The sequence below is a fragment of the Arachis hypogaea genome, chromosome 19 (assembly GCF_003086295.3).
Source record: "Arachis hypogaea cultivar Tifrunner chromosome 19, arahy.Tifrunner.gnm2.J5K5, whole genome shotgun sequence".
Classification (NCBI taxonomy): Eukaryota; Viridiplantae; Streptophyta; class Magnoliopsida; order Fabales; family Fabaceae; genus Arachis; species Arachis hypogaea.
This window is the reverse complement of record NC_092054.1, coordinates 7,579,822-7,651,910: the sequence shown is the minus strand read 5'-3', so window position 1 is coordinate 7,651,910 and position 72,089 is coordinate 7,579,822. Positions and strand designations below refer to the sequence as shown.

The following is a 72,089-nucleotide window of genomic DNA, read 5'->3' as shown; positions in this document are numbered from 1 at the left end:
AAATTACTAAAACTACTTAATAACTATTTTAGAATTAATACATTTAATACTAAATTAAAAAAAATAAACAATATATAATATGTTATATTTTTATTAATCAAATTATTATAATTCAAATTAATCTTAACAAAAAAATTTAAAATTATAATTTCAATCTTATTACGTGTGCATGACAAAGGCTATTACACTTGTTGATAACAATATTACGGTTAGCAATTTAATTATTCCACCCACCACTCATCTATCATTATGTATCATGTTTGTTTTATATTTGTAAGATTTTATAAAATAAATTTAGTTTTGATAAACTGTTAATACAAAGTAATTTTATACATATATTTAATTATATATTAATATATCATAAATAATTATTTTTTATTAATCACATAAATAATTATTTAAAAAAATATAATTGAATAATTTTATAAAATATTTTACACTATAATATATTAAAATTAACTCTCATAAAATATTGACTAATTTTAGGTCATAGAAAGACCATAATAAACAAGAGAGGCCAATAAAAAAAGAGTAAGGTGTTCGAATAGAAGACTATCAAGAGGGTTTGATTATATTATTGAATATTCACTACTAAATACTAATAGATAGTCACATGTAAAAAAGCAATAATAGAGAAAGAGAGTACAAGTTTGAAGTTTTAGATCATAAAAAAGAAATAACAAAAAGAGAATTTTGATTCTATTATTAACTTGTACAACTATTATTAATAAGTACTAAAACTTTCTCAATATCCACATTTACTAATGTGTCTATTGTTTGGCTCTATTATTAATAAGTATTAAAAGTATGACCTAATAAATAAATATAAAAATAATTACAATTTAATAGTAAAAGTTTGTATAATTAAAATTTATAACTTAATAATAACAAATTTGATTTTCGCTTCACACCAAAATTATTTACACTATGTTTGGTTTGATAGAAAATGAGTGAAAAATAAATAAATAGAAAGAAAATTGATGGAAAATGATATTTTTTTGTTTAGTTAGGAAAAAAAATAGAAAAAAAAATGTTTGTGTGGGTCTCACTAAAAAAAATTTCTTTCCATCACAAGTAAGAAAACAAGAAGAAAAATGCTATATTTTTGTATTTTCAATACTATCTTTAATTATATTATTATTAACAAATATTAATATAAACTTATGTTTTAATATATTATTATAATAAAAATTTATATTTAAATATTATATGTATTAAATAAATAATTTAAATTAAATATTTAAAATTATAATATTTTATAATATTTATAAATATAATAAATATAAATAAATAAAAATATTTATACTTTATTTTATAATAAGGATATTAATATAATTTTATACTATTATAATTTTTTTCTTCTCATTTTTCTTTCTATTTAAACAAAAAAAAAATTATTTATTTATTTATTTTTTTGTCTATTTTCTATTCATCCAAATAATACACAAATAACTCAACTTTTTTTTTTCTTATTTTCTTTTTTTCCATTTTCTTTTCAACATCTAAACAAACCCTTAAACACCGAAATAGATCAGATATTGGCACCAAATAAAATAACCTGAGAACGAAACACACGGATCTAAGTATGCATGTTTGCATTATTTCTTTTTTAAATTAGAATAGAAAATTATATGGTACAGATCTAAATCTGTACAGATTTAAAGATATGATTACGTGGCAAAATCTAAACCACACATTCTAAAGCTACATTTTTCACTTAAAACCGTAACTCTTCATAAAGAAAAGCGTCACCTAATGGAAAAAAGTAAATTAGAAGATTTAAGAGAAGAAATAATTAAGTTATCAAAATTAATAGATCAAAAATTAATGATTTTAACTAATGTTAACTGTAACGATACCGAATTCTTAAAATCAATACAAAAAGACTTTTCTCAAAATCTTTATTTTACTATAAGTTTTATTGAAGGACTTCAAAAACCTGAAAAAACTTATTTTTCACACGGAATTTCTAAAAAATGTTACCATAGAAATGATTCCCCACATCTATATCATACTTTTAACCCACAATTAAATTCTATAGTAGATATGCTTGAAGAAATATTAACATCCATAAAATTTCAAAGAAATAAGGAAAAAGAGAATCCCAAAGAAGAGAAATTTCAAAATATAATCAACATAACAGATTTAAAAGTAAAACCACCACTAAAATTATGAATATTGAAGAAAAATTAGAAGAAGTTACAATGCTTTTTAAACAATTAAAAATGGCTCAAGAAAATAATATCATGGAACAGGAATTTCAAATAGAAGAAGAATTAGTAAATTCTGAAAATATAGAAAATGAAGAACATATCTTAGATTATTCAAGTGACGAAAAACCAGCAATTCCAATACAAGTTAAAAATGAAGCTGGAACATCTAAGGATAATCAATCTCAATTTAAATGGGAAACAGGTTTTGATAATTATGCTTTTAAAAAAGGGTTTATAAATAAAGATTCAAAATATACAAAAATACCATCAAAATACATTCCTAAAATCCAGGAAATGGAAGGAGAAAGAATGCTTGACTTAGACTGTAAAAAGAATGAAAAGGAAATTTTCGAAAATTGGTTGAATTCCTTTTTATTAGAAGCTTTTACTAATCCAAAGCTTAGTGAATTGTCTGGAAGAGATATTTGGAATTACATAGGGTTTCATACTAAAGGAACTATAAGAGATTATATGACATCAATAGAAAACCAAATAATAGAAGATTTAGCAACAAAAACAATAGCTTATGATAAGATATTATATATAATGATGATTCTATATAAAGAATTTTTTGGAAAAAATATTATAGATCATAGACAAGAAGTCTATAATAAAGAATATCAAGAAGCAAAAAACTATTTAGCTAATATTCAGATATATGATCTATGTAATGTGGAATCTTATATATGTGAATATAGAATACATTATTACAAATTAAAAGAAGAAGATAAAAATCATTATCTTAGTATGTATATAACAAAACTTCCATATCCTGCTAATGAATTTATAATGGGAAGATTTATAAGAGAAATAAATAGAGGGACAATTGAAAATAATTTTGGTGGAACAACCTCTGCAATAAGAGAGGAAATAAAAGACCGTTGTATGCAAGAAACAACTCAAAAAAGATTTGCGAATATAATTAGAATTTGCTGTCAAGATAATGAAGAGATACCCCAAAAATATGGTCTTAATAATTTTCAAAGAAAAAGAAAATACCAATTTAAAAAAAGAAAATACTATCCAAACTGGAGAAAAAATAGGTATTTTAGAAAAAGAAATAACAGTAAAAACAAAAGACAAAAAAGTGACTATTGCCCGAATAAAAAAGAAAATTGTAAGTGTTGGTATTGCCAAGAAGAAGGTCACTATGCAAATGAATGTCCGAAAAAGAAGGATAAAAAGGATCTTACTAAACAAATAGAAATTGCTAAGTCTTGTTTCATGGAACCCTTAGAGGAATCTGATGATAACTTAGACTATATTTTTGAATATGTCTCGGAAACAGACTCAGAGATTGAGTAATAATACCACATTTATTACTATAAAAATAACAGAAAAATTTATAAATGCTTTCATAGATACTGGAGTAACACAGTGCTTTGCTAGTTCAAATATAAAGCTTGATTGGAAAAAATTAAAGAAACCATTAAGGGTTAGAATAGCTGACAAATCAATACATAAAATTGACCAAAAAGCAGAGATGGCTGAAATTTTTATTCAAAATTATAGGTTCATTGTTCCATCTATATATATGTTAGATTCTGGAATGGATTTTATCATAGAAAATAACATTTTAAAGCTATATCATCCATTCATTCAAGAATTAACATATATAGTTTTAAAAGCTCCACACGATTCTTCAATAAATCAAAAATCAAAACGTATAAAAATACCAACTACTACTATAGATAAGATCTTAAAATTTAAAATATTTTCTATATTAGAGACATGTTATTTAAATTTATACTTTCAGATAAATATTCCAAAAAATAATCTTGAAATAAAGATAGAAGAACTTTTGGATGAAATTTGTGCTGAAAATCCTTTAGATATTAAAAATACAAATAACGAATTAGTAAGCATTAAATTAAAAGATCCTACAAAAGAGATAAATGTTCCAAATAAAATTCCTTATTCCGCAAGAGATAGAGAAGAGTTCTCATTAGAATGTAGAGATCTTTTGGAAAAAGGAATTATAAGATTAAGTAAAAGTCCTCATGCGGCTCCAGCCTTTTACGTCGAAAACAATAATGAAATTAAAAGGGAAAAACGAAGAATGGTTATTAATTATAAGAAGATGAATGAAGCAACTGTTGGTGATGCTCATAAACTTCCAAGAAAAGATTCTATTTTAGAAAAAATCAAAGGAGCAACGTGGTTTTCATCTCTTGATGCAAAATCAGGATATTGGCAACTTCGTTTAGACAAAGAAACAAAGAAATTAACTGCTTTTACTTGCCCAACAAAAGAATCAACAAGTGTGTTGCTCTATGAATGGAATGTATTACTATTCGGATTAAAACAAGCCCCAGGTATTTATCAAAGATTTATGGAAGAAAATCTAAAAGAGTTAAATGAATTTGTTTTAGTGTACATTGATGATATACTAATTTTTACAAAACAGGATAAAAAAGATCATCTTCAGAAATTATTAATAGTTTTAGAAAGATGTAAAGAAAAAGGATTAGTTCTTAGCAAAAAGAAAGCAAGAATAGCAAAACAAGAAATAGAGTTTCTTGGATTAATTTTATCCACTCAAGGAAAGCTAAAACTTCAACCAAATGTTTTAGAAAAGGTAAGTCTATTTCCTAATAAAATAGAAGATAGAAAACAATTACAAAGATTTTTAGGGTGTATAAATTATATTTCTGATCAAGGATTTTTAAAGAATATAACAGAATACACTAAAAGCTTATTTCCAAAAATAAGTACTAAAAAAGAATGGAAATGGGATGAAAAGGATAGTATGCAAATTCAAAGAATTAAAGAATTATGTGAAAAACTTCCAGAACTTTATATTCCAGAAGAAAATGATTACTTAATAGTAGAAACATATGCTTCAGACATAACCTGGTCAGGATGTCTAAAAGCTAAGAAAGCTATAAAAAGTTTGGAACAAGAAAAAGAATCACTAGATTCTAAATATTCCCCAAAGGAATTACTTTGCAGGTATATTTCAGGGACTTTTACTCCAACAGAACAGAGATATACTACTCATGAAAAGGAAACTCTAGCAGCGATTAAATCTCTTAAGAAATGGAAAATTGATTTACTACCCAGAGAATTTACATTAAGGACAGATTCAAGTTACCTAACAGGTTTCATACGATATAATTTAAAAGTTGATTATAATCATGGACGATTGGTAAGATGGCAATTATTCTTGTTACAATATCCAATAAAAATTGAATATATTAAGGGTGACAAAAATGTTATTGCAGATACATTAACAAGAGAATGGAGTTCGTCTACAACGCATTAGATCAAGAAATTCAAAAATATGAGCAAGAACTCAAAAAATGCAAGCATTGTCAGCAAATAAGGACACAGATCCAATCCCTCAAGAAGGTCATTGAAGCAATGAAATCAACACAACAAGCAAAACCATCAGAGTTTAGCCAGCTAAGCATGGTGGACAAATCAGGTGAAGAAAAAGAAAAAATTTCAGAAAATAAAACAATTGCTGAAATCATTAAAAAATCTACCCAAGATAAAAAATATTATGTAATTTATAATGGCCCCATGAAAGGAGTATATGATGCCTGGGAAAAAGTAGCACCATTCACACATCAATCAAGGATAATTCATAAAGGAGGGTTTCTAACATTGGAAGAGGCAAAGGAATCTTTCAGGGAATATGAAGCTCTCCATCCAGAGCAAACCCTAAAAAGAGCAGATAAAGCTCCAATTCAAACCCAGAGAACAGGGATAATAAGAAACATTCCTACAAGGGCTGAAATCAAGGAAAAGAAAAGGGTCTGTATATCAAATCTCAGAGAAACCCTTAACATAGTCCTGAATTGGACTGAAAAAAAAAAGAGCAATTTTGGGATATTATCCTATTGCCAAAGAACAGCTAACAAAGCTGGTTATATTTCCAGATGCTTCCCCATCGGACACCTATCAGTTTTTCCAGTATGGATTAATTGATACAATTTTAATTTTTAATGATCTAAAAATTATTAGTGAGTTTCCTGCAAGATTTGTTGATGCAGTAAAGAGATTTAAAAATATGATTGACAATGTAAATCTAAGGGATATATCCCTAAAATTTACAAACAGTCAACCTATTTTTAATGAAGAAGAAGAATGCTTGGTTCCAGCACACCAAGTAATATTCATGTCCGTCTTTCCAGGAAATTTTCAACCAATTGATCAGATTCAAGATTTAACAATTTATAGTCATGAAGGAAGGCTAGCCAGCACACTAGCAAGGGTCTTTGAAAGAACTCAAAAAATAACGAAGGAATCTCACACAAGGATTAATTATAAAAGTAGAAATACTCTGCTTGTGTCCAGTAAAAGAAATGAAATTGAAGAAAGAGAGATGAGACTCCTGGTGGAATTTGAATCAGCATTCTACAATTTATCTGGACTTTTAGAAAAGCTCCCTGAAGGGATAAAAAGGAATCTCTGCTATTTGATAAAAGACAGAGAAGACCACAAGTGCCAGCTATGTGCCTCAGAGATATCTGAAGAAAGCAATAATGAAACGGAATCAACTCACATGATGAAGGAAGAAGACAATGCATCTGAGGGTCACATGATAAAAGAGGAGGACAGTGCATCTGAAGCATCTCTCAACATTATTGCATAGTGACGTAAGCACTTAGGTCATAGAGCACCAACAATGTAGCTGGTGCAAGAGAACAAACAATGACGTAAGCAATGACGTCATAAGAAGGGTAAGGATGGGAATTGTCCATCAAACCCAACTATTATAAATAGGTTGCTTAGGCAATTGTAGAATCATCAGAATATAGAAAGCAGGAGGCTAAGAGTACTCATATGCTAGGAGAGCAAGGAGGAAGCTGCCGAGGCGATTCTATAGTCTGAGGAAGAATTCCCTTAGGGAAAAATAATTCTAAACTCCCCTCTGGAGTTAGTATCTACAATCTCCCCTCTGGAGATAAAAACACCTTATGTAAATATATACTAAATAAAGGAAGTTTTTCTCCAGAAAGGTACATTTTCATCCTAGTCTTTCAATTATGAATTATTTAGAAAGTTTAGAATTAACAGAAGAATCTGATTATTATAGATTAACTGCTTTATTAGATAATGAAAAACAGGCTGTTCTAAAAATAGAATTGAATCTCAAATCAAATGAAAATTTTAATAAACAAAATCTTTTAAAAGAAGTTTTTAATAGAAAAAATATAATATACTATAGAAAAATTCAACTTGAAGCCCCTATAAAGATAAAATCCGCCAATGGAGAACTTGAAATAGCTTTGATAAATGATGAAGAATTGAGTAAACAGATTGAGAAAATTAAGGACCAACAAAAAAGATCTAAAATTGGATGGATTCATATTAGTACTATACAAGTCTTAATCAAATCTACATATATGAAAGGAATTAATTCACCAATAAGCTTAGCAATCTGTGACAAAAGAATTACTGATGACCCAATAGATCAAATAATTAGAATTGTTCATGGAAACTTGGCAAACGTAAATGTTAAATTCAATGCCCATCTTGGATATGCTATACCTTTATCAACTGAAAATCTTGGAAGATCTATAAGTTTGGCTTATAAATTTCACAGAAAGAATTTAATGGAACAAGACGATGAGCCATTTTCAATTACATATGCAATAAATTATGCTTTAACAAATAACCATCATAGTATAATATTTAAAAATAGAGAAAGAATTTATGTCGATGAATTATTTCAGAAAATTGTAAAAACAGAAATACCAAAATATAAAGCTATTGAAAACCCAGTTCTATTACTAAAAGAACCATCAGGAAAATTAGTTTCATCGAATTTTCAAATAAGAGAATCTAAAATTAATAGCCCTTTAAGTTTATCTAAGTTAAAGATTAAAGAAGAAAATTCTGAAATAAATGAATTAACAAAAAAGGTCGAAAAATTAAATGAAACCCTAAACACTAAATTATGACAATAAATAAAGAAAAAATATATGTAACTTATCAAGACAAGAAACAAGAGCTCTTTGAAAGAGAAAATCGGTTGAATTATTTACAGTTTTCTGAAATAAATCAAAGAGCATTTGAAGCTCTAAAAATAATTTATGACAAGTTGAAAAGAGAAGTTGAAGAGCTAAAAAAAATAATAGAATCTCTAAAAAACAGTGATGAATCGATGATAGAATTTGCAGAAATTCTAAGATAAATAATGAAGCATACAAAGATTGAAAGACCAGAAAATAAAATAAAAAGAAAAAGGGCAAAAAATTAAAAAGTAAAATAAAGGAGTATAAAAGGGAATTAAATAATCTTCAGATCGAAATTAATGACCTTATAATACAAAAGATAGAAATAAGAATAAATATAAATAAGTTGGAGCTTAAAAAATTTATAAATGCCTGAAAAACCATATTATGACTTAAAAGAATTAAAGCTGTTGAAAGAAAAAATGGAAAATGAAGTTGAAAAAATTAAAAAGATATTTAGAAACAACAGAAAGTGTAGAAATAAAAGAAGTTTTTGAGGATTTGAGAAATTATATTAAAGAAAAAGACAAACAGATAAAAGATTTTATATACAATAATCCATACAAAAAAGAATATTATAAACTAAAACAAGATTGAAAAAAACTATAAAAATAAAATCAGAATTATAAATACTAGTAATAGTAGAAATGATCAATACTTTTGATTATGAATTTACAAATTATAAAGCACCACCAATCGAATCTATACAAATTATAAACTTAAAATATGAAGAGTTAATAAAAATTTCGAAAAAGAAATTAAAAGAAAAATCGACTTTTAAAAATTGGTATCAGAGCCAAGTTAACGATTAAGGATAACACTTTCTCTTTAAGCAACACTTTTAGTGACACGCTTTTTAAATCTGTAAATCTATACGAAGATGCATCTGTACAGTAGATAGACCCTATATATATATATATATATATATATATATATATATATATATATATATATATATATATATATATATATATATATATATATATCCACACGAATTAGATCTAAGAGCCTCACATATATAAATTGCATCAAATATTCAAACGTATGTACGGATTCTCTATCTCTCTTTTTATTTCCCATTTCTCCACCGCATAAAGGGAGGTACCTGGTACCCAATTATAAGATCTATGGATAAGATTAGAATAATACAAAATCAAAGTCATGGCTAGTATGAGTAACAAAAATATTAGGTATAAAAAAATTTAACTATTAAATTAAAATATAAATATATACAAATTATTTAAATTATTATATTTATCATATATAAATGACTGATTTAATGATTATATTTGATATGTACCATGGCAAAAACATCTCTAGAAATATCGCTAGAATTTTTTGTCATTATCAGAGTTTTTTTTCGACGATCACATTAACATTTTTAAATTTTAAAATTTTTTAGAGACTATTTTATTATTAACAAAAGTCAAAAATTATTTTGTTAGGACCAAATCTCTCGTGTATGAATTTGGTATTTTTCTCTTATAGATAATATAGAAGTACTACACATATACAAGTCATTTTAGTTTACAAGTCATACAAGTTGGGCCAAACTCAATAAAAAGGATGCTTACCCATACGAGCGTGTGTTAATGTTGCAAGTGTGAGGAGTGCATAAAGTTAGTCTCACATTAAAGAAAGTAAGGAAGAGTGAGGAGTTTATAAGATGGGAAACCTATTAACTTGACACCTTAAGGTTTTAAGTTGGATGTGGTGTCTTCTCATCTTATGTTTTCTCGCTTGATTCCTTCCCAAAACCTCTCCGATGGTCAAGAGCTCCACACGGTACTCTGCTCTTCTTTTTTCTTCTTTACGTTTCTCCTCTTTTTTCTTCGCGTGTTTCATCTTCATTATCATTTTCTTATTACTGTTGTTGTTGTTACTGCATTTTTCCCTCATTTTTCTATTGATTTTGCAACATTATGTATTTTTTTTCTTTGTTTAATTTTTTTCTCTCTAGAAGAATGATGAGAATATGAAATAAGAAGATGAAGAAGAAGAAGCCGCAAAAGATGATGAGGAGGAAGGGGGAGAGTTTTGAATTATGCAGAATTTATCAGCACACATACACCGAAAATTCTTAAATAATACACCCAAATATCTTCGTGTTACACCCAAATATTTTTGTGTTACATCCAAATTTTCTGCAAATATAGAAAAATGTTTCCTCCATGTCTTTGTGTCACACCTAAATATCTTCGTGTTACACCCAAATACAGAAAAATATTTTCTTTAATGCAAAAACTTTTACATTACATTCAATTCAAACCATCAACGATGAACAACAATTTTCACAAATAAAAATAACATTATTCACCTATAGAATCATAAACTACTAACGAAAACATTAACTAGAATCAAACCACACGTCGGCCACTTGATTGGATTCAAAATAATCAATTTTGTTCTGATTCAATTGACAATCTAAACTTAAATTGTTCATTATCTTCAACGAGATAACTGATGATGGAGGGGAAGAAGGAAAATGAAGGAGGAGAAGAAATTCCAATAAAAAAAAAGAGGAAGAAGAGGAGGGGGAGGAGGAGAAGGAGGAGGTGGTGTTGGTGAGAGAATAAAATAAGAAAAAATGTGATAAGGTAAAACAAAATGGAAAAAAAGAAGAAGAAGATGGTGATGATGATGATGAAAAAAAGAAGAAGAAGCAACAGGAGATAAGGAGGAGGAAGAGGAAAAATTTTGAATTATGCAGAACTTATCAGCACATAACGCTAAAAATTTTCAAATACATTCAAATATCTTCGTGTTACACCCAAATATCTTCGTATACACCCAAATTTGCTGCAAATACAGAAAAATATTTTCTCTAATGCTACATTTTTTTTCTTCTTTTTTTTCTTATTTCTTTCTTTTTTTTAATTGAATAAATGTAAGTTCATCCTCTTCTAAGTAATTTTGTACCTTTATGTGTTTTTTCTTCTTCTTTGTTTGATTTTTTTTGTTTTTATTCTTGTTAAAAGAATAAAATAAGAAGAAATTTGAGAAGATAAAACAAGAAAAAAAGATGAATAAAAAAAATATGATGATGATGATGATGATGAAAAAGAAAAAGAAGAAGAAGTAGAAGATGAGAAGGAGGGAGAAGAAGAGTTTTGAATTATGCAGAATTTATCAGCACACATACACCAAAAATTGTTAAAGAATACACCCAAATGTCTTCGTGTTACACCCAAATTTGCTGCAAATACAGAAAAATATTTTTTTAATGCAGAACTTTTACATTACATTCAATTCAAACTATCAACTATGAAATATTATTCACCTACAGAATCATAAATTACTAACAAAAAAATTAACTTGAATCGAACCACGCGTCAGCTACTTGATTGGATTCAAAACAATAATCAATTTCGTTTTGATTCAATTGACAATCTAAACTTGAATTATTCATTATATTCAACAACGAGATAACTGATGGTGGAGGAGAAAGAGGAAAAGGAAGGAAGAGAAGAAATTATAATGAAAAAAAAAAAGAAGAAAGAGGAGAAATAGGTGATGGTGTTGGTGACAACGATAACGAAAGAGAAAAATAAAAAAAAAAGAAGAAAAAGAACGTACAACCAGAAAAAAAGAAGTAATGACATAAAAAAAAAACATGCATGCGTGAACATAAATAATTTGTACAAAAAAAATGCTTATACATTAATTTAATTGTATTCCTTCTTTCATGGGACTTTCGATATATTATCTAGAATTATTTTTTATGTATAAACATAGTCTCCCCATACTCAATTAAGAGGTTGCGGGTTCGAGTCTCCTATATTTGATAAAAAAAAAAAAGAATACAATTAAATCAAAAGCATCAATCAAAATCATAACAAAATTTAAATATTTTTTACATTTTTATTCTATTTCACCGTTATTAATCTTTAAATTATTAGAAAAGTTCAAATAATTTCATCAGGTCTCCAATTCCAACCATGAATTTCTCGAAATAAATATCGCATTCAGCTTTGTTCTCGTTCTCCGCTTCAGACAGGCGGCAAGGCTTCCGTGGCTACCGTAACTATCCCCACGCTCTTAGCGCAAGATATATCCGGTTTTGGTTTTTGTTTTGATTTTGGTTCTGTTTTTTTTGTTTTGGTTCTGCTTCGATTCTTCTAGGCACTACCGTAACCGTAGTGGTGCCGAGGACGTTTACGCTTGCAACACTGGTGGAAGAGCTATGTGTAACTGCCTTAGAATGATCAGGGAGTTGGATTTTGTGCCTTGTTTGCATCTCGTTCACTTGTGGAGCCGTAACCACCTCTGCATTACGTTGAATTTGAGCCGCCGCCTCCTCCTCCTCGTGCTCCTTTGCGTCAATGCATAGTACTAAAAATATTGAAATCAAAATAATAAAAACCAGAGAAAATTTTATTTTTTTTTAAGATGTTAAAATTACACGTTTTTTCTCTCTATTCGTAAAATGTACATTTTTCTTCTTTATAACTTTTAAAAAAAATTTTCTTTAATTCATTTTAAATTTTTTCTGCTAACTAATATTAACTTTATCCATTTTCAAAAAAAAAAAATTATTTTTACAAAAATACCCTTTAACAAAAATTTATATTTTTGTCATTGAATTTTACTTACTAAAATATTCTTTAATAAATTTTTTTATTGATTAAATTATATTTTTACTAAAATATTTTTAAAAAATTGATAATTAAATTATTTTTTTCTAAGATACCCTTCAATAATTTTTTACGGACAATTTACCAATTTAAAATGTTTGAGGTTCAAAATTACCAGAATACAACTTTTGAAACATTGATACGAAAATGCAATTTTTCCTAATTCTATGTAATTCGTGGGAGGGGTTTGACGGATTCTGAGTGTACATAAACCGTGGTAGGGATTCCACGGTTTCTGTTTGAATATACAATGAGCATAAACCGCTGTAGGGGTTCAGTGGTTTATGCATGGACGTATTTCGCCTATAAATATCCACCTAGGAGAAGTATTGTGATGTAGAGAGTCATTTTCACTTGTTCAAAAAATGAGTGAGGAGAGTTTTTTGTTCCTAGTCCACTGTTATGGGAAAATTAAAAAAAAGCAAGAGGCATGGAGTTAAGTTCACCGACAGAGAACCGGTCAGTGTTTTTGTGCGATCCACGATGACTCTGTCAGAACTAAAGACGAGCATTTTGCAGAAGGCAAGGTTGTGTGGGTCCAAGTGGGTGAAGAAGTTGTTTTACAAGATTCCAATTGCGGTTGTTTCAGCTGGGGTGCAGTATGAAACGTTTGTGATCGGGGCAGACGAAGACATGCTGGTTCTGTTTCATTGTAGGCGCAGTTTTCTGGAGGTGAGAATACACGAGCTTTTTGCCAAGTTGGAAGATGGTTTTGATAGTTCTGGTGCATCGGCGCCGAATCCTCAGTCGATGTCGGTGGGGGGTGCGTCGACTTCGATGCCTGTCGTTGCAGCTGGTTGTCTGTTGGCTGGACCTCCACCCCCTCCATCGCCTCCACCAGTGGCAGCTAGGTCACTTGGATTGATTCCTGGACTGTTTGGTGAGGGTGAGCCGGATCATATTGAGAATGCGATGCGAGATGATGATCTGGATGATGAGCCAGATAACATATTGGGAGACAGTAAGGAGGATACTTTGAGCACGTCACCAGCACGTTGTGGGCCATCCGGTTCTGGTTCAGCCCAACAGCCGCCACATTTCTCCACATTGAACGTGGAAGCAATCGGCCTGCACCCGGACATAGATCCCACCTCCGGGAGGCATGGGTTATACGAGGAAAATCCTTCTAGAGACTTTCAGATTGGCCAATCTTTCCAGACTAAGGAGGAAGCTGTGTTGAGTGTTAAGGATTATAGCATCTGTCGTGGGTTTAGTATCGGGTGATTGAGTCAGATCATCTGAAGTTTCATGGGAGATGCAAGGAGGTTGGGAATGGGTGCACGTGGTTGATTTGCATCACACATCGACAGCGCAAGGGAACTTAGGAGGTTAGAAGGTACAACGGACCTCACACTTGCTTGGCGACGTCGATTTCTAGTGACCATCGACAACTTGATCACCATGTCATTTGTGCTAGGATATTTCCTTTGGTGAGGGCGGATGCAACGGTTACGATAAAGGTGCTGCAAGAAGCTACTGAGGCAACGTATGGTTTCAGGCCTAGTTATAGGAAGGTGTAGATGGCAAAACAGAAGGCAGTTGCACAGATATATGGGGATTGAGAGGATTCCTATGCCGAGTTACCACGTTGGATTCTAGGGGTACAACTTCTTTACCCACTTGGACCAACACAACCCTGCCTTCTGCAAAATGCTCGTCTTTAGTTCTGACAGAGTCATCGTGGATCGAACAAAAACACTGACCGGTTCTCTATCGATGAACTTAACTCCATGCCTCTTGCTTTTTTTTTTTATTTTCCCAGAACAGTGGACTAGAACCAAAAAACTCTCCTCACTCATTTTTTGAACAAGTGAAAATGACTCTCTACATCACAATACTTCTCCTGGGTGGGTATTTATAGGCGAAATACGTCCATGCATAAACCGTTGAGCCCCTACAGCGGTTTATGCTCATTGCATATTCAAACAGAAACCGTGGAACCCCTACTACGGTTTCTATGCATTGGCATTTCAATAGAAATCGTGGAACCCCTACCACGGTTTATGTACACTCAGAATCCATCAAACCCCTCCCACGGATTACATAGAATTAGGAAAAATTGTATTTTCGTATCAATGTTTTAAAAGTTGTATTCTGGTAATTTTGAACCTCAAACATTTTAAATTGGTAAATTGTCCTTTTTTTAATTATTAAATTGTGATTTTACCAAAATTTTTGTAAACAATTATAGTTATATTTTATTATTAATTTTTTGATATCAATATATATTATTTTAATATTAAATAAAAAAATCTTGGTAAGATTATTTTTCGATATCAATATATATTAATTGTTATACATATTAACAGTGGTAAGAATTTTTTATAATTATATGTGTAAATGTCTTTTTCAGTCCCTAACCATTTGTCTGATGGACTTTCCACTCCTTAAGAAATCTAAAAACCCAAATCGGTCCCTATTCTACTTTGATATATGTACGTTCTAGTCCCTATCTACTTTGAGTAAATGCCCTTTTTGGTCTCTAACCAGGGACTGGAAAATACATATATCAAAGTAGATAGGGACCGATTTGGGTTTTTAGATTTCTTAGAGAGTGAGAAGTCCATCGGACAAATGGTTAGAGACAAGAAAGGACATTTACTCTAATTATATTGATCGAAATAAAATGATGTGAATAGTGTTTAAAATTCGAAAGTCATTTTACATAAACACGGAAGAGTTTAAAAATACATGTTTTGGCCCTAATCAAAAAGTGGCAATGACTGATTAGGTTTAGGTGGAGTTTATATAGAGATGATAATATGTATTATATTTAGGGATATTCAATCCAATCGAGTAGGGTTGGAATTTATATAGGAATGGTAATATGTATTATATCTGCAGGTACCTAATTCGAATACTCGACTTAATCCGATCGGGTAGGGTTGAGTTCGGAGCGGATAGGGTGCGGGTTGAGTCTCAATTCTACCATATATAATGTTATATAAAAATATGTTTCAATTGAGTGTTGAACTAAGAATTTATATTTTGGTGTAAAAGATTTTTAACATATGAGCCCAAAGTTATCATTTGGTAATTTAATACTTTTGTTTATATAAAAGTCAATTGTATTTATTGATATATAAATACTCAATTATTACATAAACTCTAATCTCTTCACTTAGATCACCCCTACTCAGTAGCCAGCTCTAATCTCTCCTTTCAATTTCTCTGCATTTCTTTACTGAAAATTCGTGCTCCTTGTTTCAACTACTTTCCTTGTTGGTGCTCCGTGCCCGTGCTCGCATTCAGCGCTGTGGTCGTCGTGCTATATAGAATTGAACATTTGATGTTTATGTTGTTTGTGAGATAATTGTATTATTTGTGTTAAATTTTTAATTTGTGTGCTCGTTAGGTTTTATAATGATATTACATCTTTTTGCTAACTTACGGGTAGGATCGGGTACCTGTAGGTTGAAAATGGATAGAATTAAAGTTGACATGTTCTCAACCTACAGAAAAGATTAAGATTGGGTTCAAACCCTATCTTATCCCATCCATTACCATCTTTAGGTTTATATTATTTTAAATTAAGATTTGATTGAGGCTAATTAAAAGAACTTGGATATGGATTTTTTTTTTTTTTTGCTGCTATTCTCGAATATGAGGACGTGTAGTGTTGTATTTTGGGGTGGTGGATTCTACTTTCTTACCGTAGGAGAGATACATTTTTTATTTTTTTTTAAATTAAATGAAAAAACTTCTCGTTACGTGTGAGAAGCATTGTTAGAAAATTTAAAAAAATTTGAATCTTTCATCTCACAGTGTACAAGTTTTTTTTTTAATAGTAAATAGCTATTTTGATATTTGAAAGATTCAGTTTTTGATAAAACAGATTTTAATATTTATTTTTGATAAAATAATTCCTGAAAAATATATTTTATTTGACAAAGTAATTCAAATATTTGGTTAATGATGTATTCATCCGGTTAACAATTAAATTTCAACAAAATTATTAATCTACTCTTGTTATCATCATCATTATTCCTATCCCATCCATTCATTTTCTCCATTTCATTCTTCTGTCACCATTCATATCCACCACCCAATCTCATCCATTGTATCATCATCGTCGCTAAGAATGAAGAATGAAAGCACGAGATATTCAGAGTTTGTGGAGCTTGATTGGGTGAAAGGTGATGGAGAAAGTAGACAGGAAATAAGTAATAATAAAGATAAGAAGGATAAATTAGTAATTTTATAAGAAAAAATAAGAACAAATTATTACTTTCACAAAAAATTTAACAGTTAATTAAATGAATAAACTATTGACCAAATATTTAGTCATTTTGTCAAATGAAATATTTTTTTCTTGAGTCATTTTATTAAAAACAAATGTTAAAGTCCGATCTCTCAAAAGCTATATTTTTCGAGTGACAAAATAACTATTTACTTATTTTTTAAATAACAGAACTATTTATGTATAATGTATATTTTATTTAACAATATATTTAATATAAATGTATTAGTACGTACAAAAATATTTTATTAACGTAAATATATATATATATATATATATAAAAGATAGTAGATGGTTATCAGAATTTATTATTTTTAGCTATCAGTTAGTTATTAATATTTAAAAGTATGAGATAAAATAATATATTATTAAATTAATAGATTAAAAAAATTAGACTAAAAAATTTGAGTTAATAGTTAAATAATGACTAAATATAATAAATTCTGATAAAATCCTGTCATTTTTTTATATAAAATACTTTAATATCAATACATATAATAATTTTTATATTCGATAATAATTTACTATAATTAGAAATAAGAATATTAATATATAATTTTCAAATTATTACACATGGTATAAATAACAATTAACAATTAAAAAAAAATTAACAAACACTAGTTACATACAGTTTAATTTTGATGTACTAACAGTATAAAATATTTTATATAGTTGTATGATCACATTCATTTTCTAGATTATTATTCACATGGTTAATGTAAAAAATAATTACTTTTATTGATATGACATTACGTAATTATATGTACATATAAAACTACTTTACACTAACAGAGCATCAAAATTAAATTCATATAATATTACTATAATAATATTAACATAACAATACAATATAACCCTATTAAAATTTGTACAAGGATTCCATGAATTCACGAGATGCAAGTCGATCTCGCAGGTAGGAATGTCAACGGGGTAGGGCGGGGGCGGGGATGTCTCTCTGCTCTCCATCCCCGCCCTCAGATTTGCTCCTCATATCTGTTCCCTATTTTTCGCCGTGGGAAAAGATTGCTTCCCATTCCCATTCTCCACGGGGTTCCATTCCTCGCTCGCGGGGACCCCATTCCGCATCTATCTGATAGTTATAACTAATTATTAATTTCCATATGATTAGAGCTGCAAGTATCCATCATATACAAAAACAGCAAGATTTTATATAAAAAGTCTAAATAACACGATGGTGACTTCTTTCGAAATGACGCAGTGGGGGCGTAACGACGAGCCAAATGACAAAGCAGTGGACGAGGTGGGAGACGCGGCAACTACAGAGAGGAGAATAGACACAACGGCAGAGTTACGAAAAGAAACACCGCAAATAGAAAGCACGACGCGGTGAGGGTGATGACACGGTGAGGTGTGACGATACAGTGAGAAGGAAGAGTGGCGAGGGGGTGGCTATAGAGAGGTTGGATGGAATATAAACAGCGTTAGGAATCTCTGAATTGAAGAAGGGTTACGTAAATGAAAATTAGGAGTTTTTGGTTTTTATGTATATATATAAATATATGTGTGTGTATGTGTGAGAAATGACTAAAAAACATATATGAGAAATAAACTATTAAGGATAATTCAGTAAATTTATAAATTTCGGGAAATAGCGGAGGCGGGGCGGGGATCCTCGCTCTGGTCCCACGCCTGCCTCAGGAGAATTTTGTCCCTCATTCCCATCCTCGCAGAAAAAATTCCCCACAATCGAATCTCTATTCGGGGCAGTCTCCGCAAGGATCCCCGCATCTCGAAGAATTTTGCCATCCCTAGTCGCAGGACATAGATGCAGAGTTCTAACATTGCTATAAGTCAAAAGACAAACAATGTCAAATTGTCAACCACTTGTACAGTGCGAAAATGATTTGAATCCTCTAAATTTTTTAATTTTATTTTAAAAAATAAAATATAATTTATCACTATTTATTTTATAAATGAAATAAAAAATTATAAAAAAAAATATTCAATAATAAAAGATCTCATTTTATCCTTTAAAATAAAAATCTAAAATTAATGGTCTAAATTCGTGCAAAAAAACAAAGATTACTATAACTATGTTCAACTTTTCACCATCCAATTTATATACTTATCACCAATAATAAATTAATATAATAAATAATTCCTATTTGATCATTTTTTAATAAAACAAAACCTTTGATCTTCGAATAATTTTAAAGTGTGTTTAGTTTATATTTTTTTTTATCTTTTATTTTTTATTTTTATAAAAGATACAAATACAAATTAAACACTTTTAATTTTTTAATTTAAATTATTAAAATTTTATGCCGCCTATGAAAATAATAAGACACTAAATCGTGGATAATAGTAGCAACCATAGCAGTATCTGTCTTGGTCAGATTCTTTGTCTTGTCCAAAGATTTTAAATGGAATGGGTCGGTGAATATTGCTAGTCTATGCTACTATGTCCATTTGTCTTTTTTTTTGTTTTCTTTTGGCTATTTTCTGTTTGAGAATATTCCTATCCTCAATGATCATAATTCATAAGATGATAGCAGACTTCACTTTGCAGTCTACTCTTTCTTTCTTAGAATAAATTATTATTTATTTTTTAAATATATATCATAAAAATTAATTTAGCATAAAAGGTGAATAATCCATAAAAATGTTAAAACATTTATCTTTTAAAAAAATAAATTAATTCAATATTTATTAACTTAAGCTATCTTAAATATTCAACAAAATTGTTTAATAAACTGTTTATTAACCATGCATCTAATATTATCAAATTAGCAGAATTCAAAATATATTTATTAAATTAAAAGAAAATATCTAATATATACATGTATATTGATAAATTTTGGACACATTACCTTTTTTGAGATATTACTTTAACTTACCTAAATGGCTAAATCCCACTGTACAGTGTAGTAGTTCCAAATCCACGCATGGAGGCTATCACCAAAACCATATGTTTTATACCAAAACAAACGCAACATGCCAATTTCAACAACTCAGCAATCACACTCACAGTATATATGACTAAACCAAATGTGGCAGGTTAGTCTTTCAATAATGTAACAATATATATATAATAGAAACCCATTTGGCTGGGAATACTCCATGTAATTTCTCAAAAAGAATATCTCAAATTTTCATGTCAATGCTGAATTTTTTAAATAAAATAAATACTTTATTTATTGGTTTATATTTTTACATTTTATTTGTTATCCCATTTGCATATATAGTATACTAGCTAAAAAAAATAATTTTGTGTTCATCTCATGGTTATTACGAATGAGATAATTAACAACTGAATCAATAATAATAAAGTTGATTATAATTAAAATTAGGGTTAATTGTTCTCCAAACTCCAAAGTAGCATTAAAAGAAAGTTGATATATGAGGAATGTTAGGGGGTCAACAATTTTGATGTTTTGTAATCATCAATTGGCCATCAATTGTGTTTTTAATGGTGTGAGATTACATTTATTGGTTGGAGATTACTCACTTTTGTTTTGATGGTTAAGTGCTGGTCAGAAAATACAAAAATTGTTGGTCCTCTAGACTTTTCCTTGATATATAATGAAATGAAATAGTTAATCTGTACATTCTTTGTTTTAAAACAATTTTTTTTTTTAATTCATGTGAATATAATTTAGATAATCATTAGATGTCGCTTATAATTCTTTAATACTAACAACGGTGTAGAAATTAGACTCTTTAAATAATAATAACAACACAAAAGTGGTGGCATAGTTTTAGCTTTACCAGGACCATTTGGAAAGGATTGGTTCCACCAAGAGTAGAGCTATTTACTTGGTTTGTACTAATAGGTCGAGTGAACACTAAGGAAAGGTTAAGTCGGCTTGGTGTTATTACTCAGGAAGATAATATTTGTGTGCTCTGCAATAATGAGGTGGAATATGTACATCATTTGTTTTTAGGCTGTACTTTTGCTTGGCAGGTGTGGAATGCTTGAACATCAGCTTTTGGTCGACAATGGTGTTATCCGGGTTCAATGAAAGAGCATTTTTTAAGCTGGACAAAGAAACCGAGGAGTAAGGAGAGCCAAAAGCAGCGATTGAGGTGCTTCTGTACGATTCTCTGGAACATTTGGCTGGAAAAAAATAGGAGGCTTTTCCAACATATAAACAAAGGCGTTGAAGAAGTTATCAACTTGATCTTTATTAGCGCAAACGAGTGGAGGAGCGTGGATTCTTTTAATTGTTGATGGCTATGCCGGAGATGACTTCGGGATCGATTTGTTTTTATTTTTAGCTATTTTGGATTTTGTCTGAACCAATTACTCCACGTTATTGTGTTGAGCTTTGTTTTCAAAGAAAAAAAACAACAAGTTAAACAAATAATTAGTCTATTAAAATAGAGCATGATTCAAAATATGTTTCTTTAAAACAAATGTTTTTTTATTTTTAATTTTATTAAAAATTAATATGTTTAGATAAAACTTGTTTAAATATATTAGTTTCATTTTTAATAGTTCTAAAAAATAAAAAGATATTTATTTTGAGAAAGAGAGAGTAAAAATTTGGCTGAAAATTTTATATATGGTTTCAAATTGTGAATTTCATCGAAACAGATCATGCCAATTATTTTTAGAAATATGTGCTCAAGCTTTTGAAGGTTAGGAAAAGTAATTTTTTTTTTTATTTTAATTTTTTCCTATAAGTTTCTTCAGCAACATATGATTACTCCTTGACTCCTTATACATTATTTCAACCACACATTTTAGTAAATTATTACACCTACTAAAGGACTATTTAAAAATAAAATGAATTTCTGTAAAATTTTATATCCACACAGCAACAAACAGAAGTAGCTACAATTAATCTCGTCAAATCCTAATTACTATGTTACTGACTAGTCAGATTATTTGTCTCTATAAATAATCGATCCCATGCTTTTTAATAATATTTTGCTAGCTTCCATGTCTTTTTCCCTTGATCGATAATGTTCATGTCTTTTCACGCATAATAATGCATGCAATGCACCTGCAGGATCACACATATACCAAAACAGATTTGGCTTTGAAACTTTGATTTTAATGCTTTAAAATATGTAATAAATACAATAACTAAATAAGCAATAATAATTATGTAAAAAAATAAACAGTAATAATTAAAACTATGCCACCACTAGCTAACCACCTTAAAATTTTTAATTCTTGATGTTGTGTTAATTGATAACAATATTACGGTTTAGCAATTTAATTATTCCACCCATCATTCATTTATCATTATGTTTCGTTTTGTGTTTGTTTTATATTTTTAAGATTTTATAAAATAATTTAATTTAATAAATTATTAATATAAAATAATTTTATAATTAATATATTATAAACAAATAATTATTTTTTTATTAATTATATAAATAATTATTTAAAAAAATAAATATAATTAAATAATTTTATAAAATATTTTATATTATTAATATATTAAAATTAATTTTTATAAAATATTGACTAATTTTAGCTCATAGAAAAGTCATAATAAACAAAACAGGACAGTCAACAAAAAAAAGAGAGAGGACGTGTTCGACTAGAAGACTATCAAGAGGTTTGATTATATTATTGAATATTCACTACTACATACTAATAGATAGTCACGTGTAGAAAAGCAATCATGGAGAAAGAGAGTGCAAGTTTGAAGTTTTAGGTCATAAAAGAGAAGTAACAAAAAGAGAATTTTGATTCTATTATTAACTTGTAGGGCGTTAAAATAGGCTAAATCTATCGGGTTAGTCTATTTATTCGTTTAAATAGGCGAGTTTTGTCTTTAAAATTAAGTCTGTTTAAATTTCGGGTTAAACGGACTGAACCTGATTAACCCGAAAAAATGACGGGTTAAACGGGTTAATCTGCGGGCTAAACGGGTGGTCTGTTTAATTTTTTTTATATTTTTTTTAAAAAAGGTAGCACTTTTAGTTAATATTTTTTTCGATCTGACTCGAAAATCCGACCTATCAACTAAAAAAATATTATTTTTAATGGTTTTTGACTTAAAAATGATATTTTTTGTCAAAATATTTTTCAAAAAATAAAATAAAATGATAAACGGACTGGCCCGTTTAACCCATCGGGCTGACCATAAACGGTCCGGACTAGAAAATTCTAGCCCGCGAATAAAGCAGACTTAAATGGGCCAGCATATTTAACCTGCAAACTTAACGAGTCGGACCTAAATGGGCCGAATTAGTCCGTTTGACAGCCCTATTAACTTGTACAACTATTATTAATAAGTACTATAACTTTTTCAATATCCACATTTATTAATGTGTCTATTGATTGGCTCTATTTTTTTCTTTTTAAATATTTATATAATTTATTAAATTAAAAAAAATTAAAATTGCTATAAATTAAATAACATAATTGTAATGTTTGTTTAGTAGTAGCATGATATATATGACATAATAAATAAACACTCCTGCTACATATACAAATTTTTTAATAAATAATTTAAATAAATTAATTTTACTCCTCCAATGTTTGTATTTTGTATTTTTTTTCTCTTATTTTTCTTCTTTCTTCTTCTTTTCTTTTTTTGTTGTATTTTTCCTTTTTTTTTTTTTTGCGTTACCTCTTCTCCGTATATTTTATTTTCTTCGTCGTTTTTTTATTTTTGTTGTTATTGCTATTTTTTTTCTTCCTCCTCCTTCTATTAATTTTGTAATATTATTTTTTTTGTTTAATTTTTTCTTCCAAAAAAATTATAAAAAAATAAAATAAAAAAATAAAGAAGAAGAAGCAGCAAAAGATGAGAAAGAAGAAGAGGAAGAATTTTGAATTATGTAAAATTTATCAATATAAATACACCGAAAATTCTTAACAATACACATAAATATCTTAGTTTTACACTAAAATTTATTACAAATACACAAAAATATTTTCTTTAATACAAAATTTTTTTCTCCTTCTTTTTTCCTTATTTATTTATTTCTTTTAGTTGAATGAATGCAGGTTCATCCTCTTCTAAGTAATTTTGCGGCATTATGTATTTTTTCTTCTTCCTTGTTTGATTTTTTTGGTTTTTATTCTTGTTAAGAGAATAAATAAGAAGAACTTTGAGAAGGTAAAACAAGAAGAAAAAGATGAATAAGGAAAAAAAAGAAGATGACGAAGATAATAATGAAAAAGAAGAAAAAGAGGAAGCAGTAAAAGATGAGGAGGAGGAAGAGAAAGAGTTTTGAATTTACAAAACTTATCAATACAATTAGGGGTGGCAAACGGGTCTAAATCCTCCGAGTCAACCCGCGTAACCCGCCAAAAAGGCGGGGCATGCAGGATGGAAAATTGAGACTGTCACACTTCGAAAGCCTTCCTAACCCGTACTGCTTAAACCGTGGGTTTTGGCGGGGCAGGACAGGCCTTCCCGCGCGGGCCCAACACTTTTTTTTGTCATTGTTGGTTTTATTATTTTGTTTCAAAAAACTTGGTTTATGATTATGTTTATTACATATTTATAATTATAAAAGACTTCAATGTTTATAAATTTAGAAATTATACTTTTTTTTATGTCTTTAGAAATTATAAATTTATTAAAATGGTTGTAAAATTATATATATTATTTAATATTTAATATTTAATAGTAAAAAAAAGGAGATTTGGCGGGCTTTGCCAGCTAGTCTACCGTTAGGCGAAGCGGGGTGAGGTTTCAGGACCGTCTCATTAGGTGGGACGGGGCGGGCCAACCCACCAGATGATGGCTTTTGGCGGGACGGGGCGGGCTTTTCCGTTTGTCACCCCTAAGTACAATACATAGAAAGTTCTTAACAATACACAAAAATATCTTAGTTTTACACCGAAATTTGCTACAAATACATAGAAATATTTTTTTTAATGCTGTATTTTTTTCTTCTTTTTTCCTTATTTCTTTCTTTCTTTTAGTTGAATAAATGTAGGTTCATCATCTTTCAAAAAATTTTGTAGCATTATGTGTTTTTTTTGTTTGATTTTTTATATTTTTATTCTTGTTAAGAGAATAAAACAAGTAGGGGTATCCGCGGATCGGATCGGATCAGATATAGCCGAAAATTTGATCCGATCCGCACAATTTCCATCGGATCGGATCGGATATGATATCCGCAATTTTTAGTGCCGGATCGAATATAGGATATATCCGCATAATTAAACATTCTCTTTTTAATCATATTTCTATGTAAAAAAAATTCGATAAAAATATTTCTTTCATACTTTTAAACTTATTTATTTCTAAAATATTTTTAATCAAATAAGTAAATATAATACCAAACATATATATTTATTTATTTTTTAATTATTATAGTGCGGATCTGCGGATCGGATCGTATCCGCAATTTTCGGATCGGATGCGGATATTTACCGCGGATCTGCAGATATGATCCGATCCATGGACACCCCTAAAAACAAGAAGAAACTTGAAAAAAATTCTATGATAATGATAACAATAACAATAGCGATGATAACGATAATGATAACAACGATACATATAAGAAGAAGACGACGATGACTATAACGATGATGATCATAATGATGAAGATGATGGAGGAGAAGGAGGAAAAGGAAGGAGAAGAAGAAAGTCCAATAAAAAAAGGAGGAAGAGGAGGAGGAGATAGTACAACAATAACAAAAGAAAAAAATCAACGAAAAAAATAAAAAGAAAAAGACGAAAAAATGACGAAGAAGAAGAAGGAGGAGAAGAAGAAGAACATGTAAGGACGCGTGAGTGTAAATGACTTGTATGTAGAGATTAATTGATAAATAAATATGAAAATAATTACAATTTAATAGTAAAAGTTTGTGTAATTAAAATTTATAACTTAATAGCCAATGAATTATAGCTCAAATGGCATAGTCTCCCATACTCATTTAAGAGGTTGCGGGTTCGAGTCTCCTATCTTTGGTAAAAAAAAAAAATTTATAACTTAATAATAACAAATTTGATGTCCGCTTCACACCAAAATTATTTAGAGACACTGAAATAGATATTGGCACCAAATAAAATAACATGGAAACGAAACATACGGATCTAAGTATGCATGTTTGCATTATTTTTTTTTTGAAATTAGTATATAAATTAATTAAGTCTCCCCTTATATATATATACAAAGAAGAAAGAATATCATTCCACACGAATTAGATCTAAGAGCCTCACATATATAAATTGCATCAAATATTCAAATGTATGTAGGGATTCTCTATCTCTTTTTATTTCCCTTAAATTTCTCCACCGCATAAAGGGAGGTACCAGTACCCAATTATAAAATCTATGGATAAGATTAGAATAATACAAAATCAAAGTCATGGCTATTATGAATAACAAAAATATTACGTATAAATGTATAAAAAATTAACTATTAAATTAAAATATAAATATATACAAATTATTATATTTATCATATAAAAATATATTTTTCGAAATTTCATTTACTGCATTGGTTAATTAGTTCAGGAGACTAGTCTATATAGTATAACCTTAAATACACCAAATATTAATTAAACTCATAAAAAAAGAAAAAGAAGAAACAGTTGAGCAATGCAAACTCATCAATGGCTAAACATAGGTACGTAGCTGAAAAAGGCACATTAAATATATGTAGGAAGTGGAAGTTGTTATAATTCAATAAATCATCCCTCAAAACCTTTGTTCCTCCATTCTCACTGCTGCATAAGAACCACAAAACCAATCAAATAAAGCTCCATATACAACAAAAATGGCTTACTATGGGAACACGATAGGTATAATTCACTAACTTTGAATATTGTTATTGTTTTTTATTTTTAGTATGTGTATGTTAGTTGCGTCAGTTTTGTGATTTTTTATTATTAATCATCATCATGCAATCTGTTTCTTCTATGATTTTTGTTTAACTAGTTCATGTTTTTCTGCACCATTGAATTTCATAAAGTTTTTTTTTTTTTTTTATTACAAACATTTTTTTCCAACTTTTCAAAGCTAATGTTACATATAATTTGATTCTTTTTGTCTATAACTTATGCAGGTGATGATTTCACATCATGGAGTAGTTGTCTAAAGAACTTTGATTTCACTTCATTATGTACTCAAAGAAGCATAGTGGGGATCACAAATCTACTTTTTGTGTTTATGTTCTACACCGTTTTGCTTATTAGTTTCATCAAAAGAAGTTCTTCAAGAAATGGCAATACTAGCGACAGAAGAAAGAACAAGTTTTTCATATTTGTATCAGTTTGTTGTGCTCTTATCAGCATTGGTTTTGTCACAATTGGTCTATGGAATCACATGAGCTTGTTATCTTACATTGTAAGAGGGATTGTTTGGATCTCTTTATCATTTTCCTTGATTCTTCAGAGACAAAAATGGGTGAAGACTCTCAGCACTTTCTGGTGGATATGTTCTTCTATTTTGGTGTCAATTTTGGATATTGAAATTCTTTTCAAGGATCATGCAATTGAGGTTCTTGATGTGGTGCTTTGGCTTGTGAATTTGTTACTTCTATTATGTGCTTTTCAAAATCTTGGTTTCTTTGTCACACAAAGTGATGATAACCAAGGTGATGCAGATTTATCTGAGCCTCTTTTGGATCGAAAAGACGGCGAAAATGCACGAACAGGACTATGCAATGCTTCCATTTTGAGTAAATTGATCTTCTCTTGGATTAACCCTTTGCTCAAATTGGGTTACTCAAAGGCACTATCACTTGAAGACATTCCTTCAGTTGTTCCTGAAGATGAAGCAGATTCTGCACACCAAGTGTTTGTTCTTGCATGGGAGAATCTTTTAAAGGAAAAGAGAAAGAACAATAATAATAGTACCAAGAACTTGGTTCTTTGGTCTCTAGCTAGAGTTTACTTAAAAGAGAATCTTTTGATTGCAGTCTATGCATTGATTAGAACTGTTTGTGTTGTGGTTTCTCCACTTATACTCTATGCTTTTGTGAACTATTCAAATAGAAGTAGCACTGAGAAAAATCTCAAAGATGGTCTTTCTATATTGGGGTGTTTGATTGTCACAAAGGTGTTTGAAACATTGTCTCAAAGACATTGGTTCTTTGATTCAAGGAGATCAGGTATGAAGATGAGGTCTGCTCTGATGGTGGCAGTGTATCAGAAACAGCTAAGGCTTTCTAGCCCTGCTCGAATGAGGCACTCCGCCGGCGAAATTGTTAATTACATTGCGGTGGATGCATACAGAATGGGAGAGTTTCCTTGGTGGCTTCATGTAACATGGGCCTGTGTATTGCAGCTTATTATGTCTCTTATAGTCTTGTTCGGTGTTGTAGGTCTCGGTGCTCTGCCTGGCCTAATCCCTTTCATAATCTGTGGACTACTCAATGTGCCATTTGCAAAGGTGATACAAAAGTCTCAGTCTCAGTTCATGTTAGCACAAGATGAGCGCTTAAGATCAACTTCAGAGATACTTAACAGCATGAAGATCATCAAGTTACAATCATGGGAAGAAAAATTCAAGAGCTTGGTTGAGTCGCTTCGCGCGAAAGAATTCATATGGTTGTCTAAGACACAGATCATGAAGGGTTATGGCTCAATTCTTTATTGGATGGCTCCTACAATTGTTTCTGCTGTTGTCTTCCTCGGATGTGTTCTGTTCCATAGTGCTCCATTGGATGCAGGGACAATTTTCACAGTTCTTGCAACATTGAGGATCATGTCGGAACCAGTTAGGATGATCCCTGAGGCTCTCTCTGTTCTTATCCAAGTTGTGGTATCTTTCGATCGGCTTAATACCTTTTTGCTTGCTGAAGAGTTAGGCAGTAATGAAATTGTAAGGAGTGTTAAGCAAAGTTCAGTTGGTGACAACAATGCTGTAGAAATTGAAGGTGGAAACTTTACTTGGGATCAGGGGTCAGTGTCCCCAACTTTAGCTGATGTGAATTTGGAAGTGAAATGGGGGCATAAAGTAGCAGTTGTTGGGCCAGTTGGAGGTGGAAAATCATCTCTCTTGCATGCAATACTTGGAGAGATTCCAAAGATTTCAGGAAATGTGAGTTATTGAACACCACAAGTTCTTGTTCGTTTATTATCATGCCAAATTCATATTTATAACTTCGAGTAAACCACAAATTTTTGGACTATTTTGATTGTTTACCTTATCATTTTTGTATCTTATACATTTTTTCTTATCCTTAAATGTCATTTCATGATAATGCTAAACAGGTTAATGTATATGGCACCATAGCATATGTTTCTCAAATTTCTTGGATCCAAAGTGGGACAGTTAGAGATAACATACTCTTTGGCAAGCCAATGGACAAGAAAAGATATCAGAATACCATTAAGGCCTGTGCCTTGGATAAGGACATCAATGATTTCAGCCATGGCGATCTGACAGAAATCGGTCAGCGAGGGATCAACATGAGTGGAGGACAAAAGCAAAGGATCCAACTAGCTAGAGCAGTGTACAATGATGCTGACATTTATCTCTTTGATGATCCTTTCAGTGCAGTTGATGCGCACACTGCTGCTCATTTATTCAATGTAATAAATATTTCACTTTGGATTCTCAATCACAACAAAACTATTTATATTTGAAATAAACTAATGTTTTTTTACATTTATGAAATTATAGGAATGTGTCATGACAGCTCTTAGGGAAAAAACAGTCATTCTAGTGACTCATCAAGTGGAGTTTCTCTCAGAAGTTGATAAAATCCTGGTAAAGTATCTCAATTTTGTTGAAATTTCAAGTGTGAGTCATTTAATCTCACATTGGTTAAGTTTGACTTAAGTGAATAATATAAATTTGGAACAAAGCATAGGCTATTCATTTTGATGTTTTGGGTCAAGATGTAGCATTTTTGTTAAACTCTTTAGCTTTCTCTTGACCACTTGACACAATTTTGGTGTTATATTCCATTACATATTAGAGACTAATTCATGTCAAATGTCACAAAACATGTTCCAGGTGATGGAGGGAGGGAGAATTACTCAGTCAGGTAGTTATGATGATATCCTAACAGCCGGGACAGCATTCGAACAACTTGTGACTGCTCACAAAGATGCAATAACAGAGTTTGATCGGAACAACCAAAACCAAGGAGGACCTGAAAATAATAAGGCTATGACTCCTCCAGAAGAGTCTCAAGGTTCTAATATCTCTAAAACTCAAAGTGAGGGTGAGATTTCTTTCAAGGGTCAAACTGGCTCACAACTCACACAAGAGGAAGAGACAGAGATTGGTGATCTTGGGTGGAAGCCATTTTGGGATTACATTTCCTTCTCCAAGGGGCAACTTATGCTGTGTTTGATGATATTAGGACAATTTGCTTTTGTTGCTTTGCAAGCTGCTTCAACCTTTTGGCTTGCACTAGCAATTGAGATGCCAAAAGTGACTAGTGCTGTTTTGATTGGGGTTTATGCATTGGTGTCATTTAGCAGTGCTATTTTTGTGTATCTGAGGTCTTTGGTATCTGCACTTCTTGGATTAAAAGCTTCATCAGCCTTCTTCTCTAGTTTCAATAAGGCTATCTTCAATGCTCCTATGTTGTTCTTTGATTCAACCCCTGTAGGAAGGATTTTAACCCGAGTAAGGCTTTTTTATATTGGAAATAAACTACTCCATCCGTTCAAAAATAACTATTGGATTGGCAAAATTGGTCCATGTAGAAATCAACATATCTGAATAGTTATTATTAGACGGAGGGAGTATATAATATGAATGTTATTCTTTACTCTTTAGGAGTTAATTAATCATTATTCTAACTCATGAAATATAATCTCCTTACTTGCAGGCTTCATCAGATTTGAGTATTCTGGATTTTGACATACCTTATTCCATCACTTTTGTAGCATCTGTAGCTATTGAAATTGTGGTGATCATTGGTATAATGGCTTCAGTCACATGGCAAGTTCTAATAGTTGCAATTCCTGCTACACTAGCATCAAAATATGTTCAGGTTTGTCCACTTTTACTGTGCAACTTGCATTGAACTCCATGTTATTTCATTTTATTATTACTATCTTCAATTAATTTTTTTAATATAAAAGGGATATTATCAAGCCTCTGCAAGAGAAATAATAAGGATCAATGGAACAACCAAAGCACCAGTGATGAATTTTGCAGCTGAGACATCACTTGGAGTGGTTACTGTTAGAGCATTCAACATGGTGGATAGATTTGTCAAGAACTACCTAAAGCTTGTGGACACAGATGCATCACTATTCTTTCATTCTAATGTGACCATGGAATGGTTAATTGTAAGGATTGAAACACTTCAAAACTTGACAGTCTTCACTGCAGCCTTGTTACTTATTCTAGTTCCTATGGATTATGTGTCCCCAGGTAATACTAATATTACATAATAAATAAAACAGTTATCATCATGGTTTACCAATTCGATAGTTTTGGTTGATCAAAGAAAGTAACTAACAAGCTAATACTGGATTGATAATGTTGGATGGTATGTGCAGGGCTTGTGGGACTTTCACTTTCTTATGCATTCACATTGACACAAGCACAAATATTTTGGACAAGATGGTTTTGCAACTTATCAAACTATGTTATCTCTATTGAAAGAATCAAACAATTCATTCACATACCAGCTGAGCCTCCTGCTATTGTGGAGGATAACAGGCCTCCAACTTCATGGCCATGGAAGGGTAGAATTGATCTTCAATCCTTAGAGGTAAAAAAACTAATCCAAAACATATTCATATGTTTATCAAATGTACTTATTCACTAATTCATTTTTACACTGATATCAAAAATTCAATGCTAATAGCTTGTTTTTCGACATTGATTTCAGATTAGATATCGTCCGAATGCACCAATAGTCCTGAAAGGGATCACTTGCACATTCAAAGAAGGGAGTAGAGTGGGAGTTGTAGGAAGAACAGGAAGTGGAAAAACAACACTTATAAGTGCTCTGTTTCGATTGGTTGAGCCTTCAAGAGGTAACATTATTATTGATGGGATTGACATATGCTCATTGGGGTTGAAGGATTTGAGAATGAAGCTTAGTATTATCCCTCAAGAAGCAACTCTTTTCAAGGGTAGCATTAGAACAAACTTGGACCCCTTAGGCCTTTACTCAGATGATGAAATATGGAAGGTGAACAACTAACTCCAAAAGTTCCAAAAATTAGAAAAGCATTTTCTCTCAAATTTCTTTCAGAACTACCCTTCTATTAAGGGCTAATTGTTTTAATAAAACACATGATGCAAAGATAAATTACAATTTGATTGCTTCAAGGAATCAAATTGCAGATTACAAAAGTTTAGGAGATAAATTGCATGCACTTGAGTGAAATTTCAAGAAAGTAAATTGCAATTTACCTCCCAAAATTTTGGATTCTAGGAACATTACTTTTCATTAAGTAAACATTTTCATCAGAAATTTAATATTTATATAGGCTTTAGAGAAGTGTCAACTTAAGGAGACAATCAGCAAGCTACCAAGTCTCTTAGACTCATCAGGTGAGTTATCTTCAGGAACTTTAACTCAACAATTTTACATTGAAGCAACTTTAAGGAAATTCTGTCCTACCATTAGTTTTTTCCTAACGATATTATGATTAAGTGTCGAATAGCTAAGAAGGGTCAATATAATTCTTTGTAGCTAATGCTATATGTTGTTCCTTGTAAAGATCTATTGAAATCTAATTATGAGTAGTTTTGCAGTGAGTGATGAAGGTGGAAATTGGAGCTTGGGACAGCGGCAACTGTTTTGTCTTGGAAGAGTACTTCTTAAGAGGAACAGAATTCTTGTTCTTGATGAAGCAACTGCATCCATTGATTCTGCTACAGATGCCATTCTACAAAGAATTATTAGAGAAGAATTTGCAGAATGCACTGTAATAACTGTGGCTCACAGAGTTCCAACTGTTATAGACAGTGACATGGTCATGGTCCTATCTTATGGTATGTTAACTGTTATAGATTCTTTTCTATTTGTTCTTATTTAATTATATATTGATGAAAAAATGTACTAAAAAGTGACTCCACCAAATATTTTCTTAACAAAATGAATAAGTATTTTAATTTTTTTTAGATAATAAATTTAAATGACTAAAATATCATTTTATTCACTCGTCTAAGGGAAACTATTGGAATATGATGATCCTTCAAAGCTTATGGAGACAAACTCATCATTCTCTAAGCTTGTAGCTGAATATTGGGCAAGTTGCAAGAGGAGTTCTCAAATCTAAGAAGGCAACAACCATGAATAATTCCAAGAGGAGTTTTTGCACTTCTTGTTATTGAGTATTTTTTCACTTTTTGGTCAAGTCCTCTTTTAAAAGAAAAAAGTTAGAGTTGTTATCAAAGAAACTTTATTTAGCAGAAAAAGAGGAATAAAAAAATAATATATAACACACTTGATCAAATATGATTGAATAGTAGACATGAGACACTTGTTAGAAGAATAAATTTATGTATGTTCAAAAGGGAGAGACGAACTAAAATATTATTATGATCGTCTTGAATTTGTTTTTGCAACAATTATATATATATATATATATATATATATATATATATATATATATATATATATATATATATATATATATATCATCTCTATGGATCTAGTTCATTCAAGTTATTCAAAAGTGTTTTTTTTTTTTTAAGGTAAGTTATTCAAAAGTTTATTGTATTTCATATATTCAAAACTCAACAGTCTTATGTTTTAGGTAAAGTTTTCTTTTCTATTTCAAATTTGTAAACATTTTTTTTTGTCTAGCTAGATAAATCCTAAGAGATCAGACATAACGTTTGAAAAGTAAATCTATCTTAAATTTAATCAAGATCAATTTTAATATTTATCCCTCTCATGAAGTGGCTTATAATAATCATGCAAAAAATAAAGAAATAATATGTGATTTAGACAAAGGAAAGTCAAACAAAGATATATGAAATAGTATTGACATAACCAAGTACAATTTATATGATATATAAATTTATTGGGAAATATCTAGACGAGCTAAAAGCTTCATCATCACAATAAGAATAATAAATACCGCATTGCATTAAAATATGTTTTTATTTATTCTTCTGGCTTGCAAACTGGCAAAGTTTAAATTCTAATTTTAAATTGGAACTGCGCAACTTAATTGCATGTGCGTTAATATTCCATGCACGTACTATATATTAATTTTTTAATGAACTTAAAATGTAAAAACCGAGGGTTATTTTAAAATGGATGGTATTTTTTTAATTATATATAAATTTATTTTAAATATTTTTTAGAATAAATTACTATTTTTAATTATAAAAGTGTAAAATATTGACAAATTTAATCATAAATGATCGAAAATTAGTTTTGTACTCATGAAAAATAATTTTATGTAATAAATTAAAAGTATTTAAACATTAATTTTATTTATGTATATTTCAAATTTTCATAAATAGCGAGACGACAATTTTTTTTTTTATTTTAAAGGTTAAATACAAAGTCAGTTTCATTCATTTATTAATAAATTTGTTAATATTCTAAACTTTTTTTTATAAAAATAATATTTTGTTCTTTTTTTTTAAATATTTTTATATCACTTGCTTATTTTTTATTTAATAATTTTTTATTCTTTAAAATTATCAAACCTTCTAATATTTTACAATAAACCAGACTTAGTATTTAAGTATTTTAAATAGTCTACATAACAAGTACAAGCTAAATTTAGACCATTAAATTTTATTACAGATTGGGTAAAGCCTAATCTGATCTAATCTATTTTCATTCCCACACTGAAAAACTTAAAATAAGACATTTGGATTAGTGAGAGGTCAATTATATAATTATAAATATTAAATTAAATAAAATAATTTTAGTTATTGTTTGTATAATATTACCCAAAATTATAATGGTTTATGTGTATCTCCTTTCTGTCAATTTATATGTGTCTTACTTTTAGTACTAATACATTGCAACATGTTGTTGCTTTAAACAACTGCATATAAATTGCACTAGCCCGAAAAAATTTAATATTTTCCATAACAAATAAATCGCATGGAAACAAAAAATTTTAAAAGAAAATACAAGGAAGTGTTTTTATTTTTTGTTTTTATTTTAACGTCTTCTATTTTAAAATTTTGTAACAATAAAAGAGAAAACGGAATTTGAAAATAGAAAATAAAATTTTATCATTTTTTTCACAAAATAAAAAGACAAAAAATATTAAAAATAAAAACAGAATATAAAAAGTAAGGGAGTTACTTAGATAAAGATGTTAAAAATGTCTTTTTTTAAGATGTTTTTTAAAAATTAAAATTTAACACATATAATCAATTAAACTGTGTTATTTTTATTAAAATTAGACCAGACAAATCAACTTAATCAAAAAATTAATAAATTAAATTTTGAATCGGTATAAATTAATATTTTTTTACGAAAAATGACTACAATATCCCTATTATAAAAAATAACTAGAATGTCCCTATTATATATATATATATATATTAATTTTGAAAACTCTAAATCATAACCCTGTGACGACAGAGAAGAAAATTGCTAGAATTTAGAATTCTCAAAATAAACATATATAATAAGAGTATTTTAGTTATTTTCTATAATAAGAATATTATAGTTATTTTTTATAAAAAATAATATTAATTTAGACCGATTCAAAATTTGATTTACTATTTTCGGTTAAATTAATTTGTCTGGCCTAATTTTTACAAAAATAACACGATTTAATCGATTATATATATTAAATTTTAATTATTAAAAAATATTTTAAAAAAAGATGTTTTAAACATCTTTATCGGAATGGCTCTGAACCTGACTCTAAATTCTTGAGATCAGCCATAATTTAAAGATTCTGGCTGATGGTATTGATGTATTTGTACATTGAAAAATTATTGTTTACTTTTTAAGCATCCATGAAAATTATTGTTTATTAAAAAATTATCAAAAAACAAAAATTAAACTTTAATATAATAATTCTATATTTACTAAAATTAAAAATTAAAAATTTCTATTGATAATAATAAAAATTTAACTAATATGTATTCTAAAAACACATAATAAAATTATCAATAATAAAAAATTTTAATTTTTTGATGAATAAATATATTAAAAATTTAAATTTTTTATATTTTTAATAAAAAAGTTTTCAATTTATAATCTCCACGTGTATTTTTAGGACGACACAAGAAAACAAAATCCTAATAATAAAACCAGTGTCACGCTCACGCACACAGTAGACAGTATCATGTTCATAGTCTTCAACAATTAATTCTGAGTTGAAGAGTTGTTGAAGCATTAATTAATGCAATAGTTTATTTGTCTTCATTATGCTACATCTTATTAATAACTTGATGAATTAATTAATGCAGTCATGTGCGGGCTGCTGTGGGGGCTGGTGAGATTGGACGTTAGTCTTCTTTCTTCGGCTTCTTTTACCATGTTTTTCATGGGTTTTTAAAGAGAGAAAATTTTTTTATGTTTGAATATTTACTGTTAATTTTAAAAATATTTATTACAACAAATTTTTATTTTGTATGCTAATAAAGTAATAATTGTTTGTAATTCAAGATTATTATTATTAATAATTTTTTTAGATTGTTATTTTAATAAATATATAACAAATATATTAAAAACTCAATTTTTAAAATAGTTTTGTAAACATTTTGTTTTTTGTCGCTAGCTAGATAAACCCCGAGAGATCAGACAAAACGTTTGAAAAGTAATTCTATCATAAATTTAATCAAGATCAATTTTAATATTTATATCTCTGAAATGACTTAATCATGCAAAAAATAAAGATATATGTGATTTAGACATAGTAGGAAAGTCAGACAAAGATATATGAAATAGTCTTAACCAAGTACAGTTTGTATTGATTTATATGAGATATAAATTTATTGGGAAATATCTACACGAGCTAAAAGCTTCATCACATTACTCTAATCGTATCTTCATGGACAATAGGGCTGTCAAACGGGCTAGCCCAGCCCATTTAGGCCCAGCCCATTAAGTCCATGGGTTAAACGGACTGGCCCGTTTAAGTCCGTTTTATTCGCGGGCCAGAATTTTTTAACCCAGATCGTTTATGGCCAGCCTGATGGGTTAAACGGGCCAGCCTGTTTATCATTTTATTTTATTTTTTGAAAAATATTTTGACAAAAAATACCACTTTTAGATCAAAAACCATTAAAAAATAATATATTTTAGTTGATGGGTCAGGTTTTCGGATCGGATCGGGAGAAATATTAGCTAAAAGTGCTACTTTTTTTAAAAAAAAAGTAAAAAAAAATTAAACGGGCCACCCGTTTAACCCGCGGGCTAGCCCGTTTAACCCGTCATTTTTGTCGGGTTAATCGGGCTCAGCCCGTTTAGCCCGAAATTTAAACAGGCTGAATTTTAGAGGTAAAGCCCGCCCATTTAAACGGGTAAACGGGCTGGCCCGATGGGTTTAGCCCATTTTGACGGCCCTAATGGACAATAATAATAAATACTGCATTGCATTAAAATATATTTTTATTTATTCTTCTGGCGGCAAACGGGCAAAGTCCAAACTCTAATTTTAAATTGGAACTACGTGGCTTGCACGTGCTAACATTCATTGTTAAGATCTTTTTTTTTTTCTTTTATAGAATTCATTGTTAAGATTTTTTTTTTTAAAATAGAGAGACTCCAACCGCAACTTTTAGATTAGTATAGAAATATTATATCATTTGAAATATAATTCGTTGGCATTTGTTGTTAAGATCTTACTAGAACGATTATAATTTCATGTATATGTAATTTTTTTTCTCTATATATTAATCTTTTAATAAACTTAAAATGTAAAAGCGACTGTTATTTTAAAACAGATCAAATATTTTTTTAAATTATATATAAAAATTTATTTTAAATAATTTTTAAAATAAATTATTTTTTTACTATAAAAATTTAAAATATTGACAAAAATAAAAAATTAGTTTTGTATTCATAAAAAATAATTTTTATATAATAAAAATATTTAAATATTAATTTCATTTATATATAGTTAATATTTTAAATTTTTAAAAAATAAAAAAATGTTAATTTTTGGCTTTTACAAAATAAATATAAAAGTAGTTTTATGAGTTAAATCTTAACATAATTTCTAAACTTGCACTCAAGCTTTAAAATGATCCTTGAAGTTAATAATTATTAAAATTTGTCCCCAAAATTGTTCTTCAGACTTATAGTAATCCCTAAAATAATTTAGGGATATTCTTATCATTGGAGATGACTGAAACGGCGTCGTTTTATATTTATTAAAAAAAAAGAAAAACCTCCCCCTTTTCCAACCCTTTTCCGATTTCCCTTTCCCGTCCACACTTCCTTTCCCCTTCTCCAACCCAACCCCAATTCCCTTTTCCCTTTCCCTTCTCCTTCTCCTTTTTCAATCTAAGGCCCTTCCCCTTCCCCTTTCCTTCTCCTCTCCCTTCTCCAACCTGAGATCCTTTCTCTTCCCCTTTCCCTTCTCTTCCTCCTTTCCTAACTTCTACTGCTCTATTAGTTTTTCGTTATTATTGTTATGGCACTGCACTTGGTGCTTTCTGTTTTTCAACTGCACTGAAAACCATTACTGTCGTCGATCTTAGCTGTCGGAACCGACCGGCGTCTTCTACTCCAATTCACAACTCTCAACTCCAACAAGTCAGCGCGTCGCCGCCGCCACCTCTCTGCTTTTTCTTCTACACCAGCTGTACTGCTATGTCGTCGTTTTGCTGTCAGAGCTATTCTCGAATTCGACCAATGCAGCAATGATAAGAGTAGCAGCGAAATTCGCCATTTCAACCATCTGATGTCAAACCATAGGTCTGATTTCTGTGATCACTTCTTTAGGAGCATAGCAATTTTTTTTTTTTTTTTTTAGCTTTTATTTACTAGAAATTGATGAGTAATAAGAATGTTTAGTTAATTCATCTGTAGAAATTGATGGTTGGTTGTGTATGAAGAAAAATAAAATGAGGTAATGAAGGAATTAATTTTGGGATAAAGGAGGCGGAGAGAGACTGAGAGAAGATAAGAGAAAAGGGAGAGGTAGAAAGAGAGATAGAGAGGAGACAAGAGTGTATGAGACTAGGTTGGGGAAGGGGGAGCGTGCGGCTCAGCACGACACCGTGACGGAGGCTGGCAAGAAATGACAGCAGAGAGAAAGGGGGATGGAATGGTTCAGGTTGGGGAAGGGGAGGCTCGGGTTTTTTTTTTTTTTTTAATAAATACAAAACGATGTCGTTTCAGTCCTTTCCAATGGCAAGAATGGACGGAAATTATTTTAGAGACTACTATGAATCTCAAAAAATAATTTTAGGGACGAATTTGAGTAATTATTACTTTAAGGATCACTTTGAGACTTGAGTACAAATTCAGGGACTATCCTAAAATGTAACTCTGATTTTATTCATTTATTAATAAATTTGTTTGTAGAAATAATGGTTATTCTATTTTTAATTTTTTTTATATCATTTGTTTGTGTTTTATTTAATAATTTTTTATTTTTTAAAATTATCAAACCTTCTAATATTTTACAACAAAAAATAGTCTATAACAAGTACAAGCTAAATTTAGACCAATAAATTTTATTGCAGATTGGGTAGAGCCTAATCTAATCTGATCTATTTTTTCATTCCCACATTAAAAAAATTGAAATAAGACATGGATTAGTTAGAGGTCAATTTCCTCGATGTTGTAAAATGCATGATTGATGCGAATCTTTGATGAGCTTATTCTTCAATCTTCAATACACTGTTAAATGCTAAAAAGTCAATTTGTTTTCTATTCACTTAATCATTTAAGGAGAGAGATGACATGGATCTCTAACAAAATATTTCACAATATTAAAAAGATAATATTTAAAATTATTTTATATAACATAATATTTATAATTTTATATATATAATATTTTTAATTATTATTTGTCAATTTAAAATTATAAAATTATTCTAACGATAGTTAATAAATATAAAATAAATTAATTTTAGATTATTTTAACTGAATCTTTATTATTTTTTAAATATTATTACAAAATAAAAAGATAACAGGGCTATTAATTTTAATTTTGGGCAAGTCTTTTCGATTAACTAGTCTTTAAAGAGATTTTTTGTACTAAATTATTTTTAAAATCTTTGTAAGAATATATTTTTTATATTTAATTATTTTTATCAAACTAATTTTTTGTCATTTATAACTTTTTAGAATTATTTTTATCAACTTTTAAATCTTTAAGATGTATTTTTATTTTGATAATCTAATTACTTAGTCTTTTTAATTTTTATTACCGAAACTAAAAGTATTTCTACCATACAAAAAAATCCATCTTATTCCCCTTCTCATTTCCGTTGCTACCCCTATTTCATACACATAATATAATATAAGGATGTTTATGGGTAGGATGAAATTGAGTTTGATGTAATTCATATTCGATCCAAAATATATGTCGGGTTTATTTGTTAGACCTGAACCTGACCCTAGACACGATAAAACTTACATATTTTCGGGCCACGATTATATCGGATAAAAACGGGGGTGAAAACCGAGCTGTTAACATTACCTTCTTGTAAATTAGCATGTGAAAGTATCCAAATTTCTAAGATTCCAACCATTATTTGACATAGTAAAATTCACTTAGAAAAATATAACAAGAACCAACTATTTCCTAAAATTAAAGCATAACCACAATCAATACTAATATTATCTAATAGCACCAAATATTTAAATCAATACAAATAGCACAATATTATACATTAGTCTAAAGTCTTATGCATTTTAAACATAAAACATTAACTTATAGTTTTATAATGACTAATAACACAAAATATTAAAGTTTATAATACTTAAATTTCACATAAAAATAGCCATCATCCATCACTAATAACACAAAATATTAATTATATATGATGACTGAGCCACCGGGCCGAGTTCGGGTGATCCGAACTATGCCATGAACCCGATCCGAAATAATGACAGAGTTTATTTTTGAGACCTTTGTCCGACTCTAAACCCGGTAAAATCATACCAAATTAGCCCCTAAAAGTTTCGGGACCAGGCCGGTCTTCAGGCCGGACCGGACCATAAACACCCCTAACATAACGTTTGTAATAATTTATTTATGGGTAAAGTATTGTTTGGTGTGAATTTTATTTTAGTACCTAATATTTTAATCGTCTTATTTTTAGTTCAAAACGTTTAAAATAATATCAATATTATCTTACCGTCAAATTTTTTACTAATAATTAATAAAATTATTGTACTATTAATAAAATATTTATTAATATTTTTTTAAACGTTCTAAGATATAAATAGAACAATTAAAACGTTAAATTAAAATAAAATTTATCCCAAAAGTTAGAACCAATGCAATCCTTTATTTATTTATTTTCACTGGGCTACAAAGAATCCCTTTACAAACCGCATGGACCCTACATTCATCTCCATTTTATCCACAACAACCAGAGGTGTCTATGCATATGAACTTTTTTTATTAACCCACACCCACGATTCACGAATGTAAAGAATTTTAACAGCAGACACAAAATATATATCACATAAAAATAAAATAATAATTTAATATAGTAAAAACAAATTTAGTAACATAATAAAGATAAATAAATATCATTATTATATACTTCTCACAAATTTTTTGAATTTTAGTGGAGGCACTTACTCCTTGTACATATATCCATTCCTGTGTACGCGCGATAAGCATGCGTGTGTGTATATATATATATATATATATATATATGAAAGAAAATTTGAAGTCAAACATATATCAAACTTAGAGGTTATTAATTATTAGTGGGGTACAGATATTTTTTCTCGAAAATTTAAGTTCATTTATTGAAGCTGAGGTTGAAGTGTTGCGAAAGTGAGAAGTCAATCATTGAGGCTATACTACACAAAATGGCATGCTTTGGAATCACAAGAGGTACAACTCCTACACAAAACAACTTTCTTTGAAGACATAGAAGAGTTTGAATTCCTAGTAATATGATTCGGACCAAAAGAAAAAAACAAAAAAACAAAAAAAATTATGTTTTGTGCCTCTTAGATGCATTATGATGTTCTTGAAGACAAGACTCATCATTGGAAAATGATTTTATTCTGAGTGGAAATATACAATAGTATTCTTTTATACTGAACATTTATTTTATGTCAAACTTCAATTGCAAAGATAAATGTCATTTCATTCATTGATTTTCTTTATTTTTATTTTTTTCTCAGGAACATGTCTTGGAAATTTCAGTTGGACTTCAATTTCCACTCAAAGGACTATAATAGACACAACCAACCTAATTTTTCTATGTATTTTCTATATATCTTTGTTCATAAATTTGATAATGAGAATCCCTAGTGGTAGCTCCAGAAAGGGGTGGCTTCATTTAGTTACTTCACTCTGTTGTGCTTTTTTGAGCACTACCTGTTTGATTAATTGCTTATGGAGTCTCATAGCCAAATCTAATGGTTCCAATCAGCTGAGTTTGATTTACTTTATAAGATCACTGGTTTGGATTTCCTTAACTGTTTCTTTCCTTGTTCAGAAATCCCAATGGACTAAAATTTTAACCACTATTTGGTGGGTGTGTTCATGTGCATTGGTCTCAGCACTAAACATTGAAATTCTAGTTAGAGAGCAAAAGCTTGAGATTTATGATATGATGATATGGCCAGTACATATTCTGCTTGTGATCTATGATTTCCATAACCATGGCTACTTTGTTCAACAACAAGTCTCAGATTCTAGTTTATCTGATCCTTTACTAGCTCATAAGGTTGAGCATAATCAAGAAACAGAATTAGGCCATGGCAACATTCTCAATAGAATGACATTCTCTTGGATCAATTTGTTACTGAAATTGGGTTACTCAAAGCCACTAACACTTGAAGACATCCCTTCCCTTGCTTCTGAAGATGAAGCTGAGATTGGTTATCAAAAGTTTGCTCATGAATTGGACTCCCTTTTGAGGGAGAGGAGCAAGAATGATTCTACAAACTTGGTTCTTTGGTTGATCGCGCGAGTTTACTTTAAAGAAAACATATTTATAGCCATTTGTGCGGTTCTCAGGACAATTTGTGCTGTAGCTTCTCCCTTACTTGTCTATTCCTTTGTGAAATACTCCAATTCCATTGAGCAAGACTTGAAATGGGGACTAACCATAGTGACATGTCTAGTACTTGCCAAGGTGGTTGAGTCTATGTCTCAGAGGCATTGGTTTTTCAACTCAAGGAGGTCAGGGATGAAAATGAGATCAACTTTAATGGCAGCAGTATATCAGAAGCAGTTAAAGCTTTCTGTTTGGGGTAGGAGAAGGCATTCAACTGGTGAGATAGTGAATTATATTGCGGTTGATGCATATCGAATGGGAGAATTTCCATGGTGGTTTCATATAGCCTGGAGTTCTGCCTTGCAAGTTTTTCTGGCTGTTTGTGTTCTTTTTGGTGTTGTTGGTCTTGGTGCACTTCCTGGTTTAGTCCCTCTTCTCATTTGTGGAATCATCAATGTTCCATTTGCAAAGATCCTACAAAGATGTCGTTCTGAGTTTATGGTTATACAGGATGAGCGTCTGAGATCAACTTCAGAGATTCTAAGTAGCATGAAAATCATAAAGTTACAATCATGGGAGGAAAAGTTCAAGAAACTAGTTGAATCGCTTCGCGCTAGAGAGTTCAAATGCTTGACTAAGGCACAGTTAATGAGAGCTTTTGGGGCATTCATTTATTGGATGTCTCCTACCATAATCTCTTCTGTTATCTTCATGGGGTGTGTTCTTTTCCAAAGTGCACCTTTGAATGCTGAAACCATCTTCACAATTCTTGCAGTATTGAAAAGCATGGGAGAACCTGTTAATCTGATTCCAGAGGCACTATCTGTTCTTATCCAAGTCAAAGTCTCCTTCGATCGCCTCAACGCATTTTTGCTGGATGATGAGATAAAAGTTGATGATGGTAGAAGAAATGCAACACTGAGTTCTTGTAACAGTGTTGAAATTATTGCAGGAAATTTCAGCTGGAATGAGGAATCATTGCATCCAACTCTGAGAGATGTGAAACTAGATATAAAATGGGGTCAGAAAATAGCAGTTTGTGGACCAGTTGGAGCTGGAAAAACAGCTCTCTTATATGCAATTCTTGGAGAAATACCAAAAGTTTCAGGAACAGTAAGTTATATATTGATGATTAAACTTTAGTTTATGAACATATTACTTGAATTTCAACAACATTATAATTTTTTTTTCTTATACTTTGCTTGTGATAATGGAAAAACAGGTTAGTGTGGGTGGAACTTTTGCATATGTTTCCCAAATTCCTTGGATCCAAAGTGGTACCATTCGCGATAATATCCTCTATGGAAAGCCTATGGAGAAAACCAGATATGAATATAGCATTAAGGTATGTGCCTTGGATAAGGATATTGATGGATTCAGCCATGGTGATCTCACAGAAATCGGTCAGCGGGGGATCAACATGAGTGGAGGACAAAAGCAAAGGATTCAACTCGCTCGAGCCGTCTATAGTGATGCAGATATCTATCTCCTTGATGACCCTTTTAGTGCTGTAGATGCTCATACTGCTTCCATTCTGTTCAATGTAACTTACTAACTTCAACCGCTTTTTATATTCCAAGTGGTTTATATTCCAAGACATGTTTCTAATTCTTGTTGTGTAATTTCAGGATTGTGTGAAGACTGCTTTAAGAAGCAAAACTGTTATTCTAGTGACTCATCAAGTTGAATTTCTCTCAGAAGTTGATCAAATTCTGGTATTGTATCCCATTGGCAAATTTGATATCTTGGTTTTCTATCTCATAAATATGAAAATATATTTATATCTAGGTGATGGAGAGAGGAGAAATAACTCAATCAGGAAGTTATAAAGATCTTTTGATTGCTGGAACAGCCTTTGAACAACTATTGAATGCTCACAGAGATGCAATCACAGGGATGAAGAAAAGGAATGAGAAGGAGAGAGTTCTTGAAAATAAAGTTGCAGTTCATCAAGAGGATTCACATGGTTTGAATCTTGCAAACCGTGGAAGTGAAGCTGACATTTCCTCTAAAGTTCAACTTACACAAGAGGAAGAAAAGGAGATTGGTGATATTGGATGGAAGACATTCTGTGATTACATTTTATTCCCTAAGGGATCATGGCTTCTATGCTGTTGCATATTAGAACAATTCTCTTTTGTTGGTCTGCAAGCTGCATCAACTTTTTGGCTTGCACTAGCAATTGAGATACCAAAAGTAACAAGTAGCATATTGATTGGAGTTTATGCTGTGATTTCCTTTTTAAGTGTTGTATTTTCATATCTAAGGTCTCTCTTTGGTGCACGCCTTGGTTTGAAAGCTTCTAAGGCTTTCTTCTCTGCTTTCAATGATGCCATCTTTGGTGCTCCTATGTTGTTCTTTGACTCAACACCTGTAGGGAGGATTCTAACCAGAGTAAGATTCATTATTCTTTTCCAGATTGAAATGATTCCATTATTTATTCCACAAATTAATGCCAATATGTTTATCTTTCATGCAGGCTTCATCAGATTTTAGTATTTTGGATTTCGATATGGCTTTCGCAACCTTCTTTGTAATAGGCGAAATAATTGAACTTTCAACAATGATTGGGATCATGGTTTCAGTCACATGGCAAGTTCTCATTGTTGCCATTCTTGCACTGGCGGCTTCAAAATATCTTCAGGTTTGTCAAGTTTTCTCTTTTCTCATGCTCAAATGGAGGCAATTTCTTAATGTTATATTCTTTCTTTTTTTTTCTGCTTTGGTTATAAGGGTTATTATCAAGTTTCTGCAAGGGAACTTATGAGAATCAATGGAACTACAAAAGCTCCTCTTATGAATTTTACAGCTGAGACATCACTTGGTGTGATTACTATAAGGGCTACCAAGATGATGGACAGATTTTTCAAAAGCTACCTAAAACTTGTTGACACAGATGCCACACTGTTCTTTCATTCTAATGCTGCCACAGAATGGTTAATTTTAAGGATTGAAGCCTTACAGAACTTGACACTCTTCACTGCAGCTTTGTTGCTTATTTTACTTCCAAAGGGATATGTGGCCCCTGGTATTGTTAGATACAAAAAATCAACTTCTCATGTTATTATTGTTAATAAAGCATTATCTTATTATGTCAACATTATGCTTGACTCATTTCAGGTCTTGTCGGAGTTTCGCTATCTTATGCATTTTCATTGACAGCCACCCAAGTTTTTCTGACCAAGTGCTTCTGCAACTTATCAAACTATTTGATCTCTCTTGAAAGAATCAAGCAATTTATTAACATACCATCTGAGCCTAGTGCAATTGTGGAGGACTTGAGGCCACCATCTTCTTGGCCGTCGAGGGGTCGGATTGATCTCCAATCTTTGGAGGTAACAATCTGGCCTATTATATGAATTAAGATTCACAACAAATGAATTCAATAGTGATTATGTCTCCATTAATTTCAGATTAGATATCGTCCAAATGCTCCATTAGTCCTTAAGGGCATATCTTGTACATTTAAAGAAGGGAGTAGAGTGGGAGTGGTAGGAAGAACCGGAAGTGGAAAAACTACACTTATAAGTGCTTTATTCCGCTTAGTTGAGCCTGCAGGAGGTGATATTCTTATAGATGGGATCAACATATGCTCAATAGGGCTGAAAGATTTGAGAATGAAGCTAAGCATCATTCCTCAAGAACCAACACTTTTCAAGGGCAGCATTAGAACAAACTTGGACCCTTTAGGTCTCTACACTGATCATGAAATATGGAAGGTATGTGAAGTGGGTCTGTGATTGCAAAATTAGATGCAATAAAGGTTTTTTTTTCCCTAAGAAAAATTCATGGCAATTTATTTGTACAGGCTCTAGAGAAATGTCAGCTTAAGGAAACAATTAGTTGTCTACCAAATCTCTTGGACTCTTCTGGTGAGTTAAATCTGTGAACTTTTTAGCTGACAATATGAAATGGAGGTAGCAGCCACCAAATATTACATCATCATTCACTAATATTTTTCAAATGAAAATATTTGCAAAATGTTATTGTTGATTTATATCATTCAAGATTTGACAAATATTTGCATTGCATCCATTGATTCATAATTTACCAATTTTAACAGTGAGTGATGAAGGTGAAAACTGGAGTGTAGGGCAGCGCCAACTGTTTTGTCTAGGAAGAGTACTTCTTAAGAGGAACAGAATTCTTGTGCTGGATGAAGCTACTGCCTCCATTGATTCCACCACCGATGCCATTTTACAACGAGTTATCAGAGAAGAATTCTCAGAATGCACAGTTATAACGGTGGCTCACAGAGTTCCAACTGTAATAGATAGTGACATGGTCATGGTCCTGTCTTATGGTAAGTTCTTATAGTTGTTACAATCATTATTTATGGTATGTTACTTTTCACGGTTCTTCTTTATAAAGTTTCCTTAGATATAGTACTTCTTTAGTCATATCCATTTTCTTTTTTGTGTGTTGTTCTTCCTTATGTGTGATCTGGTCATTGTAGGGAAACTGATTGAATATGATGAGCCTTCAAAGCTTATGGAGAGAGATTCTTCATTCTATAAGCTGGTGTCAGAATATTGGTCCAACTGTAATAGGAATATTCTCCAAAAAGACTAGTACTGAAAAGAAACAATATATAACATAAACGCATATAATTAGTTCAATAACATGGAATAGGATCTAATGTGATGCTGTGTTCTGTGTTGTTTGAAGTTTTGGATGGAATGTTTCTTCCTACTGGAATGCCCGTGACTAAAGGTGTCGCGTCACATGAGCTGCCGGCGTCTTCCCAAACAGAGGCCTTAACTTTCAAAAGGTCTTGGTAGAAAAAGTATATGTGTTTTAAGGATTTGTCTATGGTGGAAAAAGTATAAACAGTTTTTGTAAGAACTAAGGAAAATATGCTATTTTTGTGGCTATGATAATTTTTTTTACACTAACTTTTAATATTATATGGATGACTTCTGACTTGGTAAAATTATAATGAATGAATTAGAGGATAATCCAATAATACTCGTAATTTTACTGTATAAATTTAGTGGAAAAAATATGGACTTATTTGTTGATAAACATATATTTAGTAAAATTAATTTATTATATGTATAAGTAAATATCAAATTTAAATAAAAAAGTAATCAGTTTTCTCTATTTTTTATATTGATAAAAAATTGGTATTAATTTTGTTTGTTTTGCTTTATTAGTACCAAAAAAATATATATAATTAATTCAAATATTTCAACAAAATTATTAACAAAAGTAAATACCAAATTTAAAAGTCTTTTTTACAAACTGTGTAATTTGTATATGAAGAATAGTAAAGAGTTGGTAGATTTTTTTATTTTTAGTTAGCAGCTAGCTATTAATATTTAAAATTGTGAACTAAAAGTATGTTGTTAGATTATTAAATTAAAAAAATTAGGTTTATGACTAAAAATATTGGTAAAAAATTATAAATTCTGGTGGTTCTTAAATTTTTTTTCTTTGTATTTATTCAAACTAATTAGTAGATGAATATTAGTAACTACATAGGTTATGAGTAATACAAATATTAAAAATATAGTATTATTATTTAATTGCTCCAGTTATTATTCGTAATATAATGTTATTAGTTAAGTAAATATAGCCAATTCTTTAATTGTTTTTAATATATTTAAAATAAAAAAAATTTAACCTTTCTATGATATAAAATTTATATAGTAATTAAAAATAAAGAGATTGCACATATGTCGATTACGGTCTAATTTTAGTCCTTCTAAAATTAATAAAATAAAAATATATTAGCCAAATTTACACTCTTAATATAAAATTTAAATGTTCACACAAATAAATATATATAAAAAATACATTTACATATACAAGTATATGAGTCATAAATGAATGAAACTTTATTTAAATTAAAACGGGTTAAAAAAACGGTAAGAACGATCACCATAAATATTTTTATAAAATTTAAATTTTTTACTAAACATTTTTTTATAACTATTGTAATTATTATATTTGTATAAAATTTAAAAAATTTAATTACACTTGTTACATTTTATAATGGGTATAAAATAATGATCATAAAAAACTTTTTGAACTTTATAAAAAAAATTAGTTGTAATTATTAATTTAGTTGTACTTGTTATTTTAGTTTTATTGATAATTAAGATTCTAATATGCATTTATAGTTATTGTAATCAATTTTATAAAATTTGAAAGTTTTTATTGTATTAATAATTACATTTAAAATAATGAGTAAATTAATTTTTTATTTAATTATGTGAATATAATGGATTTTTTTAAAACGAGATTAATTGACAAATTGAAAGAAGGTATTTGAAATTTAAATACATGATTAACTATGATGTTTTAATACTATTTATATTTATACTTAGAATTGTGCATATCAATTTAAGTTAAATAGTATTTAATCCTTAGTTATAATTTAGTAAATTTTTTAGAAATGGTAAATAAGTAATAATTAATTAAAATTATTTTTGGTCGAAGGAGTTACTAAATTATTTTAGTCTTATAAAAATAAATATACAAATATTTTTGTAGTACTAAGGTAAAAAAAAGTTTTTATTTTGTACCATAATGAATAAATTTTTAATAAATCATATAGGAATATTTAATTTTTTGATAATAATAATAATAATAATAATAATAATAATAATAATAAATAAAAAGAGTACATGTCAAAAAGATAATAATAACAATGAAATGTAATAATAATGAAATGTAATAATAGCACTAGTAGTAATTTTTGAATTTATATTTTAAATATTAAAAGGAGTACATGTCAAAAGCATAAAATCTAGGTCAATGACAAAAATATTCGTATAAAATAAATAACTTACACATATACTTAAGTACGGGACAAGACCAATAATAACCAGTATCATCACAAAAAGAATAAAAAACCTGTCATTAACCCAATTATTCAAGCCGAAGAGTATGGTAGGATACCTTGCCTAGTAGGTGATTCACATAAAACATCACCTATACATGTATGTCAACATTAGCTATATTTTTTGTTCTTATATATGTAAATTATTATATTATATATATATATATCATTAAATAATTTATTTTTATTTAATTTATTTATTTATTCTTAAATTAATTATATTTTATTTAACAATAATTATAAATTTATTTATTTTTTTATAATTATATAATATTTATTAGTATTATTTTTTCAATAAATACTTATAGTATATAATTAATAATAGGTATAAACTAATTAATAAATTATTAAATTTTAAAATAATAATTATTTTAATATAAAAATAAAATAAAAATATTTATGATAGAATAAAAATAATAAAATATTTATTATTTTTTATCCATTTTATTTTAGAATAATTTAATTATTTTTAAAATATTAGTGAATATATATATTTTAAATTTTAATTTTAATTTTTATTATTTTTTATTTTTTATTTATATAGGATTGAATCAATTGATTCAATTAATAATCTGTCAATTAAATTAATGACCTAATAATTTAATAGCTTAACTAATTCAATCATGGATTTAATTTGGACAAGTATACTTAATTACAAGGTGTTTGAGGGGATAATGTTTTGGAATGTTTCCAAAAAACCTCAGCGTTGTCTAGTGAGTTAAATGAATTGAGATTAATTGGATTATTAAAATCATCATCTTCAATTACATTCTTCCCTATCCCTCTTTGGCCCACCTTCCACCATTTCATTTAACCCACCGAATTAAATGACTTGGGATAATTGAATATTTGAAATCATCTTCTTCAGTTAAGTTCTTCTCTGTTCCTCTTTAGTCCACCTCCCACCATTTCGTTTAGCCAGTAGCTCAATCATTATTCATTTCCATCGATTTCATAGAATAATTTCAAATAGAATGATTGGTTCTCATAATAAATACAAGTTAATAAAAATTGACACAAAGATAAAACCTCATTCAAATTTAGGGATAGCAAGAAGCACGGCTAAAATAACAAAAATACTATTTATAAACCAAAATAAATATCCAAGGATTAGCAGCTATGTGATGAGAACTCATCCCATGAAAATCTGCTAAATTCTTTGATTCTATTTATACAAAGGCCTAAAATTAGAATTATAATTATTAATGATTTTGTTAATATGAGATCAAAATAATACTATCATAAAAGTGTGATTGACAATATATAAAAAATCTTCTGTAAAATAGAATTTAATAATGATTTGATTTTTATTTTAGCAGCAAAAAAATTTTAACAAAAATTTTTGAGCAGTACAAAATTAATTATTTGATTTCCGTTAATCCATTCACAATTTCACATTAAAAAATCAGCAAATAGAGCATAAAAAAAGAGAAGAATGGAAGAAGTTCTATTAAATCTCTCCACACGTCAATTGCATTAGGCAAGATTTCATTATCATGTCCATGCACAATTTCAGTATCTTTCTCAGTTTCATTAAATGATTTTGTGTGGTAATTAGCCATAGCAACAAAAATCATATTATACAATATAAGTAAAAATTTAAAACACAGCACTACAAAAAAAAAATTAACACTCAGTTTTAGTGTATGTAACAAGTTTAATCACCCGTGCCATGCACGTGATAAGATTGAAATTATAATTTTAAGTTGTTATGTTAAATTTCATTTTAATTATAATAATTTAATTAATAAAAAAATAACTTGTATGCGTTGTTTTTCTTTTCTTAATATAGTGTTAATTGTATTAACTATAAAATAGTTATTTAATCTACTTTTTTTTCAATAAATCAGGCATATATACTCAATATGACCATAAATAATCTAGTAATACTTAAATCTACCAACAAAGTTTTATATGTTGGTTTACTGTGAAGTAAGAAAATATCAAAATCAACTCAAAATGAAGAACAAATTAATAGAGAATTCTAATACAGAAAGTTTTGTAATAAACAATATATATATATATATATATATATATATATATATATATATACTAATTACAAACGATATGAATTTTTAATGAAAATACTGGATACTAATAGAAAAAAATTATATAAATAAAAATTATTAATTTCAATTTCAATTTCATATAACAAAACAGTGGTTTTCAAAAATTATGGAATCTTTTTTTGACATATGTATTATGCCATACGTATAAATTATATGGGTTATTATATAAATTCATATATATACATAACAAAACAGTTTAATATTATATATTTTTTACATTAATTATATGCTAATATTTTGAAAAAAGAGATAAAAGAAGAGATATATAAATATATATAATATTATTACTATATATGAAGTAATTTTATATTGCTTTAATTATAGAGACTTACTATAATTATATAAAATTTAATTTGAGGAAATAATTTCTATTGCCATAAATAATATACTAAAACTGTTAATATATTATCTTCTTTATGGTTAATTGAATTTATCAATGATTTTCCCGTGTAAATCGTTATTACCCAATTTTTAATAATGACTTAATATACAAAATTTGAAATTAGAAATTATTATTACTAATTCAATTAACTGGTTAATTCAATAATAATTGTCAAATTATTAAGGTGCAAAATCATTGATTTATTCAATAGATTTTCATATATTATTTATATTTCAAGTAATAATTTGAAATTATATTATTTACCCAGGTAATAATACTATTATTAAAAATTATTTTTTGCATTGATTTTTAAATCAATTATTAAGTAATTATTTTTGTTAAGGTAATTGTTTATAAATTATTTCAAATTATATTTTGTTAATATATAATTATTTAGATTATTATTCATGATATGGGTATAATTTAATTTTATACCAATTAATCAATTATAATTATATGACACGGGTATAATTTTAATTTTATTTACGGATTATTTTCCGTAATAATATACAATATATTATTTATCGTGATAATTTGATTTGATTGATTTCTATTTTATTTATGTACATAAATAATTAAAATATATAACATAAATATCGTAATTATTATAATTCTATGATATAATTATAATGAAAATACTTTTTCAAAATGATATAATCTACTATTATTCATCCACTAATTATTTGGCAATAAACCTTAATATGATTTTTTACATCTCCGCTATAAGAAATAACTATTTAGATATACCAAATAATATGTAACATATTACCACCTATATAAGTTAAGGCACAAAGACAGAATTTAACTAAGATGATTGAAACTTTCACCAAACAGAATATGACCTCAATCGAATAAAAAAAGGTACTCAATTTTGTATTAATTAGCTAGTCGAAGAAATAACATACTCATTCATTATTCATGTTTCATTATATTTTTTAAATAATATATAGAAAACATATATCCTGTGTATAAAAATGTGACTATTAGTAATTTTATTAATAAACCTTTTTTTAAACTATTACTAATTTCAATTTTAATAGAAAATCTGAGGAAATAATTTCGCTTGCCATAAATAATATACTAAAACAGTTAGTATATTATCTTCTATCTGATTAATTGAATTTATCAATGATTTTTCCATGTAAATCGTTATTATCCAGTTTTTAATAATTACTTAATATACAAAATTTGAAATTGGAAATTGTTATTACTAATTCAATTAACTGGTTAATTGAGTAATAATTGTCAAATTATTAAGATACAAAATCATTGATTTACTCAATAGATTTTCATATATTATTTATATATCAAGTAATAAATTGAAATTATATTATTTATCCAATTAATAATACTATTATTAATAATTATTTTTGCATTGATTTTTAAATCAATTATTAAATAATTATTTTTGTTAAGATAATTGTTTATAAATTATTTTAAATTATATTTTGTTAAGATATAATTATTTAGATTATTACTCATGGCACGGATATAATTTCATTTTATATCAATTAAACAATTATAATTATATGACACGGATGTAATTTTAATTTTATCCACCGATTATTGGCAAATAAATTTTATTCCAATTATAAATAAAATCTGTTTTTATTGGTAAATAAATTGTCTTTAGGTCAACGATTTAATATATGTGTAGGTTCATTTTTTTGTCAAATATAATGAAAATACAAATAAAGAAATAAAGGATAAAAATAAACTTAATAATATCTGACACTACTTTATTTTATTAAATTATTTAAAAATAGTACATCTACAAAAAATAATCATAATATATATAAATTGAGGCAATCATTTAAAATTCTATAATTATAATTTAATCAAATACTAATAGTAAAACCAAATTACCTAAGTAATATTGAACCTATTCTAGTCCTTAGTCACGTATAGTATAAAATTATTCTTGTAACGACAACCAACTGAAATAATATCGTAAGTTTCAATATTTAGAATTCGTGCAAAATCAGACCATCCTCTTGTTAGATAAGCTTCATCATCCGCTATCCATACAATGCAGCAATGTATAGAATTGCCACACCGAGAAACCAAACTAACTCTTATTCCCCTCAATGGCATTGCATGCATGCAAAAGAAAGCTGGTAATTTCTGAAAAAAAATCAAAATATGTTAAAAAATTATTCTAATAATGAACGACTTAAACTAAGAAAATTTAAATATATTACCAATCGTTGAAATTGCATATTTGAATTTGTCACGAATTTATCAAAACTGAACTGAAACTGAGGGAATTCAATTTCATTATATGCTCCACTTCGAAGATTTTCGGGCAGACGTAAAAAGCATGGAGGGGATGGAACTTGAACTTGCCCTATAAAGTTCCATGGATGCAATTCCTCAATAAAAAATCGAGCTCCTCCTAAGAAATCTAACTTTAACCACATTCCATTGGGTTGGTCATAATAGGTGAGTAGATCCAATCATCCTTCGGTAAAGTAGAGACTATTGCCTCTTCTTTGAACGCTTACATCCATGTAGTTGAAACCCGAATCAGTGAAGACAACTCGATGAGGTATTTCATGGATGTGATGCATTGTAAATGATTGTGGCAAAAGACAATCGAACTGGAACATTAGACGATAAGAATAACTTAGAGTAACAACAAATAAAAAATTATCAAAAGAATAATATAATAGAATGAGTATATGAAAAATATTATAAAAAATTATAAATTGTACCTTAAAAGGATCAACTTCAATAAAAAAAACGAAGAATATATTCTTATTCTATGAAGTAGTAAAAAAAAACACTAAATATAAAATTATGAATTGACTCTCAAATTTAGATTCATGTACCACAGAAAAACACTATATATAGACTTTAGTAAAACAAAAATAAATATGTAAATTACCTATTATTAAGGTAATTTTTTAATAATGCATTAAATATTGATTTGATACAATTATAATGAATATATGTTCCTAAATTAGTATAATTATATATTAATTTCATCATATCACGGGTAACAAAGATTTTTTATTATTAGTATTACTATTATTGATATTATTATTATCATTAAAATGAATAAACGTATTTTTAATTGATAATTGATAAGTAGTTTAATAATGCATTAAATTTTGATTTGATACAATTATAATGAAGATATGTTTCTAAATTAATATAATTATATATTATTTATAAATATTAAATACAAAATAATTATATTAAAGATATTTTTTATAAAATAATTTAAAAAAATTATTTGATATACGTGAATCGAGTAACAAAGATTTTTTATTATTATTATTACTATTATTGATATTATTATTATCATTAAAATTATTAAAAGTATTTTTAATTGGGGGCCTGCTACACATACAAGTAAAAAGGCCGTACAAGTTTTACAAGTTATCAGCCCAAACTTCATTAACACGCGCATTAACTCATTTTGAATGGAGCGTAACTACACGCGCCCCACTCAAACGGTTTCTCTTCGTCTTCTTCTTCTTCTTCTTCTTCTTCTTCTCTTCTTCTTCTTCGTCTTCTTCTTCTTCCTCTTCCTCTTCCTCTTCCTCTTCCTCTTCCTCTTCTTCTTCTTCTTCGTTTTTTTTCCTATTTTCATGGTTTCTGAAATTCTTCTTATTCTTCTTGCTGCACGTTCTTCTTCCTCTTACTCTTCTTCTTCTCCTTTTCTTTCGTTTCTGCACGTTCTTCTTCCTCGTTTTCCTCTTCTTCTTCTTCATTTACGTCTTTTCTCTCTGTTTTCTCATTTTTTTTTTCGATTTTTCATGGTAAAATCGTTTTTGAAGAAGAAGAAGCAGCATAAGATGAGGAGGAGAAAGAGAAAGAGTTCTGAATTATGCATAAGATGTACTTCAACGAATTTTGGGTGTATTTTCTTAAATTCTTTGGGTGTATTTTCAGTAACCCTTTGGGTGTATTTGAGTGATATCTGACTGATATCTATGGGTGTATCTGACTCATATCTATGGGTGTATCTTACTGATATCTATGGGTGTATTTTTCATTTCAGAAAAAATGGCAAGCATTACAGAAATACACCCAAACGATTACATAAAATACACCCAAGAGATTACAGAAATACACCCAAACGATTACATAAAATACACCCAAGAGATTACAGAAATACACCCAAACGGTTATAGGAATTCACCCAAACGATTATAGAAATACACCCAAAAGATTACAGAAAATACACCCAAAGGATTTAAAGAAATACACCCAAAATCATGCATAATTCAGAACTCTTTCTCTTTCTCATCCTCATCTTCTGCTACTTCTTCTTCTTCAAAAACAATTTCAAAGCTTGATGTCAAAAAATAATAGAAATCGAGAATAACGAAGAAAGAAAACAGAGAGAAAAGCACGTAAATGAAGAAGGAGAAAGAGAAGGCAAGAAACAAAAGAAAAGAAGAAGAAGAAGAGGAAGAGGAAGAAGAACGTGCAGCAAGAAGAAGAAGAAGGTGTAATGAAAACGTGCCGTAACAGTATGTGGAGGAACTAACGTCAACGACGAAGAACAAACCATTGAGAAAGGAGGAGAAAAGAACGATCGAAAAAGAAGGAGAAGAAGAAGGGATGTAGCGCGTCGTACGTGGAGCAGCGCGTAATTTGATTTTATTGTTTAATGAACTTGTAAAGCATACAAGCCCTAATGACTTGTATGCAGAGCTTTTCCCTTTTAATTGATAATTGATAAGTAGTTTAATAGTGCATTAAATATTGATTTGATATAATTATAATGAAGATATGTTGTTAAATTAGTATAATTATATATTATTTATTTAGTATTAATTATAATATAATTACAATAAAATAATTTAGAATAGAAAAAAATTTATTCGTTTTGGAGGGAAAACGGAGGCATGAGAGATCGACACGTTACCTTTAGTAGTTAGGGGAAAACCCAGTTTTAGTATATTAAGTAGACTAGATTTATAATTTTTGTCTATTTAAAAGGAGATTTGTTTAGATCTATAGCCTTTTTTATTGAAATAAACAGATTATTGAGATATACTCATTAAACATTAAAGAGTGAATATATGTCTTAAATCTTAGCCCATAAAATGTGTCACTTTTTGTTTTTTTTTTTTAGTTTTTGTGTTGAAGAGTGAATGTATCCTGAATCTTAATCGTTATTTATTTTAACTATAATCCAATTATAATAAAACTTACGAATTCAAATTAAAGTTTCAATTCATGCTTTAATTATATTATAATCAACATTTCAAATCATATTACAAAATCTTATTATAATTAAACGTATTTAAGTAATAACCAAACTCAAGAATCGTCTAAATCAAAGTTTAAACGCATGTTATAATTAGAGTATAATCAAATACATTCTAAAATTATATTACAAAATCCAGTTATAATCAAACGCAATTAAGATAATAATCAAATTTAACATTCAAACTAAAGTTCAAACTCATGCTATAATTAGAATATAATCAAACACGCTCTAAATCATAATACAAAATCTGGTTATAATCAAACACGCTTATAGTAATAATCAAACTCAATAATCGAAATCAAAATTTAATACTATAATCAGATTATAATCAAGGCTGCTCTAAATTATAGTACAAAATCTTGTTACATTAAAACTATTACTGAAAAAATTAAATATCATATGTTACAAGAGTAGCTAATGATTCAAATGATTGATACATCACAAGAATAGCTACAAGCCTACAAGTGGTGTCCCTGCAGAGTAGGGTTCATTCTCCAGTGAGCATTCTCCCAATTCACCTAAAATTTGGCAAATAAAGTGAATTTAGTAAAATTCTTCTGTTTTTTTGGATAATGCTAGAGAGACAAAAAAAAAACAGCCAAAATTTGTCTTATTTAACATTCATTAATTGTTAAATTATGACTGTTTTTGACTGCATTTCCGGTTTTTAATTATATGGAGATCGATTTCTCTTTTTATTGGGTTTTACATCTTTGTAACAGATATTCAAAGTGTCGAATACGAAAGAGTAGTGCGTAATGCCTGTGAATTGGCGTCCAGTGTCCACCAGCATCTAGCGCCGGCAATTAATACTTACGCTAGACACCGGTTCGCAAGAATTATGGACTGCTCTTTCGTACTAAACACAGAATCATGCAATGTAATAAAATGAAATCGACCACATAATATTAATACTAAACCAACGGCCCGCAGATTTTTATTAAACGTTTAGAGTAGTGTTATATAGAGTAGAATGATTGAATGAACAAATTATTGTAGCAGTAGTACTCCTAAAATAAAAATGTCAAATGCCCCCATTGACATTCAGCTCATCCACCATCTTAAAATGGTCCCACTTCATTCATTTAAAACAACGCCGTTATTAATAATAAATAAATAAATCGGATAGTGCAGTAGTGCTAGGTAATTAAAAATTAGAGGATTTAAATTTATTTTATTTAATTTTTATTTATTTTAATAATAATAAATAAATATTAAATAAAATAAATTTAGATTATTTTTAGTTAATTATTTTTATTATCAAATATTTTTGTAAATAAATAAATAAATAGAGCTGCAAACAAACGAATAGACACTACTAAAAAATAAAAATTGATGTACAATAATTATGAATTTCTCACTTTATCGTTTAAGGCCATTACACTTGTTTAATGATAAATAGTTGGCAAGAAATTAAAGTGAATGATAATAATCAGAAGAAGATTAATTTAGGAAATTAAGTATAGAAAATTAATTTAGTATGTAAGCTTAAGAGTTTATGATTTAGAATATAAAATTTAAGATAAATTATCTAAAAAATTAGCTAATATTTTCTAGTATCACTCACTCTAACAACAACAACAATATTAACAATAATAATAATAATAATAACAACAATAATAACAATACTAACAATAATAATATATAACAATAATATCTTTTATAATAAAAAAAGTCTAAGAGACCAATTAGAGGTGTAGCCAAAGCTAACTCAATCAATTTCGTTGTATTTTTTTAAAATTTAAAAAATTAGAAAAGTAAAGAATTACCTTTTTTATATATAATAAGCATGATTTTGAACTAGTTGACTCTAAATTACCTCACTTTTAGTTGGTTCCTTAATGAAATCGTTTATAATAATAATAATAAGAATAATAATAATAATAATAATAATTTTAACAACAACAATAACAATAATAATAATAACAATATTAACAATAATTATAATAATAATCTAAACAACAACAATCATAATAATAATAATACAAGCTTAGTATGTTAATTCAGCCTTGAAAAAAATGGATTTTCCTGTGGACGAACATCTAATTTAATCATTTATATATTGATCAAAAGGAAATTTGTATGATATTTAGGAAAAACTACCAAAAGTACCTATGAAGTTTACAAACGCTAACAAAAGTACTTATAAACTAAGGAAATTAACGCTGTACCCATGAAAGATGGGTTCCATATGACAAAAGTATCCAAATCTTAATTTTTTGTTAATTTTTTAATAAAATTCCTAAACTACCCCACCCTAACCCCATTCTACCGTCACTCCCTCTCTTCTCACTTATCTCTCAAAAACCCTCACAGAGTCACAGAAACTCTCTTCCTACCTTTTCATTGTCGTCCGCCACCCACCTACTCTATTACCGTCAATCTCTTCCCCTCTCACTGCTTCTCCCTCTCACTATTAAGGTGACTACAGCACCTTCATCGCACACCTATGACCCAACCTGAGGAGAATGCTGTCGTGGCGTGCCTGTTGCAGCCAAGGAGAACGTCGTCGTGGCGCGTCTGACCCAGCCGAGGAGAACACCGTCGTCGCACACCTGAGAAGAGAGAGGGGTCGTGGTACTCTTGCATGCAGAAAGCGGGTTCGGTAAAGAGAAATCAGAGAAGAAAGGGAGGCGGCACTGTGGATGGAGGTTCTGCCATTGACGATGTTACAGTCGGCCAGCGAAGAAAAATGTATTTCTTTTTTTTAAAACATTTTTATTTTATTTTTCTTCTTTTCAGAAATTGATTTATTTACTACTAAAATGATACTGTTCTTTTTTTTTTTTAATCTGCTTCTATTTTTTATGAAGGCTGAGATTGATTTACAAAAGATCCAGTTGATGGCTACTTCTACTTCTGATTTTTGCTGAAATAAATTTCAAATTGGATGAATGGATTTGTTGATTTTTTATGGCTGATGGCTTTTTCTATTTCTAGTTTTGCTAAAGTGAATTGAAATTGGATGAATGGATTTGAAAATTTTTATGTTTTGAGTATTTTTTGGTATTTGATTAATTTGGTTTGGGTATGGATTATAAACTTATGAGTGAATCGGTTGAGGTCCGATCCTCTACCACCACCACCACTACCATTGATTTCGGTCTGATTTGTTGTAGGAGTAGTTTTGGACTCCATGGCAAGAGTTGGTGCAAATTGAGTTATGAAATGTTGAAAAAGTGAGTTGAGGTTGAGTGTAAGGTAGTTTAGGAATTTTATTAAAAAATCAACAAAAAATTAAGATTTGAAAACTTTTGTCATACGGAACCCATCTTTCATGGGTACAGCGTTAATTTTCTTAGTTTATGAATACTTTTGTCAGCGTTCGTAAACTTTATAGGTACTTTTGGTAGTTTTTCCTATTCAATTATAATCATAATGTTGCAAGCGTAAGAAATAGCGTATAAAATTAGTCTCGTATTAAAAAAAAATAAGAAAGAGTGAAAGTTTATAAAAATGAGAGATTCATTAATTTATTACTTTAAGGTTTTGAGTTGGATGTGGTGTCTTCTCATCTTATTCGTAATAATAATAATAATAATAATAATAATAATAATAATAATAATAATAATAATAATAATAATAATAATAAGGTTAAGAATATTTTCTATTAATCAATGCACTAAATGTCTAGACCAAAAAAATATATTATAATAGTCGATGAAGTCCTCGTCTACATTAACAAAGAAGTTAATGTTAGAGTGCGAGTTTATGTCTAATTTTATCTTATGAATCTCCATTCTTAATATATATTAGTGTATTTTATAAAATATTAATATTTATTTTAGTATAATAATAAATTTATACGAACAATACGATAAAAAAATAAACTAATAAAAATATAATATATGGATTATATTATTCATGTTAATATTTTTTTAAATATATTAAATTATTTTTATTAAAATGTTCTTATAATTAATTAGTAAATAACAAAAATATCTTTTTATTTATTTAAAAAAATAACTTAAACAATTTATTGTTGTCTTTGACAAAATTATCCTTTTAAATTTAACAAACATTAAAATTCAATTAACCTTATTTTTTAATTCTAATTTCAAATAATTTAAGGGAAAAAAATAGAAAAATCAGAAAAAAAAAATTGTTTTCCATCCTGACATCTTCTCTCACTCTCCAATCCGAAAGATACAACCAGAAGGCTATGTATATGTATGTAGTTGGTGAAAATTAAAGAAAATTACAAGAATAAATTACTCAATTATTTATTTCGTTTAATTTGATTTATATAAAATGTGGCAGAGACACTCTATTTATAATTCTTCAAAAAGACTTGGTCAATATTTTATTATTAATTGTAACAAAAACTTGATGATAATATCCGATTTATCCACACTTTTGATATGTTAGTGTATTTTGTAAAAAAATATTATATGTATATTATGAGTTTGTAAGTATTGAACATACTACTCTCTAAGCGGTTAGATTATTAATTTCAGTAAGTTTGTAGTATTTTTCAGTAAAAATATACCTCATGTTATTAAGGAAGAAATTACTATTTTTTTTAGAATCCGTAATATTGGTGCACAATACAAATATTTGGGTCTCTCAACTATTGTTAACAAATTTAAAAGTCAGACATTTGCTTATGTAAAAGATAAGGTGTCGAAGAAGTTACAAGGTTGGAAGCGTCATCTATTGTCAGCAAGAGGAAGAGAAATCTTATATCAAAGATGTGGGTTGTGCTATACCTATCTATACTCTAAGTTGTTTCAAGTTGCGCGAATCTCTATTAGATGATATTCATAAAATGATGATGCAATTCTGGTGGAGTCAAAAATAGAATGAAAAAAAACTCCAGTGGATCAGCTGGGATACAATGAACAGAATTAAAGAGGAAGGCGGTATAGGGTTTAAAGATCTCAAAGCGTTTAATCTGGCGATGTTAGCAAAACAAGGATGGAGACTAATAACTAAACCAAATTCTCTGTTTTATAAAGTCTTCAAAAGCAAATATTTTAGACTTACCTCTTTTTTAGGAGCAAAACCAGGTCTGAGACCATCTTAGGCTTGGCAGAGCTTACTGGAAGGCAGAAAAGTACTAAAACAGGGTACCAAATGAAAAGTCACGACACAGGGTATAGTAAAATTCAAATAAGATCCATGGTTTGGTAACTTATCTCCATTCCGAGTATAGGAAGAAGATTGTAGTGATGGAAATCTGATCTGGCTAAGACAACTGTTCAATGAGATAAGGGGTTAGAATACACAGCTCATTCATAGTATGTTTAGTCCCAACATAGCACAACAAATCTGCCAAATGGACATTGAAGAAGGTGAAGATTCAGTCATTTGAATAAAGCATGATTCAGGTCAGTACAATATTAGAACGGGATATGAAGTAGCTTACAAGTTTTTCCATAAGCCTATTGAAGATCTTCACATTAGATTCCAAAGTAGACAACTATAGAGGAGCATCTGGAAGGTTCGATGTCAACCAAAAATCAAGGCCTTTCTATGGAAATTAGCTCATGAAGGGCTAGCGGTGAAGACGAATCTTTATGAGAGGATACCTCAGATCCCCAATTTGTGCCCGTGATGTTCTTCACTGTCGGAAACATACCTTCATGCTCTGATCTTCTGTCCGGGAGTTGTGCAAGTCTGGAATCAATCACCAGTAACAAGTGTGATTCCTAGATATCCGACTATGGAACCATGGGAGTGGTGGTGTCAAGTGATGAAAGCGGTGAGAAGAAGAGGAGATTCAAAAGAAAAAATCAGTCAAGTGAGTTACCTTCTATGGCAGATCTGGTTATCCAGAAACTCTCTCATTTTTAAAAATTGCAGAGTTGAGGTTGAAAATTCTGTCCCAAGCTCTGACATTCGCGGAAGAATTTGGGTGACTTGGGAGGCATAGCAACCGAAACTGAAGAGGAAAAGAATAGCTTGACCTTTTTGTTCTGAATCCCTAATGCTTTAGCTTGGTATTGTTCTTTCTGGGAGTTTTCCAAATTTTTATTAGAATAAAAGACAAATAGGTCCCTGACCTTTTTAAACGTGGATATTTTCGTCTCTCAAAATTTAAAAATACATTTAAATTCCTCACCTTATAAAATGCGTGACAATTATACCCCTCAGTCGAGTTGGGGTTCAAAACGGCAACGGAACATGCTGACCTGGAAGGGTAGAGTGTCAGGTGTCTGTTTTGGTTGCTGATGTGGATGGAGAACAAATTTTTAATGGACAAATTAGTCCTTGTGGTTCAAAACGTCTTGGAACCGCCGTCAGGTCGTCTTTCATCATCAATACCATTATTGACGGTACTGCCGCCATGTGCGTAACTCAAAACCTCTTTATCGCCTCCATCATCCTCCTCAACCTGAATTTCTCCATTAACACCACCGTTTCCAACAGCACCACCGCCCTCGACGAGAGTGTGAACCCGAACACGTGAAAAAACGACATCGTATAGAGGAACACCGCGGTCTTCTCCCTCTGCGCTCGAACGACGTCGTATACCCCTGCCATTGCAATCAGGTTCCGATGAGTTAGCATTGTAAGACCTCTAACTTTTTAAAAGTTATTAATTAATCATTTACGATGCATTATATTTTTTTAAGACTGTATTTCGGAGATTTTTATATAAAAGTTGAGTAAACTCTTATTTTTGATTTAGAGTTCTTATAATTGAAAAATAGGGAATATTTTATATGCCTTAATTTTAAATATTTATATTTTTAACCTTATTTTATAAATGAAGGAGAATTAATTTATTTGTCTCCAATTTTTATTTAATTAGCATTTAATCGAAACTAATTTATAAATTTGTAATTGAAAGGTATTTTCAAGATGGATATTTTATATTCAATTTAATATAATATCTCTTAATTTTATTAAAATTTAACAAAATCCCAAATTATCCAAAAATCCCTAATTTCACATTTGCCCCAAATTGAACCCTAATCCTAAAATCAAACACACAAAACCCTAATCTTAATTAACACATAATTTTCCCTTTATCCCAACTGAAACCCTAGCTGCCCCTTACCTCCTTCAGCCGCCAATTACTTTCACTCCAATAAACCCACTCATCGAAGAAAGAAAGAAAAGAAAAGGAAAGAAGGAAGGGGGACCGAGGAAGGAGGGAGATGGGGGAGAAGAGGGAGGCGGCGCGGTGGGTGTCACTGCCACCGCCGCCGCCGCTGCTAATCGAGAGAAGGGGAGATCCAAGAAAGAGAGAGAGTGCGTTGGTGGGAGAGGAAGACCGCTGCCACAGTTGCCGCCGTTCGTCCTCCAACTCGTCGCCACCATCGCGGATCGCCAGTGACCTCGCGCCCGTCGCCGACGACCACGAGCCAGAGGAGAAGAAGAACGATACTATTACGCTGTTCCTCGCTGCAGATGAAGTTCGCCGCCGCAGCCGTTACTGTTCGCGCTGTCGTCGTCGCCGAAGGGAGCCATCGTCGCTGTCATCGGAACAGAGGGCGAGAGAGAGACAGAGAGCTCGCGGTGGGGGAAAGGATAGGCGCCGCCGTGCTGAGTGAAGCTCCCGCCGCCGTTCCTGCCGCCGTCCAGCCTCAGTTAGCACCGCCGAAGCTCCTGCCATCACCGTCGTTGAAGAAGCTCACCGGAGCTGCTGGAGGCTACCGCCGCTCTACCTAGTTCTGTTTTGAGTCGCGCAACCGTGTCCGTGGCCGTCGGAGACCGTATCTGAAGCCTCTATCTTCTTGGGTTTTGGTTGTTGCAAGTTACTCGGCTCTACGTTGTTGTCGGAACTAGGCCAGATTTACCGGTAACTGCTTCCTCCTTTCTTGAATCTGTTCTATTTCTATTTTGCTCCGCTATTTTGATTTTATTGATATCCCTGTTGCCTTACCAATTGGAATATGTTACTGCCATCAGGACAGATGCATAGGTCCCTGATTATGTTCTTTGCTGCTCCGTCGTTTTGTTTTCTATAGCTGTAGTAAGTTATTTTAACCTTGATATCCTTACTGCTATTGTTTTCCTATGAATTATTGAGAATTTCGTGATATTGACGTTCTAGGGTCGAGTTTCGGTAATCACATGGTTGGAGTAAAAGTCGTTTTTGTTGTTGTGAAAGTAAACGGAACTGCGGATGCAGCTGCCGCTGAATGCGAGCCGAAAGAAAAAGAGTTTAGTCTCGTAGTTAGATCGCAATCGAGGTAGGGGTTTTTCTTAAATATATTTTACATTACAGGGTTGTTATAAATCGATATTAACGCGTAAAATACATTTTTGTGATTTCGTGAGTCTTATGAATTGAATTGACTTGTTTTGGTTGAATGAGATCATTAATTTGATTTGATATTAAACCCGATTTGATATTGGAATTTGATTTTAAAATAAACTTGGAAAAATACTTGATATTTGAAAATGGGTTATTTATTGAGAATGATTTGCTATTTTTGGAAATGATTCGAAAAGTGTTTGAGGGAATGGTTTGGTTTGAAACTGTTTGAGAAGACCGAGAATTCTTAACTATTGATTGATGTTGTTGGTTGAAGTCGGTTTAAATTGTGAATTATAGGATTGGTTGATTGAATTCTGGATTTTGTAATTTCTTTGGGTTGAGTACTGTTGTTATGATAATGGCTGTTGGAAGTGATTTGACTGATTAACAGGTGTTTGGTTTGGTTTGGTTGGGACCCGAACAGGGTGGCAGAATCCGAGTTTTAGAGGAGATGCTGCCGAAATTTTATAAAACTGGAAGTTTTGTTTGAAGTAATTGTTTAAAAAGATTTAGTTCTTAAACGTTATATGTTTTGGATTGTTTTATTTAGAAAGATAAGAATTATGTTTTTAATTGAGATTGTTGATTAACAGAAAGAAGGATGATGAGGATTGATTTGAAATATGATTTTTGAATGAATTTGGAAATGGGATATGGATTGACGAATGATGATGATATTGAGAATGGCTTAGATATTGATGAATGATGAATGAATTATTTGTGGCTTATGAATTTAAAATATCCGAGATACGAGGTTCCCTGGATTAAGTGTCGTGGCTTGCCACCACGTGTACCAGGTTGAAAACTCGATACTCTGTTGACCCTATGACGTAAGTGTGACCGGGCACTATATAAATTCCCGGGAATGTTACCCCCATTGAGCAATATTGATTATTTGAGAAAAAACTATGCATAGACTCTTGGGGATGCACGTCAGGGGACAGTCTAAGGACAATTCAGACTTGTCGGGTTGGCTGGATAACCGACAGATGAGCCTCATCAGCCATAGGACAGGCATGCATCATATGCATTTGTATGCTTTGTTTGGGTTTGAACTTGTTTTAGTTTGCCTAATTGCTAAACTGTTCTTAACTGCTACTTGAACTATTTGCTGTAACTGCTACCTACTTGTGCTTTCCTTGTTTGTCTTGCCTGTGTTTGTCCTGGCATGCTACATTTGAGAATAAACTTTGGTGCTAAATTAATGATTATGTTGTTTGATTGCATGGTTGGTTTCTAATTGAGATTTTTCTTATAAGGAAGGAAATGTTTCGGATTTTTGAATAATTACACGTTTCTTTAAAAAGGTTTTGAACGATTACCTACTGGTTTTTTAAAAGATTCATAAGGCAATGATAATCACTGAGCTTGAAAACAATTTTCTTATTAAATATCTTCTTATGACAACTTTGAAACTGCGTGGTGAGACCGTGTGGTTAGGTTCTCACCCCCCTACAGCTTTATCTTTTCAGGAACCGGGTGAAGCATTAAGAAGAGTTATACTGCGTTTGGTTTATATGTTGTTGTATTAATTAGATTATTTTCTTCCCTCGTCTTTGTTATTAAAATTTTGTAAGAGGGATAGGAATTGTATGTTTTATATGTATAATATATTGAGTTATTATGTAAGGAGTCTTGTATATGAATCTATGCCTGCTTGTATTTTTCTTAAGATAAAGTATTTATTTTCGGTTTTCTAAAAAATCAGCGATACAGTGTCGAGTCACAGGCTCCTATTTTAGTATTTAATATGTAAATTAGTTTTAATACTCCTTACTATGAGAGTAGCGTAGCCGGAAGCGTGACTTCTGATAGTGAGGGTGCACTACAAAAAAAAAGGCCTATGGTCACGGTAAAAAACCGTGACCATAGCTAGGAAAAAGGGTGACCATAGATCTATGGTCACGGTTTTGGACCTATGGTCACGGTTTTTTATCGTGGCCTATTCTCTCGTGGCCATAGGTCTATGGTCACGGTTTTTTTATCTATGGTCACGGTTTCTATGGTCACGGTTACAATTTTCAAATTCTGACACTTTAGGCCACGTTTTTTCACCGTGACCATAGGTTAATCTATGGTCACGCGTAAAAACCGTGACCATAGCCTTATCTATGGTCACGCTTTTCACCGTGACCATAGCCTCTATGGTCACCCTTCTTAAAAACCGTGACCATAGCCTTATCTATGGTCACGGTTTTCACCGTGACCATAGCCTCTATGGTCACCCCTCTTTAAAACCGTGACCATAGCCTTATCTATGGTCACGGTTTTCAGCGTGACCATTGCTCTATGGTCACCCCTCCTTAAACCGTGACCATAGCCTTATCTATGGTCACAGTTTTTACCGTGACCATAGCCTCTATGGTCACCCCTCCTGAAAACCGTGACCATAGCCTCTATGGTCACCCCTCTTTAAAACCGTGACCATAGCCTTATCTATGGTCACGGTTTTCACCGTGGCCATAGCTCTATGGTCACCCCTCCTTAAAACCGTGACCATAGCTTTATCTATGGTCACAGTTTTCACCGTGACCATAGCCTCTATGGTCATCCCTCTTTAAAACCGTGACCATAGCCTTATCTATGGTCACCCCTCCTTAAATCCGTGACCATAACCTATTTTGTTTTATGCGATTTAATTTTTTTTAAAACATAATCACATCCCAAAACGATGATAATTACCAAATAAATCTAAATATAAGAAATTCAAGAAATCTAAATCATAAAAGTTTTATTATAAACTAGATATATTTTTAGTCTAAATAATACAAATAAAAATAGTGTAATTATCCATTACATGTAATAACACGTAAAATCTCGTTTCAAAAAGTACACAAGACATCAAAATGTTACATGTAGATAACTAAAGTCTTTAAAAGACTCATTCCATCTCATCCAATATACAAGTATGAGAATAGAACAATTAGGCAGCACCCTTTCCCTTCTTCTGGATTTTCTTCAGTGCAACCCAAAAGCTTTTGAATTGCTCTTCCCATGTATTGGATTGCAAACTTTACCTATAACATTAAAAATCAAACAAAATCAGCTTAACAATAGTAAAACTGTTACCAAATTTTGATTCAGCATTAGTTATAAGTATAAAAACAACTATATATACTCACAGTGAACTTTGGAAGACGAACTTTATATGTATCTACAAGTTCCATCATCAAATCAACCAAATCAGAGAATGGACTATCTAAAACCATCCCTGCAATTGACGGAACCTCAACTCCATACATAAGGCTGAAGAGAGTCACATAATTAATGGCATGATATACCGGTCAAAATTATAAGTTGAATTCTTACATGCACTTAACAAGGAGAAAAAAATTGATTCACATTGGAACAAAAACATACATGAGTTTCCAATTCAACAAATAAAATTACCTAAAATAATTTTTGCTCATGAATATAATATGAAATCCTTAGTGCTACATATAAAGAGCCATTGGCCCACCAGATCAATAACTTTCTGAGAAATGTACCAATGAGGATAGTTCACCATCAACCCCATCAACAAACTTTAAGACTTCTTCAATGTCCATGTAGGCTGCATCTACCGCCTTTTTAATAAGGTCATTGAAGAACTCTCCTTTTGTTTCAATGTCTACCCTTATCTGGAAAGTATGGTAATTCATTCATCATCAACTAGCAGTACATAATTTTGAGGTGAAAAAAGAAACAGGAACTAGAAAGTGTAATAATCACACAATACTTAACTGCTAAAAGATGAGCTGAACGGTTCTGAATTTCTCCAACAATGCTACTGTGTGCAAATAATCGCTACCGGTTGCAGATGATTCAGAGGCCCTTTTACGTCTCTCTTCATATCATGATTCTTTAAGGAGTGACATAATTCAACAAGTGTGTGTGTGTGTGTTGTGGTGGGGGGGTTTGGGCTCTTTGCCAAAGGCTGACGGCATTGATGGTGGCAAGCACTGGTTTGGTGGAGACTTTCTTTCTCAGCAATGAGTTTTTGTATGTCTTTGAATTTGGGGCTCTGGCGTTCCCCAATTGCCTCTTTCATTCAGCAAAAACAAGTAAAGTTTATAAACACACACACATATATGATCTCATTTTTGTTCCACCATATGAATTGAAAGTTAAAACCATTGAAATAAAGAAACTATTTCAGATAGTGATTGATGACTCTTAAGACATGGATTAACCACCCTTTATATCATAAAGAGGAAAACAAGATAAGTAACAATGAATTATGACACATTCCATGCTTTTTGAGGTAAAACACATCAAAAGAAAACAAACCAATGAAAGCTTCTCATACCTTGCCACTGGTACCAACAGCTACTACCATCTTAGCTTTAGCAGCAGCAAGATCCTCACTGAGCTTCTTGTTCTTGGATTCAAACTCCACATTCAAACCCTTTATTCAAGCTCTCACATAATAAAGGTTTGAGTATTTCACACGTAAGAGTATAATTCAGATAAGGTTACAATAAAGTTAGAAAAATATGATTTTCAAACCTATAAAAGGGCAAACTACGATTTTCAAACCTATAAAACATGGCAAGATTTTATGAAAAATATTTAGTGTAGTTGAATTTTTTCCTTATTGCAAGCCAACCAGCCTCTGACACAATGGATCTGATGGATATTAATCAATTCATATATCCCCCTAAAACAATAAATTTAGACTCACATAATTAGTTTCAAAATTTAATCAACACAAAGCAATGGAACATACATGATTAAAGCATTGAAAACATTATTCGGTTAAATACATTTAAATCTGCTTCTCATGGACCATCATTAGTTCATTACTCTTTTATCACCAAACAAAGCGGTATCTTCATGAAAGAAAATTCACAGTATACAAACAAAACCCAACAAATGAGACAAATCATAAAAAGAAAAGAAAATGCCAATAGTATTCAGTAATGATTTTAACTATTTTGTCACTCATTATGCTACATAAAAATAACTTAAAAATTAGAAGATTAGTTTATATTATAATATGAAACCATTCTAGTAATTTCAATTTTTTTCTTAAATTTCTAAGAATAGACTTCAGATCTTGACAAAATATAAATATAAACCAGAATAGAACCACCAGTTTATTTTACCATATGAAACTAAGCATTATGTTCATTTTGCATTACATATGATAGTTCCAAGATGATGTAGATATGTACCTACTATTGGCAGCAAGGACGCGACACCGATTCACCTCCAGGGACGGCGAGCTCCACCGGTGACGACTGGGTGCGGTGGCAGTGACGGTATTCGGCTCCCCTTCCCTCACGCGCTTCACTGGCTTAAGTCAATCTCTCTCAGCGTCGCTCTCCCTTTCTCCTCAGTTCGCGATTCCAACAACGGTGGCGGTCTCCATAGCTGCGACAACAAGGCGTGACAGTGACGGCGCGAGACAGCGCCCCTCCTCCTCTTCTCTCGCGCTGGCATTCTCTCTTTCTCTTCTCGTCTGCAGCAGCGCTGACGAAGAACCCAGTAGCGACAACGAGCGACGGCCCTTTTAGGTCACCCCCCAAAACCGTGACCATAGACTCTTTTAGGTCACCCTTTTTTGAAAAACCGTGACCATAGCCCCTTTTTGGTCACTGTAAAAAACCGTGACCATAGACCTCTTTAGGCCACCCCCCAAAACCGTGACCATAGACTCTTTTAGGCCACCCCCAAAACCGTGACCATAGACCCCTTAGGTCACCCCCCAAAACCGTGACCATAGACCCTTTTAGGTCACCCTTTTTTGAAAAACCGTGACCATAGCCCCTTTTTGGTCACTGTAAAAAACCGTGACCATAGACCCCTTTAGGTCACCCCTAAAACCGTGACCATAGACCCTTTTAGGCCACCCCCCAAAACCGTGACCATAGACCCCTTTAGGCCACCCCCCAAAACTGTGACCATAGACCCTTTTAGGTCACCCTTTTTTGAAAAACCGTGACCATAGACCCTTTTTGGTTACTGGAAAAAACCGTGACCATAGACCTCTTTAGGTCACCCCTCAAAACCGTGACCATAAACCCTTTTAGGCCACCCTTTTTTAAAAAACCGTGACCATAGGTACTCTATGGTCACCCTTTCCAAAAAAACCGTGACCATAGCTTTTTTTTTTGGTCACCCTAAAAAACCGTGACCATAGAGGGTCTATGGTCACGGTTTTTTACCGTGACCAAAAAAACCGTGGCCATAGACCCAAAATGTTGTAGTGGTGTTACAAGCATCACTCCTTTCACCTTCTCTGTGGTTCTTGAAGAGTAAAGAATAGCTACCACATCAGACTGAATCACCTCCACTTGTTCGAGTTTGGCGCCGGGTCGACTCGCTGTCATGAGCGATTCGAACTCGGGCGAGTCGATGAGGACAGTTCCGTGACGGAACTCATCGGGAAGGTTGTTAACCGCTGATGACATGGC

At 30.2% G+C, this 72,089-nt stretch overlaps 2 protein-coding genes and 2 long non-coding RNA genes across 6 annotated transcripts; 3 read left to right on the top strand and 1 right to left on the bottom strand.

Moving 5' to 3' along the window:
• The first annotated feature begins 26,404 nt into the window (after positions 1-26,404).
• On the top strand, positions 26,405-33,425 carry LOC112780023 (ABC transporter C family member 8). Its single transcript, XM_025824368.2, is given in 13 exon segments — positions 26,405-26,744; positions 27,008-28,986; positions 29,160-29,480; positions 29,572-29,658; positions 29,908-30,528; positions 30,734-30,898; positions 30,990-31,284; positions 31,413-31,627; positions 31,748-32,053; positions 32,355-32,418; positions 32,623-32,862; positions 33,040-33,132; positions 33,135-33,425. Coding segments are annotated over 13 exon segments (4,443 nt in total). The 5' UTR covers positions 26,405-26,719; the 3' UTR covers positions 33,167-33,425.
• Positions 33,426-41,561: 8,136 nt separating this feature from the next.
• On the top strand, positions 41,562-47,846 carry LOC112776573 (ABC transporter C family member 8). Of its 3 annotated transcripts, none has more exons than XM_029295885.2 (12): positions 41,562-41,834; positions 42,131-44,064; positions 44,174-44,494; positions 44,580-44,666; positions 44,740-45,345; positions 45,431-45,595; positions 45,685-45,979; positions 46,072-46,286; positions 46,365-46,670; positions 46,760-46,823; positions 47,045-47,254; positions 47,408-47,846. In XM_029295885.2, the coding sequence occupies exons 1-12, from the start codon at positions 41,810-41,812 to the stop codon at positions 47,521-47,523; spliced, it is 4,344 nt and encodes a 1,447-aa protein (XP_029151718.2). In that variant the 5' UTR covers positions 41,562-41,809; the 3' UTR covers positions 47,524-47,846. The 3 variants fall into 3 exon arrangements, with proteins under 3 accessions (XP_029151718.2, XP_029151717.2, XP_072084875.1); XM_029295884.2 differs by having other exon boundaries at positions 47,015-47,254; XM_072228774.1 differs by lacking the exon at positions 41,562-41,834 and adding an exon at positions 41,865-42,030 and having other exon boundaries at positions 47,015-47,254.
• A 16,614-nt stretch (positions 47,847-64,460) lies between these two features.
• Positions 64,461-67,337, top strand: LOC140182005 (uncharacterized). The gene is made up of 4 exons (XR_011877769.1): positions 64,461-65,229; positions 65,340-65,403; positions 65,485-65,623; positions 67,150-67,337. It is a non-coding gene; the product is annotated as an uncharacterized lncRNA (long non-coding RNA).
• Positions 67,338-68,471: 1,134 nt separating this feature from the next.
• On the bottom strand, positions 68,472-71,159 carry LOC140181811 (uncharacterized). The gene is made up of 6 exons (XR_011877281.1): positions 70,848-71,159; positions 69,980-70,078; positions 69,415-69,714; positions 69,180-69,311; positions 68,814-68,902; positions 68,472-68,708 (listed from the first exon to the last, which is right to left on the bottom strand). It is a non-coding gene; the product is annotated as an uncharacterized lncRNA (long non-coding RNA).
• Between the last annotated feature and the right edge of the window lie 930 nt (positions 71,160-72,089).

Coding starts and splice junctions, on each gene's coding strand:
- LOC112776573 (XM_029295884.2), top strand. CDS start 41,810: ATGGCATGCTTTGGAATCACAAGAG. Junction 41,835..42,130: donor ATGCTTTGGAATCACAAGAG/GTACAACTCCTA, acceptor TTTTTTTCTCAG/GAACATGTCTTGGAAATTTC. Junction 45,980..46,071: donor AAAGGGATATGTGGCCCCTG/GTATTGTTAGAT, acceptor GACTCATTTCAG/GTCTTGTCGGAGTTTCGCTA.